Source organism: Tarenaya hassleriana, unplaced genomic scaffold (assembly GCF_000463585.1).
Source record: "Tarenaya hassleriana unplaced genomic scaffold, ASM46358v1 Cleome13, whole genome shotgun sequence".
NCBI lineage: Eukaryota > Viridiplantae > Streptophyta > Magnoliopsida > Brassicales > Cleomaceae > Tarenaya > Tarenaya hassleriana.
Window position 1 is genome coordinate 3,100,079 of NW_010963495.1, and position 65,268 is coordinate 3,165,346.

The 65,268-nt window shown below is 39.4% G+C and overlaps 16 protein-coding genes across 23 annotated transcripts in view; 7 read left to right on the forward strand and 9 right to left on the reverse strand.

Moving 5' to 3' along the window:
- Window positions 1–3,233, forward strand: part of LOC104807778 (probable transcription factor PosF21) — a 3,495-nt gene extending 262 nt beyond the window's left edge. Inside the window, exons 2-6 of one of the 2 annotated variants that reach the window (XM_010533188.2) lie at window positions 95–1,526; window positions 1,623–1,755; window positions 1,827–1,911; window positions 2,565–2,762; window positions 3,097–3,233. In XM_010533188.2, coding sequence (XP_010531490.1) covers window positions 238–1,526; window positions 1,623–1,755; window positions 1,827–1,911; window positions 2,565–2,761 — 1,704 coding nt within the window. In that variant the 5' untranslated portion in view covers window positions 95–237 and the 3' untranslated portion in view covers window position 2,762; window positions 3,097–3,233. Of the gene's footprint in view, window positions 1–94; window positions 1,527–1,622; window positions 1,756–1,826; window positions 1,912–2,564; window positions 3,029–3,096 lie in introns of those variants that run through there. The other variant, XM_010533189.2, reaches the window with a different exon arrangement.
- On the reverse strand, window positions 3,131–5,594 carry LOC104807871 (amidophosphoribosyltransferase 3, chloroplastic). Its single transcript, XM_010533298.1, has 2 exons — window positions 5,020–5,594; window positions 3,131–4,726 (listed from the first exon to the last, which is right to left on the reverse strand). Exons 1-2 carry the CDS (start codon window positions 5,185–5,187, stop codon window positions 3,212–3,214), a joined length of 1,683 nt encoding a protein of 560 aa, XP_010531600.1. The 5' UTR covers window positions 5,188–5,594; the 3' UTR covers window positions 3,131–3,211.
- A 2,075-nt stretch (window positions 5,595–7,669) lies between these two features.
- LOC104807779 lies at window positions 7,670–11,227 on the forward strand. Its single transcript, XM_010533190.1, has 7 exons — window positions 7,670–8,640; window positions 9,195–9,291; window positions 9,420–9,500; window positions 9,705–9,844; window positions 10,220–10,281; window positions 10,370–10,469; window positions 10,552–11,227. The coding sequence occupies exons 1-7, from the start codon at window positions 8,557–8,559 to the stop codon at window positions 10,738–10,740; spliced, it is 753 nt and encodes a 250-aa protein (XP_010531492.1). The 5' UTR covers window positions 7,670–8,556; the 3' UTR covers window positions 10,741–11,227.
- A 6,829-nt stretch (window positions 11,228–18,056) lies between these two features.
- LOC104807781 (auxin-induced protein 15A-like) lies at window positions 18,057–18,838 on the reverse strand. Its single transcript, XM_010533191.2, has one exon. The coding sequence runs from the start codon at window positions 18,735–18,737 to the stop codon at window positions 18,432–18,434; it is 306 nt and encodes a 101-aa protein (XP_010531493.1). The 5' UTR covers window positions 18,738–18,838; the 3' UTR covers window positions 18,057–18,431.
- Window positions 18,839–22,975: 4,137 nt separating this feature from the next.
- LOC104807782 lies at window positions 22,976–23,777 on the reverse strand. Its single transcript, XM_010533192.1, has 4 exons — window positions 23,667–23,777; window positions 23,533–23,586; window positions 23,391–23,442; window positions 22,976–23,297 (listed from the first exon to the last, which is right to left on the reverse strand). Exons 1-4 carry the CDS (start codon window positions 23,735–23,737, stop codon window positions 23,166–23,168), a joined length of 309 nt encoding a protein of 102 aa, XP_010531494.1. The 5' UTR covers window positions 23,738–23,777; the 3' UTR covers window positions 22,976–23,165.
- Window positions 23,778–28,640: 4,863 nt separating this feature from the next.
- On the forward strand, window positions 28,641–31,446 carry LOC104807783 (5'-methylthioadenosine/S-adenosylhomocysteine nucleosidase 1). Its single transcript, XM_010533193.2, has 8 exons — window positions 28,641–28,788; window positions 28,922–28,985; window positions 29,311–29,402; window positions 30,017–30,123; window positions 30,388–30,462; window positions 30,583–30,657; window positions 30,886–30,978; window positions 31,114–31,446. The coding sequence occupies exons 1-8, from the start codon at window positions 28,707–28,709 to the stop codon at window positions 31,309–31,311; spliced, it is 786 nt and encodes a 261-aa protein (XP_010531495.1). The 5' UTR covers window positions 28,641–28,706; the 3' UTR covers window positions 31,312–31,446.
- A 174-nt stretch (window positions 31,447–31,620) lies between these two features.
- Window positions 31,621–34,350, reverse strand: LOC104807784 (signal recognition particle receptor subunit beta-like). Of its 2 annotated transcripts, none has more exons than XM_010533195.1 (7): window positions 34,247–34,350; window positions 33,346–33,535; window positions 32,894–32,976; window positions 32,621–32,707; window positions 32,318–32,466; window positions 32,080–32,211; window positions 31,621–31,987 (listed from the first exon to the last, which is right to left on the reverse strand). In XM_010533195.1, the coding sequence occupies exons 2-7, from the start codon at window positions 33,482–33,484 to the stop codon at window positions 31,798–31,800; spliced, it is 780 nt and encodes a 259-aa protein (XP_010531497.1). In that variant the 5' UTR covers window positions 33,485–33,535; window positions 34,247–34,350; the 3' UTR covers window positions 31,621–31,797. The 2 variants fall into 2 exon arrangements, with proteins under 2 accessions (XP_010531497.1, XP_010531498.1); XM_010533196.1 differs by having other exon boundaries at window positions 34,175–34,258.
- Window positions 34,351–34,856: 506 nt separating this feature from the next.
- On the forward strand, window positions 34,857–38,165 carry LOC104807785 (protein XAP5 CIRCADIAN TIMEKEEPER). Of its 2 annotated transcripts, none has more exons than XM_010533198.2 (12): window positions 34,857–35,102; window positions 35,722–35,787; window positions 35,871–35,935; window positions 36,020–36,132; window positions 36,508–36,583; window positions 36,680–36,756; window positions 36,859–36,920; window positions 37,011–37,142; window positions 37,234–37,287; window positions 37,407–37,472; window positions 37,652–37,726; window positions 37,916–38,165. In XM_010533198.2, the coding sequence occupies exons 1-12, from the start codon at window positions 34,932–34,934 to the stop codon at window positions 37,964–37,966; spliced, it is 1,008 nt and encodes a 335-aa protein (XP_010531500.1). In that variant the 5' UTR covers window positions 34,857–34,931; the 3' UTR covers window positions 37,967–38,165. The 2 variants fall into 2 exon arrangements, with proteins under 2 accessions (XP_010531500.1, XP_010531499.1); XM_010533197.2 differs by having other exon boundaries at window positions 34,858–35,102; window positions 36,505–36,583.
- Window positions 38,166–38,773: 608 nt separating this feature from the next.
- Window positions 38,774–41,733, forward strand: LOC104807786 (translocon-associated protein subunit alpha). Its single transcript, XM_010533199.2, has 8 exons — window positions 38,774–39,000; window positions 39,757–39,930; window positions 40,036–40,086; window positions 40,179–40,267; window positions 40,540–40,617; window positions 40,725–40,928; window positions 41,246–41,317; window positions 41,397–41,733. Exons 1-8 carry the CDS (start codon window positions 38,940–38,942, stop codon window positions 41,448–41,450), a joined length of 783 nt encoding a protein of 260 aa, XP_010531501.1. The 5' UTR covers window positions 38,774–38,939; the 3' UTR covers window positions 41,451–41,733.
- A 1,236-nt stretch (window positions 41,734–42,969) lies between these two features.
- On the forward strand, window positions 42,970–44,702 carry LOC104807787 (proline-rich protein 4). The gene is made up of 2 exons (XM_010533200.2): window positions 42,970–43,269; window positions 43,386–44,702. Exons 1-2 carry the CDS (start codon window positions 43,131–43,133, stop codon window positions 44,468–44,470), a joined length of 1,224 nt encoding a protein of 407 aa, XP_010531502.1. The 5' UTR covers window positions 42,970–43,130; the 3' UTR covers window positions 44,471–44,702.
- Window positions 44,703–50,269: 5,567 nt separating this feature from the next.
- Window positions 50,270–52,944, forward strand: LOC104807791 (methyltransferase-like protein 16). The gene is made up of 9 exons (XM_010533203.1): window positions 50,270–50,558; window positions 50,746–50,951; window positions 51,039–51,498; window positions 51,587–51,794; window positions 51,881–51,988; window positions 52,099–52,248; window positions 52,347–52,416; window positions 52,615–52,720; window positions 52,853–52,944. Exons 1-8 carry the CDS (start codon window positions 50,332–50,334, stop codon window positions 52,674–52,676), a joined length of 1,491 nt encoding a protein of 496 aa, XP_010531505.1. The 5' UTR covers window positions 50,270–50,331; the 3' UTR covers window positions 52,677–52,720; window positions 52,853–52,944.
- Window positions 52,727–54,036, reverse strand: LOC104807789 (PI-PLC X-box domain-containing protein DDB_G0293730-like). The gene has a single exon (XM_010533202.1). The coding sequence runs from the start codon at window positions 53,841–53,843 to the stop codon at window positions 52,887–52,889; it is 957 nt and encodes a 318-aa protein (XP_010531504.1). The 5' UTR covers window positions 53,844–54,036; the 3' UTR covers window positions 52,727–52,886.
- On the reverse strand, window positions 53,952–55,339 carry LOC104807788 (dirigent protein 23). Its single transcript, XM_010533201.1, has one exon. The coding sequence runs from the start codon at window positions 55,255–55,257 to the stop codon at window positions 54,715–54,717; it is 543 nt and encodes a 180-aa protein (XP_010531503.1). The 5' UTR covers window positions 55,258–55,339; the 3' UTR covers window positions 53,952–54,714.
- A 576-nt stretch (window positions 55,340–55,915) lies between these two features.
- Window positions 55,916–56,617, reverse strand: LOC104807792 (dirigent protein 15). Its single transcript, XM_010533204.1, has one exon. The coding sequence runs from the start codon at window positions 56,561–56,563 to the stop codon at window positions 55,970–55,972; it is 594 nt and encodes a 197-aa protein (XP_010531506.1). The 5' UTR covers window positions 56,564–56,617; the 3' UTR covers window positions 55,916–55,969.
- A 915-nt stretch (window positions 56,618–57,532) lies between these two features.
- LOC104807793 (probable magnesium transporter NIPA6) lies at window positions 57,533–60,416 on the reverse strand. Of its 5 annotated transcripts, none has more exons than XM_010533207.2 (10): window positions 59,948–60,038; window positions 59,721–59,818; window positions 59,548–59,604; window positions 59,367–59,457; window positions 59,105–59,265; window positions 58,868–58,995; window positions 58,600–58,737; window positions 58,234–58,326; window positions 58,037–58,151; window positions 57,533–57,939 (listed from the first exon to the last, which is right to left on the reverse strand). In XM_010533207.2, the coding sequence occupies exons 3-10, from the start codon at window positions 59,555–59,557 to the stop codon at window positions 57,863–57,865; spliced, it is 813 nt and encodes a 270-aa protein (XP_010531509.1). In that variant the 5' UTR covers window positions 59,558–59,604; window positions 59,721–59,818; window positions 59,948–60,038; the 3' UTR covers window positions 57,533–57,862. The 5 variants fall into 5 exon arrangements, with proteins under 5 accessions (XP_010531509.1, XP_010531510.1, XP_010531507.1 ...); XM_010533208.2 differs by having other exon boundaries at window positions 59,367–59,478; XM_010533205.1 differs by lacking the exon at window positions 59,721–59,818 and having other exon boundaries at window positions 59,948–60,416.
- Window positions 60,417–63,078: 2,662 nt separating this feature from the next.
- On the reverse strand, window positions 63,079–63,858 carry LOC104807794 (peptidyl-prolyl cis-trans isomerase CYP18-3). The gene has a single exon (XM_010533209.2). It carries the CDS (start codon window positions 63,780–63,782, stop codon window positions 63,264–63,266), a length of 519 nt encoding a protein of 172 aa, XP_010531511.1. The 5' UTR covers window positions 63,783–63,858; the 3' UTR covers window positions 63,079–63,263.
- Window positions 63,859–65,268: the final 1,410 nt, after the last annotated feature.

The following is a 65,268-nucleotide window of genomic DNA, read 5'->3' on the forward strand; positions in this document are numbered from 1 at the left end:
TCTATCAAGTTTTCAAGACAATCCTCAGAATCTGTTCTCTCAATTGCTTGTGAGAGCGCTTATCTTCTGCTCACTTCGTGTTTCTGATGGTCAGATGTTCATTACCTTCACTGGGTTCTGAGCGTAGGTTTATCCAAGCTTGAACCTTTAGCGTTTTGATTCTCCGAATGGTGGATTTTACCGCTCTCGCTGTGGCATTATCCTTTGATCTCGATTTCATCCACTGAATTCGGGAAAATGGGTGACACGGAAAAGGGCAACACGGATATGTTGCAGCGAATTCATTCTTCGTTGGGTACATCGTCTTCATCCATCCCGAAGCAGCCCTTGTCGATGAATCAACAGCTCGATATCCCGCATTTGAACCCTAATCTCATCCGCTCCCCGCAATTCCCGCAGTTCCCGCAACCTTTCAACAGTAGCTGCAGCGGTGCCGGCGACAGTGGCAGGCGACTCGGTATACCGCCGTCTCCCCCGAATCCGATCCCGCCCATTTCGCCGTACTCTCAGATCCCGGCGACCCGACAACCCGCTTCGCAGAATTTCAACCCGGGACCCACTCATTCTCGGTCCCTGTCGCAGCCCTCGTCCTTCTTCTCTTTCGACTCCTTGCCGCCGTTGAGCCCCTCACCGTTCCGCGATTCTCCGTCGGCATCGGATCATGACGTGCCGATGGAGGATAGGGACTCCTGCGGACTCAACCCTTCGTTGCCCCCGTCCCCGTTCACAAGGTGTAACTCGAGCTCAAGCTCCTCGAGGGTTGGCGACAGTCTTCCGCCGAGAAAGGCTCATAGGCGGTCTAACAGTGACATTCCCTTTGGGTTTAACTCGATGATGGTTTCGAATTCTGCACCTTTAATCCCTCCGAGGCCCGTGGAGAGATCGGTTTCTGGCGGGGAGGGCACTGATTGGTCCAAAACCGCTCATCTTGTGAAGCGGGAATCAAGCTGTGAAAGAGAAGGCGCCGGGGAAAGAAAATTGGAGGGTGATGTTGTGGACGACTTGTTCTCAGCGTATATGAATCTGGAAAACATTGATGTTTTGAACTCCTCGGGCGCTGAAGATAGCAAGAACGGTAATGAGAATCGGGAAGACATGGAAAGCAGTAGAGCCAGTGGGACAAAGACGAATGGTGGCAATAGCAGCGATACTGAAGGTGAGAGCAGTGTGGATGAGACTGGAAGTAGCTTTCAGAAGATTGGGACAGGTTCTATGGGTGAAAAGACAGAAGGCGTGAAGAGAAGCGCGGGCAGAGACATTGCTCCTACGAGCAGACACTACCGGAGTGTTTCCATGGATAGTTGTTTCATGGGGAAGTTAAATTTTGGCGATGAATCACCAAAGCTGCCACCTTCTCCTGGAAATCTAACTGGAAAGGTTTCCCCGACCAATTCATTCGATGGGAACTCAAGCAATTTCAGCCTTGAACTTGGGAACGGTGAGTTTACTGCAGCGGAGATGAAGAAGATCATGGCTAATGAGAAACTTGTTGAGATTGCAGTGATTGACCCTAAGCGTGTCAAAAGGTGTAGGAATATGTTACTGTGGTGATTTTAGTCGAAAACCTAATGTGTTCCATTTGATGTTTTGACGTTTGGGGAGATCATTTTGATTGTTTCCAGAATCTTGGCAAACCGTCAATCAGCTGCACGTTCAAAGGAGAGGAAGATGAGATACATTGCCGAGTTGGAACACAAGGTTCAGACCCTTCAGACTGAAGCTACTACATTGTCCGCTCAGCTTACGCTTTTGCAGGTGAGGAATGACAGTGTGATCTCACGTGTAATTGTTTAGTGGTGTTTAGTTTTGTACCTTTGTGGATGCAGAGAGATTCGATTGGGTTGACGAACCAGAACAATGAGCTGAAGTTTCGTCTTCAAGCGATGGAGCAGCAGGCTCAACTCCGAGATGGTAACTAGTCTGACTCTGATCGAAATCTCCCTCTTTTATTACAAACATATACATATGCCATCTTTGTGTCATTGTTGCTTAGTTTTACCTCTATACATTCTATCCAATCATCTCAACAAACTAAAACTTTGTTTTCTTACCGCTCTGTTCGTCCTTTGTTTTCATATTCAAAAGTGGACAGCACATCTGAGATGTCTGAATTAGTACGAGAATTCAACAGGAACCTAGTATAATATCTCTATATCTGGATCGGATGGAAACAGACTGCTTTAAATTAAATATCCAGATGCTAGATCTTTCTTACATGTGGTCGTTAGCCAAGATTTTCATTTATTTACCACGAGCTGCACCTCCTGCAGCTTGGAAACCTTGCTCGAAGTTTGCTTTTTGCACTCATTTGTAAGATATGTGAGAGTTATAGTTGAGAGGTTGCACCTCACTTGACTGGGAAATATGTTTGTTTCGTTTTTCTGTATGAAACACCCAAGACTATTGCCTGGAGACTCGACCCTCAGATCCTCAAGGGGGGTATCGTCATCTGTGCGAAAAACCGAGAATTCTTCTCAGTAATATATCTGCTGAGTCTGAACTCTGAAGTGTGCATATTCATTGATTGTTAACAATTTTTATTTCTGTATCGGCGGTGGCGGCAGCCCTAAATGAAGCACTGATGGGGGAGGTGCAGAGGCTGAAGGTTGTGACGGGGGAGCTGAGCCACAGCGGTGGCAGAGAGTCTGAGAGATCAAAGCTGCAGGCCCTGAACCCTGAGATGTTCCAGCAGCTCAACATCAGCCAGCCCCCATCCAACCAGAACGGAACCATCACCACTAAGCCTGAATCCAACGAATAGGGTGAGGAGGTGGTTTGGTGGGAGTTTTACTTCACATAGTTTTCAGCTATATATTATATTTATTTGATGTGCAGAGTCGGTTAATACACATGGGTCATGTCCAAGAAATTCAGTTATACTTCCAGAATACATTTTCGTTAATTTTAGAATAATGTAGATATATATACATATATATATATGTATGTTTGTGATGGAGGAGGGGTTTGGACATATAGACAGAGATTTGTCTCCTCTGTTTTGCTTGCTTAACTCTGTTGTCTTTCAATCTTGGCCTTTGTTCCAACAGCAGAAACGTTGTGATTCTAACTATTTGTGTTTTGCTGCCTTCTTCTCAGTGAGGGCACGCGGACCCGACAGAGGGTTAGAATATGAAGTCAATCCGGGAGTTTATTACTATTTTTCTTCATTATCATCAAGACAAGACAACCATTTATTATAGAAAGAAAAATACTAAACGAAAGCCGCTTCTCTCCTACCTTCCATTCCCTCGCCATTGAAGCTTCTCTTCAGTTTATTCTCTTTTTCTTCCTCGGCCTCTGTTGCAGTGACCGGGTATTCGCCGTTGAAGCAAGCGTAGCAATACGTATTGGAATCGGCACCATACGCCTCCTTCAATCTGTCCAGCGGTAAAAACGCCAGGGAATCCGCCCCTATAAACTCCCGGATCTCGTCTATGCTCATCCTGTTGGCGATCAGCTCCTCCTTCCGAGCTGTGTCCACTCCGTAGTAGCAGGAAGCGATGATGGGAGGGCATGCCATTCTCATGTGAACCTCTTTCGCTCCTGCTTCTCTCAGCATCCGTACGATCCTCAAACAGGTGGTTCCCCTTACGATGGAGTCGTCGACCACAACCACCCTCTTCCCCTCCAGCACTGCCGGGTTCGGTGTCAGCTTCCGCTTCACAGCCGCGTCACGGATTTTCTGCGACGGCTCTATGAATGTGCGTTTTGCATAGGCCGACTTATGCAGACCATCGTCGAAAGGCTTTCCGGCTTTGTCAGCGTATCCGCGGGCTGCAATTGTGCCGGAATCTGGCACCGGAATGACAATGTCGCAGTCTACGGGCTCTATTGTGGCCAGGATCTCTCCAAATAGGCGGCGCATCTTTTGAACGGAGTGACCAAAGACGTTAGAATCTGGCCGTGCAAAGTAAATGTGCTCGAAAACGCACTGCTTCGGTTCGCGGCGAGGTATCAAACACAGTGAACTCACTATGTCTCTGTCCACAACCACCATCTCTCCCGGAAATACTTCTCGTTCGAACTTGGCGCCAATTGGGTACAGAGCGCATGTCTCCGAGGCAAAGACCACAGCGCCGTTGCTTCTTCTGCCCATCACCAGTGGCCTGAACCCGAACGGATCGCGGACTGCATACAGCGTATCCTCTGTCGCAAACACCATCGAGTAGGCTCCCTTAAGCTTCTCGCAGGCGTCGAGGATCTTCGCCATTAATGTCTGGGCCTTGGAGGTTGCGATCAGGTGAAGTACAACCTCGGTGTCCGAACTACTAATGAAGATCGAACCATTCTCCTCGAGCTTTTGTCTCAGTTGCTTGTAATTCACGAGATTGCCATTGTGCGCCACCGAGACCGAGCCGAACTTGAAGCTGGCGACGAAGGGCTGGACGTTATTGAGCATGGATGCTCCCTCGGTGGAGTACCGGACGTGTCCTATGGCTATATCGCCGGGAAGATTGTTGATATCCGATTCTTTGAACACGTCGCCGACCAATCCGACGCCTTTGACGGACTCGAGGCCCTTCTGATTGACGGCTACGATCCCAGCGCCCTCTTGGCCTCGGTGCTGGAGCGCGTGAAGGGCCGCGCAGCTAAGGCGGGAAGCTTCCGGATCGCCGAAGATTCCGACAACACCGCATTCTTCGTGAAGCTCGTCAACAAAAAACAAAGTTGTGTTTGAAGGTTCAATTGTGAAGCAATATTTGTTAGAAGAAATCATATATTTTAGCTCATTTTATTTTGAACCTCAAATTCCGACGAAGGAACGAAGGTCAGACAATAATGATTTGGATACATATCTATATCATTATGAATCTTGGTCTATAGACGACATTCCGGAGTTTTCTATGCCGACAGGCCAGATGGGTGGTAAATAAGAGGAACATTGGTTAACTGTACAGGAGTATAACCATCTCGCTACTTATATTTTATTGAATTGCGTAGAACTTCGTCATTACGAGAGGTACATGCGCATATATATTGTAGCTACATTCAATATTCAATCCTATGTGAGAGCGAAACTGAATAGGGAAGTGGGTTTCTGGGGAAAACGGAGAGATGAGTTGAGAAAGTGAAGGGTTTTAGGGAGGTTTTGGCGGAGGAGGGAAAAAGGGTATTTTGAGGAGCTTCCTTGGTGTTGAAGGAGAGAGAACGGGGAAGGACGGAGGAGATTTTGACGGCGGCCGCCATGGATGAGCTCTGGTCAAAGCTTCTCCGAGAGGCAGGGAGCAAGAGAGAGGGGGATGGCTCTTCTTATATATATAATATATATGAGGGGGTGGTTTTTCTAGGTTTAGAAACGTGGGAAAGTCTAGAGCTATGGATTCTGATATCGGTGGTGGATATATGGTATATGGGTGAATAGGATGGAGATGGAAATAAAGTCGTGATTATCATGATTTATTAGGAAACAAATGAGCAAGTTTCAATGCTCGATTAAAGAGTCGAAGAGAATCTGCGCTGTGATTGATAATATTGTGAAGCTAGATTCTGGCATTAAAGCACGTACACGTGTTACATAGGTAGAGGCTTATGAAGTAAGAAAACGTTTTAACTGATGATTTTTTTTAAATTAATATACAATGATAGTTATCTACTACTTAGTGGATTGAAAAAAAAAAAAAAAAAAAAAAAAATCTAATCACCCAAGCAGATATATACAAAGGAGGAAGAATCTTACCATAACTGCATCATGTATAGACGATAGGCATGCGTTTTTTGGGGATATATTATATATTATAAAAATATAATTGTATAGCGATTATATGTCTTTATAAGAGGGTATATATGTAATATCATGTATATATAATTAGGGTTATCACATTTGTATAAATACTCTAATATTGATTAATAAAGTTAAGCTTCCTTTCGTTATTATTATAGTCTTAATATTCAAATTGAGAGGTGAATCTTCCAAATTGTTACGGAAGACATATCACGAGGAGAAGACGCAGACCGACTCGGCGAATGCATTAGACCGATTCGGTCTCAGCAACAGACTGAATCAATCTAATTGAGAGAATCACACACAAAAAAGACAACCTCAAGATCATATCGTTGGGAGCAAATCACTATGAAAGAATCAAGCAATTTTCTTTCTCTACAGATTCGAGTATCATTTACATATTATATAGTTTCCTTTTTCCTCTCTCTTTGATCAGCATATATGTAAACACGTTTTTCATTGGACAAAGTGATACAAGGGAATTTAAGTGTTCTTTTCTACAAAAACACTCCCAAAAATCCTCTATTCTTCATAGAAAATTTACAAATATGTAGATTTTATCATAGTATTAGAGTCTGGTTCTTTCACCTGATAAACATTTCGTAGGTTGCAAATGGGTCTATAAGATCAAATACAAAAGCACCGGTGAAGTGGAGCGACACAAAGCTCGATTGGTCCCCAAAAGATATACACAAACCTACGACGAGTATTATACGGATACGTTTGCGTCGGTTGCTAAGTTGTCCGTACGTGTTGTACTTTCGTTATCCATTAACCTTAATTGAGAATTATGGCAGATGGACATGAAGAATGCATTTTTTCAAGGAGATCTTTCTGAAGAAATCTTTATGACTCCTCCGTCGAGATATACGAAACTCACTACATCGGAAAAGGTGTGCAAATTACGTAAGGCTATCTATGGACTCAAACAATTACCATGAACTTGGTATCATCGTCTTTACATGACCCTCACGGAAAAAGGTTTTACAAGGAGTGATTCCAATCATTCTTTGTTCACTTCTCACTCAACTCATGGCATTATAATAACTATTGTCTAGTGGCATTACAGAAGCAAACCAATGCCTTAAGTCTGTTTTTGATATTAAAAATTTAAGAGTTTTAAAGTACTTCCTTGGTATTAAAGTAACTCGTACTATTAATTCTATTTTCTTATGCTAAACGTAAGTACACACTGGATTTACTTAGTGAAATAGGTAAAATTGGAGCCAAATCTGTCCAAATGTCGCTAGAGGATCATTTCAAGGATCAATCTGAGGGGGAACAGTTCGAAAATCCAGAGCAATAACGACGTGTTGTAGGTAAGCTTATTTACCTTACAATTACGCGTCCTGACATTAGCTTTGTTGTACATCAGGTTAGTCAATGGATGCATACACCAATAACTACTCACTGACAAATGGTGGATATCTCAAAGGAATGCCCGACAAAGGAATATGGATGGTCAACAACACACGCGCATCGTTGCTTACTGTGATGCAGACTGGGCATGCGATCGCAAGGATAGGAAATCTACAATTGGGTATTGCACCTTTATTAGAGACAACCTCGTTTCATGAAAAAGTAACACTATAAAAAAACAGCCTTATATCAACGGATATTATCAATGGAATTATCCGTTGATATAATTTCAATGGATTCTCAACAGAATAGTAGCGGGTATTTCCATTGATATATTTCAACGATTTTATACAACGGAATTCATGCGTTAAATACTTCAATGGCTAAATATCAATAGATTCATGTCGTTGGAATTATCGACGGATGTCCGTTGATATTTGTGGCCGTTTTCGTTGCAACAGATGTCCGTTGATAATTGTAGCTGTTTTAGTTTCAATGGACATCCGTTGATATATCAATTATATAAAAATTGCCTCCTCTCTCCCATTCACAACCAAAATATCTCAAAATGTCTTCTTCTTCCTCAAACCGAAATATACATGTTTCAAGGCACTGGAAATATCGTAGAGAAGATCCAACAACAAAAGAAGTTACACCCGAGTTTTGTGTTGGTTTGGAGCAATTTATGAGTTTTGCTTCAACGCAACCTTTATGTCAAGAGCACGAAAAATTGCAATGTCCATGTAAAGATTGTAGAAATTTAAAATTTCTAAGCCAAGAAGTGGTCTGCAAACATCTATATCGAAGGGGTTTTATGGATGATTACTACGTAAGGCATATGCATGGAGAAGAAGTCAGGACAACGATGAATACTGTTGTATGGACACAGACAGAGGAGGTAGAAGCAATTGGAGAAAATCAATCTTTTGATTTTGAAACAAGAAATTCGTACGCTCAAATGGTGACAGATGTTTTTCCGGGGGTATTTGAGCAAGTTCAACAACAATATGAAGAGTCGAATAATGACGCAAAAATATTTTTCGTCATTTGCTCACGATGGCAAATCATCCTATATACGAAGGATGCAAACAAGTTCATTCTCGATTATCATTAGCATCAAGATTGATAAGCATGAAAACAGATTATAATGTTATTGAGAATTGATGGATTCGTTTTGCAAGACATTGCATGAGTATTTACCGGAAAACAATCAAGCTCCGCAGTCATATTATGATACGAAAGCAATCTTGAAGGATTTGAGAATGCCTCATGAAAAGATTGATGTCTGCAGAGACAGTTGCATGCTTTTTTGGGATACTGATAAAGATTTGATGAAGTGTAAATTTTGTGGAGCGAATAGATATCGACCGAGTAAGAAAAGATCTCTAGAAAAAGTGCCATATAAGAAGATGTTCTTTTTGCCTGTGTCGTATAAATTGAGAAGGTTATATGAATAAGAGAAAACGACATCACATATGAGATGGCATGCAAATCATTCGAGCTCGACAGAAGATATGCAACATCCATCCGATGACATTGCATGGAAAGATTTCAATAAGGTATTCCCTCATTTTGCTGTTGAGCCTTGGAATGTTTATCTCTGCTTATGCAGGGTGGTTTTAGTCCGTACGGACAATCTGGCATGCAATATTCATTATGGCCTGTGATACTCTCGCCATATAATTTACCCCCTGAGATGTGTCTGAAAAGAGAATTTATATTTCTAACATTGTTGATTCCTCGGCCAGATCACCTGAAGAAGAGTTTTGATGTGTTTCTACGACCTTTGATTAAGGAATTGACTGATTTGTGAAACATTGGAGTTCTTGCATATGATGTTAGTGTGAAACGAAATTTCACACTAAAAGTTGTGCTTCTATGGACGATCAACGATTTTTCTGCATATGGTATGCTCTTTGGACGGAGCACACATGGAAGATTGGCGTGTCCATATTGTCTGGAAGAAACTGATGTGTTTTACTTAAAGCACGGACGAAAATCGTATTGGTTCGATTGTCATCGACGGTTTCTTCCAATGTATCATCCATTGCGGCAAAACCATATTGCGTTTGTGAAAGGTTGAATTGTTAAAGAGTGTGCTCCAATATTGCAGATAAACAGGGTATTATTGACGATTTGCAAGAATCCGTTCGATGTGGAGGTAATTTTGGGCATACAAAATGCAAAGGATTTGGTGATCGGCACAACTGGTATAAACGGAGTATTTTCTGGAATCTACCTTATTAGAGTTCGCTTACACTCCGACATAATCTGGATGTGATGCATATAGAAAAGAATTTGTTTGATAACATCATCAATATTGTTCTGAATGTATCAGGAAAGACAAAGGATAATGTCAATTCGAGGAAGGACATGAATGAAATCTGTAAAAGAAAAGAGTTGAAGCTAACACATGATGGTAAGACACTAACTCCAATCTTTAGATTACTGAGTCGTGAAAAGAAAGTTTTGATGAATTGGTTGCAGAAAGAAGTGAAATTTCCTGATGGATATGCCTCAAAAATAGCTCTTTGCGTTGATATGGAGTCAACGAAGCTTATAGGAATGAAGAACTATGATTGTCATGTTTTTATGCAACGTCTCATTCCGATTGCTTTTGCAGAACTGTTAAAACCGAGTGTGCACGAAGGATTATGTGGTATAAGTTCATTTTTCAGAGATATTTATGCCAAAAATTTAAGAAGAAGTAATTTGGAAGTTCTAAAGATCAACATCACGGAGATACTATGTGCATTGGAAAAGGTATTCCCATCATTTTTTGATGTGATTGAGCATTTAGCCGTTCATTTTTCAGATGAAGCGATCGTAGGAGGTCCAGTTCAATTTAGATGGATGTATCCATTTGAACGGATTTTCTTCCATTTAATGAAAAAGGCAAAAAACAAAGTTGTGTTTGAAGGTTCAATTGTGAAGCAATATTTGTTAGAAGAAATCATATATTTTAGCTCATTTTATTTTGAACCTCAAATTCCGACGAAGGAACGAAGGTCAGACAATAATGATTTGGATACATATCTATATCATTATGAATCTTGGTCTATAGACGACATTCCGGAGTTTTCTATGCCGACAGGCCAGATGGGTGGTAAATAAGAGGAACATTGGTTAACTGTACAGGAGTATAACCATCTCGCTACTTATATTTTATTGAATTGCGTAGAACTTCGTCATTACGAGAGGTACATGCGCATATATATTGTAGCTACATTCAATATTCAATCCTATGTGAGAGCGAAACTGAATATTCAACGTATCAACATTTTGCAGGATCTTTGAGGAGCAGGTTTTAGAAGCTTACCCAAATTTAAGTGTCGAAGCTTTCGACGAATTGAAACAAGAAAACTACGCATCTTGGTTGAGAGACCATGTTAGTGGATATGTATAATAGTAATTTAATCATATATACATATATGATTGCTAACCCAACAAATTGATTCTTGTGGTTGTAGGTTCAATCTTTACGTGACGAGAGGATTCCGCATTGGGTGCGAGATTTATCACAAGGGCCTAGCAGAAGAGTGATATCATGGTCGATCATGTTCACGCGTGGATACACATTTCACACGATTGAACATGGGAAACATCGTAATACGTTCAACTACAGAGAGTGCATCAAGAGTTCGAATTACAGTGATTGATCAGATGATTCAGATTTTTTTGGAGTTTTACATCATATCATCCAGATCGAATATCCCGTATTAGTCGGTCTGAAAACAGTTGTCTTTCGATGTCATTGGTTCGATACAACCATGGGACGTGGATCGCGAAAAAACAAATGGGAGGAATCGACATCAATCCAACATGAGCATATCCTAAATATGATCCTTTTATTCTCTCGGATCAAAGTGATCAGGTCTGTTTCATTCCATACCCAAAATATCATGTATCCCAACATAAAATACGCAAAGAAGATCAATAGTCATCTGTGGTGAAAATCAATCCTCGAAGAATGGTGATCAATTCATCAACAATTGAAGATTCAGAAGAAGTGGTGCAAGACCCAAGTGAAAATTCAGTGTTTCCTATTCGACTTGAAGATTATGAAGACACACTTGTAGTTGCGGATGTAGAAGATGAAGATATTGATAATTTTACCCAAGTTGAACCCGATGAATTTATTTCCGATCACGATGATACATCACACGAAAGTGAAAATGATAACGATTCGTTGTAATTTTTATATATATTTTTTTAATATTTTGAATTTGAATATTTTAATTTTTTTTTTCACTTTCGGATTTCAATTTTTGTTTATAAGTTTTAACCTATCAACGGAATTTCGTTGATAATATCAACGGACAACCGTTGAATTATTATCTGTAGGATCTGCCATTAAATGCAGCCACATATCAACGGCTATCCGTTGAAACTATCCACAGAATTCCGTTGATATATTCAATTTCCAATGTTTTCAACGTATTACCGTTGATTTATCTCCAGGATCTGCAATTAAATGCAGCGAAATATCAACGACTATCCGTTGAAAATATCTACAAAGTTGAATTTTCCGTTGATATTTTCAACAGATGGTCGTTGATATGTTCATCCGCCAATCAGAGCGTCTTAAAATCGACGAAATTTACAACGGATGTACGTTGAAATTAAAATATCAACGGATGTCCGTTGATATGATCTATAAATCCGCCAGCGATTTTCTTTCTCCTTACTTTCAATCCGGATCTGAAAAAAAAAAGGAGCGCCTCCACCAAAAAAACGCAGTGATTTTCCCTTCCAATGGTATACTTTTTTATTTTGTATTTATTATATTTTATAAATTAATATTTTTCAGTTATGTTATATATATAGAAATAACATTTGTTATTACAGTTTTCTACCAGGGTTCATAGAGGTAGAGGATTATTGGAGGGATCTGCTAGAACGCCTCCACCCCCGCATCCACCACCATCACAGTTGCCACTTCCACCTGATGCATCGCCTGTGTTCGACGAGGATACGATGTTTGATGTCGATGCAACACTGGATGCTTTCGATAGTCGCACCGTTTCCATCATCGATTCTGACTGCGATGATGGATTATGGTATAATTATAATGTTTTTTTTTTGTTTTTTTTATTGAAGTTACTAACTAATGATTATATTATGTAGGTTTGGAGTTAATGATAATCAAATTAAGAATGCATTGACTAGAATAATTACAGTTCGTATATCTGAGCTGTATTATTCTTGGACTGTATCTCTGTTGGTTTAGTGCTCTATGATGTACTATTTATGAGATTTATTTAGATACATTTGATGTATTGATACTTTCTATGGTTTTATGAGAGTATTTGATTCATTACATGTTCTTGCATACTAGATGTGTTATGAAAACCATCTATCATTATGAATGATACTTAACTCCCTAGTCTTGTGTCGTTATGGGAATAACGACATAATAAGACTAGTATGATGTCTGATTGATGATCATATAGATGATCATAGGTATTGGATACGATCACAATCATAGGTATTCGTTGGAGAACGGAATATTGGATTGACCCGCATGAGATTGTCACATGGACTAGCATCATGACTTGAATATCATATGATGGTTCCATGATTGGATCCTAAGACCTGAGATATCTACGGAATCCAGCATGAGGAGTTGCGTACTTTGATTACGTCAAACGTCCTGCGTAACAGGAGGACTATAAAGGCGTGTATCAGGTACGAAACGAATCATGTGCTCGATTGTAGATAGTCAAGAAGGGATTTGTACCTCTCGTAAAAGAGAGAGATATCGCTGGGCCCCTCGTGTGAGCGAGACTGTAGAAATGTGTGGCCGCACTATAGACGAACGTCGTCTATTTCGGACAGTCGAACTCAGTGAACGAGAAAGCAATCGAATCAGATAAGGTGGTTTGTCCATGCCTTATATTCGACATATGATATCGTGATACAAAAGGATCATCAAACGGAATCATCATTGGCGCTCGTAGGATCGCGAACAAACTCTATTCGAGATAGGTAGTCATAGTGTCTTGCTAGAGACCGCCTATGACTTGTGTAACGAAATAAGAGATTTCGTGTTATACTGCTATATCGGATGAGCCTACAGGGTCACACACACATGAAAGGACGAATGCACGAGAAGAGACGAGAAAATCCCGGTGGAGCGGAGGCCAGACCGACCGGTCTAGACCTTCTAGACCGGTCGGTCCAACCAACCCAGACCGATCGGTCCAGACACGTGGACCGGTCGGTCCGGAGATAACGTGTGACAGTCACACGGTCTGGAAAGTATTCCAGACCGATCGGTCCAGACCTATGGACCGATCGGTCCAGACGTAAGCTCCAGACCGGTCGGTCCAGACGTCGGGATTTCCTAAACTCGCTTTAATTAGGGTTTTAAGTAGGATAAACTTAGGGAACGCCTCACTAACTCTCTTGGCACGAATTTCAAACCCTAAGGAGAGGTTTGGAGAGTGAAAAACCTGAGAGAAAGATCCCTGAAACCCTTGCGCAAAGAAGAACGTGTTCTTCAGTCCTAGCAGACAAGTTCCAACCGTTGGAATCCTTTCCGCTGTGTGGATACATGTAGAGGGCAAGGTATCCTTCCTGCCTACAGTGATCGGACGAACAGATCAATTGATCTAGGCCCCGGATCGATTGAGGTAAGCGTTCTAACGTTTCTACAAGATCATGCATGATAGGTTCTAGGGTTTCATCAAAATTTTTGTTTTACATCCGCTGCATAAACCCTAGAATCGATCTCTTAGGAATTAGATTCGCTCATGAGATCCCAGGAATTCCTAACAAGCTCCACACCACATTCGGCGGCAGTGGTGGTTATCTTTTATTGTAAGTATTAAAATATAATACTAATCCGTTATAATCTAATTATTAAATTAATACTAATGTGTGTGTATTTTTTTCTAGCAAACTTTTCGGTGAAAAAAATTAATCACCGATAGAGTTTACAAAGAGTTTAACGTGTTGGGGCATACGAGAATCAAACTTCTCATGAGCAATGCAAAGCGGAAGTACGACAAAAAGGTAGAGCGACCATTATGGGCGACAGATGACATCTTCAATGCTCTTTTAATGCATTGGAATTCAGATCAATTCAAAGACAAGAGTCGAAAAGCCAGAGAGAGTCGTCTCAGCCAACAAGTTGAAGGATATAGGCTTCATCGTCACACTTCTGGCGCCAAATATTTCAAAAAACGGGCGAAAGAATTGGTATTAATTTTAATTATATTGTCACAAGTTATAATTATATATTAATTTAATATATTTTATATATTATATTTGTAGCAACGAGAAATGGGACGAAAAGTGTCCATCGTTGAGTTGGTTAATCGGACGCATAGACGTCCCGATGGTCGGTTCGTCGATCCTCGAGCTGAACGGGTGTTGGGACTAGTGAACGAGAAGTTATCATAACTCACCCAAATAGCGGCTGCTAGTTCATCGTCGGGGACCAACTTGTCTCCTACCGATCAAGACAAATGTAATGTTGAGGTATAAAATCAAATTTATTTATTCAATCTTTAAATTATATTATTATTGATTAAATAATTTATATATAATATGTATTATTTTGTAGTCTGTTGAGTGGAACAAAGACTGTATCTACGGTTTAGGAGGCCTCCAGAGAGATTCACTACAAGATTTTGGATCGTCGGTTCATCCACAGGTACAGATCGATACCAATCAAGAACGTCGGATATAACAACTTGAATGATCGCTCCAACATCAGAAGGAAGAGACGGAGCGGCAAATGACGGAACAACATGTGAAATGGGAAGAGCAACAGGCGAAGATATCTAATCTCGAACACATGATCGAGCTGCTTAGAGGAGTTCATCCTCCACCTTCTTCCATAACACCTTCAGCCGACAGAACCTCCTGCGATCGAACTCTCGGAACGACCGAAGACGAAGAAACCAAAAGTTTGAATTAGTTTTCGGTTATTTAATTTTATATTTTGTATCGAACCTGGTTTAATTGTATGGTTTAATATTTTTAAATTATATATTTATATTTTTAATTAATATATATATATATATATATTAATTTTAATATATAAATATATATATATATAAATGCATATCAACGGATAGATCCGTAGATAGTTTTGATGTGAACGGACGTCCGTTGATAGTAATCGTTGATATTAGTTACGAAATTTTCCACCGATAGCTGTCATTGTAAATTTGCAACAGTTACTATCAACGACATTTCGTTAACATTTGCAACGAAAATTATCAACGGAATTCCGTTGTTACGATCAGCGGTTAATTCGTTGCTAAGTAACAACGAATATTTTGGTTGCAAAAAACGTTGAAATATATCAACGGTAACTTCCGTTGCAATACCGTTGCAATGATCAACGGAAATTACTCGTTGAAATATCGTTAACATTATCAATGGATTGTAACGGAATTCAAATTTCAACGACCGATTTGCAACGGGTCGTGTCTGTTGCAATATCCGTTGAAATCATCGATTTTTAACGGATATTTATGTGATTTCAACGGAAAAATCCGTTGATATTAGGGGTTTTTTTTGTAGTGTAAGAAGCAGACGGTGGTGGCGAGATCTAGTGCAGAAGCAAAGTACAGAGCAATGGAAAATACAACCAGTGAAGTCCTATGGCTGCGATAACTTCTCCACGACCTTCACATCGATACCGACGCCCACGCCTCTACACTGCGACAACCAGGCGGCAATTCACATCGCAACCAACTCCGTGTTTCATGAACACACGAAACACATTGAAGTTGATTGCCACTTCATCCAGGAGAAGATAACTAATGGTCAGACGCGAGCCAACATCAGACCGACTCGGAGAGTTCATCAGACCGACTGAGTCTCAGCATCAGACTGAGTCAATCTAGTCAGGAGAATCACACACAAAAAAGGCAACCTCGAGATCACACCGTTGGAAGCAAATCACTCTAAAAGAATCAAGCAATTTTCCTTCTCTACAGATTCGAGTATCATTTACATATGATACAGTTTCCTTTTTTCTCTCTTTTTGATCAACATGTAAACATGTTTTTCATCGGACAAAGTGACTACAAGGGAATTTAAGTGTTCTTTTCTAGAAAAACACTCCCAAAAATCATCGGCCCTTCGTAGAAACCTTACAAATATGTGGGTTTCTTCACAAATAAACCTATACATGGATATATAGAGAATGTTCTAAAATCAAAGTTTTTTCTAAGAATAAATGTTTTTAAAACTTTCAACTAATGAATTGGGCGAAACATCTCAAATTAGGCAAAGGGAATGATAATAATTAACTTTATTTATGTTGGTGGGTATATTCTCGCGAGGAAGCATGCGCCAAAGACATGTGGATGGAGTTTGTCCCAAAACGTTTCCCTTTCAATGGTACATATACTTATACGTTCTTTATTAGTCCACCATATCAATTACCCCTTTTTAAAATATTTTTTATTTTTCGCCTAAATACATGGAAACACAAAGCCTATTCCTTTTCTAATATTCAAGTTAATTTTATTATAAAAGAAATGGTTTCTACCTTTTCCAAAAAAAAATGTCCTTGATTGCACTAGCATTTGTCGAAACGTGGAACCGTTTTATCAAAATCCGTATATATCCGTATACAAATTTAATATAGATATATTTATGCATATATATATATATATATATATATATGTACGTATGTATGTATGACGAGGCATGAAGATATCAGAGACTTGTACATGTGGACGAAAATGAATAATTTGGAAATTGGGGTAAAAGATATTCCGCGGAGAAAGAAAATAGAGGGAGGGCATTTGGAGGAGTAGTTGCTGTCATATAGGATTTGTGGTTCATAGGAAGAGGAGAAAAAAGGGGAAGGGAAGTGCATTCAATTGAATTTGAATGCATACATACATATGTATATGTATATATGTATATATATTGGACCAACAACTCATTACTAGGGTAGAGACAGTCCTTTGCTTCAACTACTGTTTGTTGTTTTTGTTTTTCTTCGCTTGGGACAAATATATGTGTACGTACAAACTCCCTCCAATAAAATCGATGGTCCCATCCCATCCCATGCATGTGATGGATTAGTATTTGTGACTTGGATTTAATTTTGGAGTACGTACGTATCCACTCTTTCGTACATTTCTCTCTCTCTCTCTCTCTCTCTCTCTCTCTCTCTCTCTCTCTCTCTCTCTCTCTCTCTCTTTGGGTCATTGCATTTCCTAATGCGAATATATACACAGTATACTCGGCCACTCTCCTGTATCCTGGAAGTCTAAGAAGCAACAAACTGTCTCGTTGTCATCGGCCGAAGCGGAATATAGGGCTATGTCTGTCGCCACTTGTGAACTAATCTGGCTCAAAGGTCTCCTTCTGTCACTGGGCGTTCCTCATTCTGATCCAATGGTTCTTCACTGTGATAGTCAAGCGGCGATTTATATTGCAGCGAACGATGTTTTCCACGATCGAACGAAACATATCGAGATTGCATGTCACTTCCTTCGTCATCATATTGGCTGCAACACTGTCATCACAAGACATGTTTCCAGTCTTCAACAACTTGCAGATATATTCACTAAGGCGCTTGGTCGAAAGGAATTCGATACGTTCTTAGACAAGTTGGGCTTGCATGATATTTACGCTCCAACTTGAGGGGGGTAATGGGAAATATACTGTGTATATATTCGCAGATCAGCCCAACATGGGAACTCTGCATATTGCTCTGTATTTTCCTTTTCTGGTTTTAGGTCTGAGGTTCATCAGTGTCTGTATATACATGAGATTGCAGAAGAGAATAAGAACAGAATTCGTTTGATCACTTTCGGCTGTAACATTTCCCAACTTCAATTCATAGAATCATACGTCTAGTAAGTCATAGAATCTCATATTTCAGGCACTTTCCCGTCATTAGTTTTACGACGCCATTAGGATGATTTATAAACCTGACTAGTTGCACATAAGGTTAGGATATATACGTACGTATACACCACCATACTCGCAAAAAGATCCAGTACTGATGAATTTATTCAACATCTCTCTCTCATAGAATTACATCTGCGAGGAAACCCTAAAATATTTACACATATTAAACCAAGAAAACACTTAATTGACTGGTTTTTGAGAGAGCTGAAACAGCTTCCGATGAAATCTCAACCCACCAAGAACAGGAAAAAAGATAGAATCCTAGCAGACCCACTTAGGTTAAAGCCTTCTCTTGAGGACTCAAAATTCACACACATGATCCATCCACATGTAGAAGGCTGTTTACGTAGATTTCTCCAGAAAAAAGGATCTCGGGATCAATGGTTGTCCGAGAAAAAAAAAATCCACCTGATAATAATATGTCAGCAACAATAATTAAGAGCGCACAGGTTCTTGTTCATCTGATCATGGATGTTAGAGAGAGGAAAACGACTTCTTCACAAGGGATGGTGAGACCCATGTCGTGATTGAATCCGAATTCCTCCTCGGCTTGCTGGAGCAAAGTCTGGAACTCGGGATGGCCCAAGAACGAGATCGGTACGATGTATCGCGTCCGCTTCTCCCCCACGTAGACAGGGAAATGGCCCTTCGGCACGTCGCCATGCTCGTCGTATCCCTGTTTCTTGCCCAAACTCGAGCATCTTTTGAGGATTTGCTTCAGCATTGCTGTCTGTGAAAGTTTCTGAGATTTCTTGACCGCCATTGTTGATCTGTGTTTCTCGAGTGAGAATTTTTTACGTTCTTTGAGAGAGAGATGAGGTGGAGATGGCGGAGGAGTAAGAGATGGTGAGGTTGCTATTTATTTATGGAGGAGGATGGGGACTGTTCGTCGGCTACTAATGTAGTAATGTTTACATATATATATATATATATCTACGTTTCTCTTATGAAATATATATACTTATATACAACCTTTACACACAATGAACAATCATATTTTTTTTCATTCGAGTAAAAAAACAAATATGATTAGTCTCTTAGAAACGCTCTTGGGAAATTTATTAGTTTTCCAAAAATCGATTATAAATTGGAAAACAGACGCATTTGTGACCGGTGGCTTCATTTAAAAATCTGTAATTTAGGGAACTAAAATTACCGAAACAGAAAAATCAGTATAAATTATTTTAATATTTTGGATGAATTAGATTTTTTTTTTCAAGGATACACAAAAAGCCAGGAGGTATATTGGGGGCATATGTGACACTGTGGGAGCCAAACCCATTGGGGTTTCCCTTCATTGTTGGTCCTCCCCTCGACAGCATGGTCCCTCTCTCTCTCTCTCTCTCTCTCTCTCTCTCTCGTACCAGTAAATTTCCATGATAGCGTACGAACAAATGTCGGTATATGTGGATTGTTGACGTTCATGATCTTGTTAGGGATTATGTTTAAGTTTTTGGATATCCACACCGTTACCTCTCTGCCAATAGCTTCAACGACAACACTAGAGAGAGCGCATTGGCTTCACCCATAGTAGTATGTTATATAACAATACATGTACCCTTGTGACACAAAAAAGCTTCGACACTCTACATAAGTATTTCTCGTTTTGTTGTCGGGGATTGACGTTGAATACCATAATATATGGTCTACAATATCTTTTTTCTTATTCATTTCATGCGTGATCTCTAATCACATCAATTGGCAAATGGAAAAGCAAAAAGAGAGGGGGAATTAAGAGGTCGTAGTCATTTGCATGTTCTGCGAACGAGATTTGTTGGGGAGAAAATGAAATCCAATTGGGTTTACGAAATTGGGACGATGTCCCCTTGTGGTTTGACAACGACATGTCCCTCACATGAACCCCCATGTTACTCCTGCCTCCCTCCCTCCTCTTCCCCTCCAAAGTCCAAATCCATGTCTGCATTCATGTTTGTTTACTTCCACAAGTTATGCCACGTGTTTAAGTTTAAACTAATTAAATGTATACGTGATTTATTCATGTGTTAATCCGCCACGTGGATAGCACGAGATCAGATGCGTCAGATGGTAATGGGCCATCCTAGAGGGCCCAGTGAGAAGCCTATTTACATTAGTTGGGCCTTTTGTCAAACGAGACAATGATCATCATCTGGTTTTAGAGGTGAAGATCCGGACGTCGACGCAGAATACAAATGTGTGTGTGTGTGTATGTACGTGGTAAAATTTTGATGATGTGGCGATAATGATATGACGTGTGTTTTCCTGACAAAACTTCATCAGAATGTCAAAATGGGTCGGGTTGATCCATTTATAAATCCAAAAGGTTTATCCATTTGATTAATTTTTTCAAATGGATTAAATGAGGTTTGACCTATTAAATTCACGTGTTGACTTAGGGTTTACAAGAATGCCCATCTTTGTCCAATTACAACGCAAAATGTGTTAACTTATAATTAGCGTACATACACTTTTGTAAGTTTTTTTTTATTTGTTTTTAAACCATAATTATAATTTTAAAAAATTGTCATGATATTTATAGAAGATGAGGTTCTTCAATCCAAAATATTTGAAAAGTGACTCAACTGATTTAAAATATATTAAGGAAACAAAAAATTTGTGTAGAAAGATAAAATATTTATTGGGAAATTTTGTATGACAAATTTGGTTGTTATATATTTATAGGTTAAATAAATCATTTTACACCAACGATATATTCATAGGTTATATCTCTACTTCAACAGGTTAAATATGATTCAATTATTATTAGTTAAATAATAATAATAATAATAATAATAATAATAATAATAATAATAATAATAATAATAATTATAGGTTAAATAATTTGACACCAACGATATATTCATAGGTTATATCTTTACTTCAACAGGTTAAATATGATTCAATTATTATTATTATTATTATTATTATTATAGAGACTACAAAGTCTCAATTTATTTTACTATCTTCACTCTTAATGATTATTATTTTATTGACCGCATCGTTAACAAGATTGATCCCGAAAGAATAGCATATCCACCGTTCATTTATTGACTTAGGTTTTACAAGAATACCCAAGCGTACATTATCCGTGCACTTTTTAAGTTTTTTATTTGTTTTTAAACCATAATTATAATAATCAAAAAATTATCACGATATTTATAGAAGATGAATGATTTAAAATATATTAGGAAAGCAAAAAATTTGTATAGAAAAATGAAATATTTATTGGAAATTTTCGTATGACAAATTTGGCTGTCATATATCTTTACTTCTACTGGTTGAAAAAAAAAAAAACCATAACCACACCATGGGGAGATTGGGCAGAAAGGAGTCGACATAGCGTCAACGAACTCATGTGGTCGCGAATCGGATCTTGGATGTTGAGGAGATTGTGAAGAAGGTAGATGAACTTCTGAGCAAGAAAAAAAAAATTAAGTTTTCACCAAAAATCATGTAGACATTTAATTTTTTTATTATTATATCATGCTAATAAACAAATTCCCTGAAGATTTGATAATATAATTATCTAATATAAAACAGAATCTTTAAACATTAATTCATTTTATTAAAACATTGAATCTTGTTATCTAGACATCAAATTAAAAAACGGGCATTAAACATTGAAACATATTTATGTTCATTGCATTTCTAGTTTATATAAGACACTAAATTAAATTTTATAAACATTTAATTTTTTTATTGGATCATGCTAAACATATAAATAGTTTTTTTTTTGTAAGAGGTGATTTGTATTATATACCGAAAAAGTTACATCCGAACAATTGTTTGCATACAAAAGATTTGGAACCCATTAGAAAATGGTAACTAAGATAGAAACAAGCTATTGGATTAATGTTGTGTTTCTCGCGTCAAATAATACCAATATGCAAGTAAAGATCTCCTATCATTTCGGGAATTCTCCTTGATAGATAGCAAAAACATATAAATAGTTAATCCCATTGCAGAAATCCAATAGAATTTTTGAACGAAGAATATAAAAGGTTTTATTAGAATGACAACTCTACAGATTCCACGCTATTTATAGCAAAAACATATAAATAGTTAATCTCATGATAGGGAATTGATAATAATATGATTATATAATAACCTATAAATAACGTGGAATCTGTAGAATTGTCACTCTAATAAAACCTTTTATATTCTTAGTTCAAAAATTCTATTGGATTTCTGCAATGGGGTGTTGCTTCAGCCTCCAAGAAAGCATTGAGAAGTTAGAGTGCTCTATGCGTAGGCTCAAGATAAGAGGGATAATGTGAAACCAGTGGTAAAAGGGAAGAGGAAAGAGGTCTAGTTCGACTTCAAGTGGTTTGAGTTATGGATTTCAAGAGCTTAAACGAAGCCGGCCGGTGCTCTGTGTTCAGCCTTAGACACTCCAGAAACTCTTCATGGAACTGCTGCTGCTCTTATGCTCGGGAGATAACTGATATGCGCGAAGAAATCAGTGAACTCATACCTCAAACATGTTTTGAATCAATGAACAGCTGCTCTTAACAGAATTTTAAGAGGAGACCACTCGTGGTACTTTCCGAAAGCTCAAGTGAAACTCAGAAAATTGTGACTCTTTTTCTTATACTTCTTTCTCTTACAACTCTTTCTTTTTGTTGTATTCTACCGACATAAACATTCAACCATCATTTTCAACACTTTCTACAAAGACTCCTTGAAAATGGTATACGTGACTTTGGGTCCTTCTAGGTGACTTCTTGAAAAATGGCATCAATAACTTCACTCCTTGGAATCATGCTAACTCAAACAAGACACATCTTCACGTGCCATTATAGCTTATATATACGGACGAAGTCTCATGCTAGAAAAAGACATCAAGTCTCGTCTGCTGCAATCATCAAAGCAATTTCTCCCTCAACCACTGTTGATGTTCCACAGGGGTGTGGTTCTTGAGCGATCCTTCGGGCGGTCTCATCATCATTTTCTCCTCCAAAAACATTACATAGAGCACATTTTTTTCCCCTCATGTTTCACTGAGTTGTGAGGTTCAGGGTCTTGCCTTGTCAGATTTTACCCTTCAATTATGAAAAACGATTTATATATTTGTTCTACAGATAGTTTCACCCTTATTACTAGCAAAAGATTAAGCTACAGACAAAGCGGAACAATCCAAGTCTGTAGGAAAGATAGCGGAAGCCAACATCGACATAAGAGCTAAACCCACAAGGCCACAATCCAACACACTTCACTCATTTTGTGTTCCCTGCCTTCGCATAACACTCGCCGCCCATTTCTGAAGCTCGTTGCCCACATTGGTCTTCAACACCTGAGGAGGGAATAAGAACGCGCTATCCATAACTTTTACAGCTGAATTGGCCTGTGAAATGAGAAAAAATGGCGAATGTCAGCGCCACTAGGAAGCTGATCAACACAAGAGCAATGTTGATAATTGGGGCAGGAAAAGACTCACTGATTGTGAAGCAGCCTGAACGACGGTTTTCGCCAAGGGAACAATACAAAACCTGAGCCAACACAAAGCACAGAACGAATGAAACCAAACATATCAAAGGATGAGCCTTTACAGTAAATAAAGGCTGAAAATTTCAACCCACATCCCTCGGCCGCCGGCGAGAGCTTCCTCCGACGGATCCTTCCATTCGTCGACCCTGAATTTCAACAGGGGCCGGTGGATTCAGCTTTTTAGATGAAATACTAAAATGGGTACTCGAAAAAGATGGAGAATTACCCCCAGCCGTAGCGGCGGTCGAATATAAGCTGCCGGGAGGAGCGTTTCGTTGCGGTTGCCGGCGGTTCCATGTCCTCCGCCACACACACTGATTTTTCCAAGATATAAAGCGTGTTGGAGTGAAATGAAAAGTGGGCCACAGAAACGCATATCAATAAGTTGGGCTATGCCCAAAATTACTTCTGTCGGTCCATAAGCCCATTTTGATGGCTTCTCGTTTCTTTTCTTTTTCATACATAACATGACGAACAGAAAGCTGAGAAAATCTGACGGCAGGGGATCCGCTGACAAAAATGCAGGAGTTTGATTATGTTTGTGCAAAGGTTTGGAATTTGGATCTTACAACTCACAGAAACGTGAGCGAAAAAGACTGTTTACATACAGAGTTCTGTGTTTTCCCTTTCGCGGAGAGATTCTGCTTGCATATGATCTCTTCCCTCGAAGAAAAATCATTAGAAAAAGAAGAAGAAAAAAAACTAATCAAAAGTAGAGGCGAGATATGAGATGGAGAAAGATTTCTTCTCTGCAGGGAATGGTGAGTGCACCCATCGGGTGATCGAATCCAAACTCTTCCTCAGATTTCCTTAATAGATCTTGAAACGAAGGCTGTCTCAAGAGCGACACTGGAACCACAAATCTCTTCCTCCGGCTTCATCAGTTGGATGGATTTCTGTAGACATACGCACACGCATATGACAGTTGGCTGGATATATAGGCTTACGCCAACCATTTTAGTTTCGTCCACATAAGATCCCCTGCCAACCTTCATCTTTATCATGTTCTGTCATGAGATCATAAGATCCGCTTCTTCTTTTTTTGTTGGAAAGGTGCTTTGTATTGCTCATCAAAAAATTTTATGATTTACATCCCTTGTGTGACATTTATAAAATATCCCAAAAGGTAAACAAATCCCTGCGCAAGCGGTAATCGTTTCGATAGCAATCTCCTAAACCTTAACTTAAAGGAAACTCTCAACTATAACGAGTCAAATAATACTAATGCTCTAGTAAAGTGCAGTCTCTGGCCTGCCTATGTGATACCTTCCAGGAAAGTAATGTGTTCCGCATAGTCCGGTCTAACTTGGCCCGTATCTGACCACTGGTTCTGGCTTTCCCTCGGAAGATTCTGTTGTTCCGCTCCCGCCATAACTCATACACTACTATCTGCATTGCGAGTCGAATAATTGTCGGTTGTCCTCGGTGGCTTTCTCCTGCATGTTGCTCCATCCATCGGCGACAGTCGCCTGGCTCGGTTGGCGGTGAAGGCCAGCATAGCTCTGTTGTAGGTCTCCATATATCTGAACTGAATGCACAGGTGAAGAACAAGTGCAAGTGTGACTCCTGCTCCTGGTTGCAGAGGGTACAAAGGGTGTTCACATGCATTCCCTAGGTTGAAAGTCTGTCCGAGGTAGGCAACCGACGTTGAAATGCCTGCCATAGGACGAAGGAATACCGGGGAATATACCCACGGAACCACATGAGCATGTGCCATTGAACCTCTTCTCCTCGACAGCTGAGCAAAGCCCGGGTATCGGAAGATCTGAAGCAAGCCTTGAAGTCTCCAGTCTTCTGCCTCCATAGAAAAATGTCGTCCCCCTTGTCTTCGGATGGCGGAAGAATGCTAGCCAAGCCTACTTGAATTTGCAGCAGGTTGTCGTTTCGGGCCGGCGGCAGGTTCCATGATCCCGTCGGTGCAGCATCGTGAATCCTTGACTCCCGGGGAAACCGAAAATGCCTGGGGCCTAGCTCACCTACGAAATCAATCAACCGACCCAAATCTGTCCAATTATCAAACCAAAAAGAGGCTCGCCTCCGATTTCCCACCTGCACTTTCAGCATAGTTTGAGCCAAGTCTCTCATCTTGAGAAGCCTTCTGAAGTGATGAGGAACGTTTGCGGTCACAGGCGTATCCCAAAATCCATGCTTACGAATCGTGTTCTTCCATGTCCAATCAACCCATATCGAGTTTCTGTTACTGAACAGAATCCATATGAGACGAAGCCGAAAACATATGTTAGCATCCTCTAAACGAAAGAGGCCAAGACCCCCTTCACATTTAGGACGACAGATATCCTTCCAAGACACCCTATGAGCTGCGTTTGTGCCTCGCTTGTGTTGCCAAAGGAAGTTTGAGCAGAGACTATCAACCTGCTTTAACAAGAATTTCGGTAATATAAATATTGAACTCCATGAATTAACAAACCCATATACTACCGAGATAATGAGTTGGACATTCCCGGCCGACGATAGCACCCTGGTTGACCAAGCACCAAGTCTTGCCTTGATCTTGTCGATCAAAGGCTGGAAATCGGTCTTCCTAAGTCTGGTTGGAGACAGCGGAACACCAAGATATCTGACTGGAAGAGCTTCAGGTCCCCAAAAAAAAATATTTTGAAAGAGATTCGGCATAAGCATGTGCTATCTACCGTACAACGACATCGAGACTTGAATGTCCCACAACCATTATGGGTTTTCAGTTCAGTGGACAGCACCATTTGGATATCCTTTGTCTGATATGATCTTTCATTAGCTTAGTTTTGCTAACATGTAGTATGAGATTCACTACTTCTCAACACCCCAACACACTAATCATCGGGTCGCAGTTTTCTTTCACAACCTCATCTACATATACCGAATCCCTTTCGATTCACAAACCAAACCAAGGTCAACAATATTTAACAAGAGCAAAATCATTATCCTCCCAATATTCAAGAATGGCCTCCTCTAAAAAAAAAATGGTCATTTCCAATGGACAAATCCGTTAGAAATGATCGAAAATCCGTTGGAAATGTTGATTTCCAACGGATTTTCAACAGATTTATCTATTAAAAAAACGTCTTTGGAATTTTGGTTTCGTTGGAAACCCGTGGAAATTTTCGACGGAATTACAATGGGTTTATCCGTTGGAAATTGGTAACAGATTTCCAACGGACACATCTGTGACATATTTTCAACGGATTTCCAACGGCTACATCCGTGGCAGATTTTCATTCCCGTTAATAAATTGGAACGGATATCCGTATAGCCACGGAAATCCGTTGGAATCACCGTTGGAATTTTACAACGATAGTTTCAACGGATATCTGTTGGAAAAAAATTAACGGATATCCGTTGGAATCTGACGTTGGAATTTTGTAACGCTATTTGTAATGGATTGTCATTGAAATCACGTCGAGATTCCAACGGATATCCGTTGGAATCGCAAAAAAATTAATAAAAAATATAATAAATGTTTAAAAATAAAATAAATATATTAGTGAATAACTAAAACCAATCATAAAAGTGAATAACTCAGATTCTTGAAGAACCACTTCTCGCTAGGGGTGTCAATTTGGGTCTGAGGCCCGAAGTCCGGCTAGGCCCAACTCGAAAAATAGCGGGTTTCGGGCCGAAATTTCTTGACCCGAAAAAATCGGGCTTTTGGGTCGAGCTCAAATCGGGTTTCGGGTTTGAGTCAGGCCAGCCCGAAACTTTAAAAAAAAGAAAAAAAAAAGAAAAAAAATAACATTTACAAAAGAAAGTCCGCGGGCTGGACCAGCCCAGCCCGACCCGACCCGAACCCGGAATGCATAGGGCCGGGCTTCGGGCTTAATTATATAGGCTCGAAAAAAATCGGGCCGGTTCGAGCCCGAGTTCCGAAGCTTCCGGGTCGAGTGAGGGCTCGGGCCGAATCGGGCTGGGCCGGCCCGATTGACACCCCTACTTCTCGCGTACTCTTTTTTTCATTGTACTCTTTACATGTAAAACCGATTGCGCATGATATTTGGAAGAATCTCTCTTACTAATACTAACTGGAATCTCAATGGAGAAATAAAATAGAACGCCTAACAACGGCAATCAAATGATATTGAACATGTTAAAAGAACTATCGAGAGTTCGAATCCCTCTCTCTCCTTTTGTTCTCCTTTGCTATGTCCAAAAAAAGGCATGTTCTGATACTCAGAGCTCTTGGTTTTTCATAATTGACAATGGTTGTTGCCCCTTTTACCTCCTTTCACTGCCTTTTGGCTTAAAGGGTATGGAATTCTTTTCTCTGATGGAAAGAGGAAGAATTCAAGAAAACAATGGCAGAACCTCATATTCATATTCTCGAAACCTCTTTAGTTGCAATGCCCCATATCCACACCATCAGGGGAGATAAAAGCAAGTAATTTTGGCTATGAAAAATGTGTACATGAATGAATTACAAACCTCTTCCGTCCACTTACCTAACAACGTATTAACAAGGAGGTGGATCAACTATTCAATCAAATGATATTGAACATGTTAAAAGAACTATCGATGGTTCGAATCCCTCTCTCTCTCCTTTTGTTCCCCTACTCAGAGCTCTTGGTGTTTTGTAATTGGCAATGGCTGTTGCCCCTTTTACCTCCTTTCACTGCCTTGGATCAGGCATGTGAAAACAATTGCAACGTTCCTTTTAGCAAAAAGGGTATGGAATTCTTTTCTCGGATAGAAAGAGGAAAAATTCAAGAAAACAATGGTAGAGCTTCATGCCCCATATCCACACCATCACAGGAGATAAAAGCAGGTAATTTTGGCTATGAAAGATGTGTATATGAATGAATTATAGACCTCGGGCCAGGTGAGCTGGTTAAGAGGCATGGCGGGAAACCATGAGGTCGGGGGTTCAACTCCTTGCCGCATCCTTAATTCTCACATGTCGCATGTCAGTTACGGCTGTTTACCACCCACGTATGTGTTGTAGGCTCATGCGCGTGGGTTTGAAGTTTTCCTTGGTCCGCGATGCTGTCCTCATGCTGTCGTCGTCTGATCTATTGGGCTGTGAGGCGTTACAGTATCCGGTGTCCGACCCGAAACATTATAGTGTTGGCTCCCCAATGTATATATGTATATATATATAAAAGAATTACAGACCTCGTGTGTCCACTTTTCTATGCTTTGAGTAAAAAAACAAAAATGGCATTTTCACACATTAGAATGAGAGTTAAAAGACGGCATATCTCACCTTTTTTATTATTTGGCTGCATTCTCTTCCCCTTTCTACCCTTCTCTCTGGGAACCAATCACCTTGAGAGGGATGGCTCCTCACGGCGACGAATCATCTGACGTTGCTCAATCGGAGAGTCGCCGCCCGATCTCCACCGTCGTCTTCATCATCGGTATCCTTCTTCCTCCTTGTCCATCTTTGTAAACTTTTCCCAGCGCGTGTTCCTAGGTTCCGATTTTCTTATTTATCGACGAGATCGAATTACTTCATCTTTCGTAATTTGTGCCTTTTCTATGGAACTGAAGCTATGCAAGCCGAAGCTTTACCTCTGGTCAACAAGTTCGGACTCGCCGAAGATACTGATTCACCGTTGAGTTCCTTTTCCCTCTATTTATTCCTTCTCGTATTCCGCTTTCGTTTTTGATCTCGACGGATATTTTTCATTCCTTGCTTCGGCGGATCTCATTGATTTCGAAGAGGCCGAGTTATTTTCGTTCGATGAAAACTGTCCTTTTCTGAATCTAGTGTGGAGCATGAGTTTGTAGTATTAAGCCACAATTATAGTGGGGGACCTATGAAGCTGCTCATACCATTCAAGCTCTAGATTTTAAAGCCTATAGGCTTGCTTATGGATTTGTGCCTCCCAAACTTTGATTTTATGCATGTGACGATTTCTCTATGGATGGCATTGCAGGTTCCCAAAAGGAGTGCCTTGGGTCCGGTATCACGGATCATACAAAGATCTTCATATCAGTGTAGTTTGCCCAGGAAAAGATGGAGCTTTAGGCAAGTTTTCAGTCTCTTAATGCGGATGTGGATAATGGTTATTCCTGAAATTTACTTGCCTCTTCCTGAAAATAGAACTTTGCAGGTTCATTTACAAAACCATATTAGCGTGTGAAATCTTTGTCTTTTCTGAAACATCTGATCTAGTCTGTATTCTCTGCTCGATCATCTTGGCAAGCTCATTTAAGCTACATCCGGTATTTGATTTAGGTGTGGTGTTTTCTGTGAGCTTTTTGAATAGTCTTCGTGGTTTCCAATTTGTTATCGGGGGTAACTATTTTTTTATGAACCTCGATAGAACTATCTGGGCAAAATAGAGCTTTTGCAGGTTATTCTGCAGAAATACACTAGCCTGTGAAATTTTGATGCCTCATTCATTTCACCATAGCTGGACGTAGGCCATATTCTACATGATCGTCCTCTGTCATGTAAAATCTTGGTTTCTAATCCCATTGGCTCAAGCACATAGCTCATATCAGTGCTTTGCTTTTTGCTTGATGTTCTCCTGTAACGATTGCCATGTTATGTGACACAGTCACGTTAGATGGAAAGTGGATACTCCATTCATGCTACAGATACCTTAAACAGCCTGCTGAAACAAAATATATCTGCAGGGGTCGATAGCGTAGGAACTGTTCCAGCTTCTCTGATAACCTATGCTTCTATCCATGCATCGCAACCAGACATAATAGTCAATGCGGGGACTTGTGGCGGTTTTAAGGTATGTGAAGTTGTGCAGGCTATCCAATTTTCCCTGAAAGTTGCATGTCATCATGCATGATTAACGCATCTCTCTCTGTATGTTTGAATGTTAATATTTGGAAGTATCAGGATGTGAATCTGTAGCTTTTTTGCTGGTCAATATATTCGATTTGGAATTCCCTGAGAATTGAAAATTTTCGTTCTTTCTCTTGTTCAACAATCACTTGGTTCGGTGTGTTGATAATCGATGTGACTGCAGTACTCATTAATTGAATATATTCAGATTAAAGGAGCCAACATAGGGGATGTGTTCCTCGTGTCTGACGTGACATTCCATGATAGGAGAATACCGATCCCAGTAAGTGTCCCTCTGTTCATTTTTCAAAATGAACATTTCTAGTTGTGTTATTCTCCGATGTAGAGGTTCCTATTGATCGTTTGATGTCAAAGCTGTACTTCTTGAACACTTATTCTATAGGTCTTTGATCTGTATGGAGTTGGTCATCGTCAAGCATTCTCGACGCCTAATCTCCTTAAGGAACTCAACCTTAAGGTACTAACATTCTCAAATGTTGTTCTACTCATTCTTCATGTCTCGCAATGACCTTCACCTTTGAGGGCAAATATCACGTTTTTAGGTAGATGCTCAGCCTCAACCATCATGTGTAGAGAACTTGCTTGGATTGAAATTTGTTTCTGTCTGAATTAAATTAAGTCAATGCTTAATTTCAGAGATACTATCAAGATTACGGAAGCATATAATAAAGATGGGTATTTTCAGATTGGCAGGTTGTCTACGGGTGACTCTCTGGATCTGTCTACGCAAGATGAATCGTTGATCATAGCAAATGATGCTACGCTAAAGGACATGGAGGTAATGTAACCGAATAAATTGCCAAACCAAAGGGAAAAGATTTCTTCCATTTCATAAGAGCGTGTTAATCCAAAACTAAAATCACGTCAAATTTTCCGTTGGGCGTCATGAATGTATTTTCGTTTCCGGTGTCAGGGAGCAGCAGTGGCGTATGTGGCAGATCTGCTGAAAGTGCCAGTCATATTCCTAAAGGCGGTGACCGATCTGGTGGATGGGGACAAACCAACGGCAGAGGAGTTCTTGCAGAACTTGGCCGCTGTGACCTCTGCACTCGAGGAGACGGCCACTAAGGTTATCAACTTCATCAACGGTAAATGTCTCTCGGACATATGACTACTGTGTTTTTGGCTCTTGATTCTTGGAACACGGATTCATGTAAACCCATGTAGCCTCAAACGGTTGTACATTGAAACGTTTTACTGTCATTGACCATGAATGGTTTAGACTAAGCATTTCTTTTTTCTTTTCTTTTTTGTTCCACATTGTCGGCTATAGAAATGTGATCCGTAGCCGTACCCCGTTTCTGAGGAATCCATGGTTCATTTTTATATAAGAGGAGAAAACCAACGGACTTATGTTCAGATTTACAGGTGTGGTTAGCTACTCATTTTGCATGGTTCTATGTGGATCCAACGCCAGCCAGCCAGCCAATTCGAGTATTTTTTATGAAAATAGGCAGAATGCTTTTGCAACTCAATTGGAAGGAGAAATGACTAAACTATCAGAAAGAGCAACGTTCTTGTACACTAAATACTTCCTCTCAAACATAAATCAGAGACCATGGATGGCCCAAGAAGTCTATAAATGCAGCATTTTGGCTTATGGTTTCACGTACTCCCGGATGAACTGTTCAACCTGGGCCGTTTCGCTCGTCAAGCCAGATGCCTCCGCTACCGTGACTTTGTTCAGGCAATGCGCAAAAGAAAACGTCTCTCCAGCGATCCCAAGCGTGAAGTCATTTGCTATATCGGCCGCAGATATTGCACTTCTCGATGCCCGCAGTTTGTCACTGCAAAACGTGTGGAAGGAGGATAATGGTTTCGGGATTTTCTGCGAAAGATTTAACAATTCATAAGGATTTGAGAAATAGAGGCGCCGTACATCTCTTTTTCCATCTGCTTGCAGATGAACTCCTTGGTGTGGGCAGTCAATTTATCCGCCTTGTTGCAGCAGAGAAGAACCGGAATCTTCTTCTTAACCACATTGGCATTGGTCAGGATATCATACAAGTATCTACAAGGCACGAGATCGGTTTGAGTGAGCAGTCACCATTAAGCACCTCTAAGGTTGCGCTTCTTCTAGTAAACAAGGGACACATAAGTATTGTTTGTGTAGTTACTCTGAAACTGCACGGCAATTTGGAAGGAACTCCAGAGCGTCCACTACAAACACAACAGCAGCTGCCTGAGGCAAGAATTCTTCTAGCTTGGGCCGAAGTCGAGAATGCCCAGGAACATCAACTAGATGAACAGGCCTCACTTTGCCTTTCTGTCAGATGACAAAACATATTCATGTGTCAGACCTTAATTACTCGATGCATCACATTTTTATTAGATCTATAAATATCTTATTGGAACAGAAACTTCTGCTATACATGTTTCGGTTCATGGACAGCTTTAAACATGCCCAAGGGGATATTTACCTCTGAGTTTTCACCGTGCAACACAAAAGTGCCTTCATTTGGCTCCATTGATGTCACAGTTCCCTGATGGGAAGATCCATCCCGGAGCTGCCATAAAGAAGAATAGAAATCAAAACAACAAATAACTCGTCATAATTACCTTAGACATGCCCATTCGTCATGGGCAGGACAACAGCGAAGATCTTTCAGAAGATTTTGCAAAAACTAAAATAGGTTTGGAGGACAGTCAAGGCATATTCTACAACCAATTGAAGATTAAGCTGACATACTCACCTGATAAAAGAGAATCGTTTTCCCACTTCCGCTTAGACCAGAAAGGAGCACAGTATTGGATTTTGTACGTCTGAGCCAGCGAACTGCAAGAGACAGCAACACCTAAGAAATTAACAACAAGAGGCAGCAGGAACTAAGAATATTAATAACAAAAGAATCAGATTTCTCTATGAATCATCAAGGACAGCACTTCGTAGATGTTCGAAGTAATAGATTTACATCGAGAAATATTACAGACGAATACTTTTACACTAATTAAGTTGATATTCCATTGTAACCTTAAGATCAAGTCTAAAATGGTACAGTGAAAAGGACAGCGAAAAGTTGTTAAAGACACGACAAAACAATTTCATCTGAATCTAAAAAAAACCTTACAGAGACAAATCCTACATCACCGGAAAGCCAACATCAGAGAAAACGAAAGGAAAAACAACGAACTGTATACTGCTTACTTGATAAGAGCAAAATGGTGGTTAACAGCAAAACTGCAATTGCAGCATACAGCTGAGTCGGTGGTATTTGTTGAACATATTCGATTCCTTGATGCAGCCTTTGCTCAGCAAGATTCTTCCAGTCTTCCAAATTCTCCATTTGAATACCCCAAGTTTCACTTCCTCAGCCAACCTCTAAAGATCGTGTAACCTACATAGAAATCAGTACCATCCCTTCTTAAACATAATAATTTCAAAGTTCAGTTTTGACATTACAGTTTGAACAAAACACGAGAAGCACAGAACAGTGTTAGATGCAGAGGCAAATATTTTGCGAATCAATGCCATAAAATTCCACTTCATTAAGGAGCTAAAGAGACTTGTAACCCCGTTTCGCCAGGTATCATCTCCACCAAAGCTTGACACAATAACGTCTCGCAATCGAGAAAACCATTTAACACCCAGAGAGAAAAACTCCTCCTAATGCATAAACCCAGTACATCGTAAATACCCAGAAATGAAACTGGAATTGTTCCAAAGAAAGTATGTCCAGCAACATGGGAATCTCATGATTACACTAAACATGAAGATGTAACCTAAGCTGAAGAAAACAAATTCGAGTATAAATCGAAAATGGACAACAGGAACTGCAAGTTTGCTCTTCGAGGAGCTAAGACGATCAGTAAAGGTGAAAACAAAAATCAAAATCTGCATAAACCCGTATAATCACTCCCCCAAAACGACGCAATACAATGCAAAGAAGAACAAATTGTTCGCCTATCAGGAAAATTCAAAGAAAACCTTAAAAATCATAAAGTCTAGGCACGATGCGCTGATCGTATCGTCTTACTGGGAAAATCCAGCGGAAATTGGGAGAAGGCGCCGAAAAGGAACGAACGAGAAAAATGTTGGGAAATCTGACCTTGCCGGCCGGAGATGAGCCGGTGGAACCGAAGAAGAAATGGCTCGCTGCCTGAAGACTTTTAGATCCTGAAATGATAACTGACAAAAACTTGATGGAGAAGATACTATCTGTTATGTTTGACAGGTTCTCTTGGGCCTTGGGAATGTCCGGTTTAGCCCAAATTTTGACGTCCCGGTTCAGTTTCACAACGACGCCGTTTTCGGAACAGGTTTTGTAGTCGGAGCACGATTCATTGAGCAGTTTGGGTTTCTAAGCCACAGAGTCTGACCATTTCAGTATGAAGCTATGATCCCCTCAACATGAAGCCGTTACTCATAATATCAATACTAATTTAATTTTTTTGCTTACTCGTAATTTCCGTTTGTTCACGACAGAGTTTTGGACATGTCTAGCTTGAGCCCAACTTACCTTAAAGGCCCATAAACTGCGAGAAGCCCAAAGCTCTGCTCTATGTATGTAAAATAAAAGCTCCCAAATCAATGGCGGTCGCCTTCTTACCTATTTGATCCCAGTATGAGCCCAACTTACCTTAAAGGCCCATAACGCTCGAATCCCAGCCCAAAGCCTTGCCCTGTGCACGTCAAAGCTCCGAAGCCATGGCGGTCAGTCTCAACAATTTCCCCTCTTTACCTATTTGATTGCAAGGGCGAGAGAGAGAGAGAGAGAGAAGCAGGGAGACAGGATGTCGGGAATGGGAGATGGGTACGTGGGGACAGCACAAGACGCAGTGAGGATACGGCGGCTGGAGAAGCAGAGAGAAGCGGAGCGCCGTAAAATCCAGGAGCTCAAGACGAAGACCGCCTCCGCCGAGGGCCAACCTGGTCTCCTCCGATTCGGCACCAGCTCCTCTGAGGTATCCCACCTTCACCCTCCCTTACCCCTCTTTCTTAGGGTTTTTCCTCGGAGATTCTTCGTGACTGTGGATGTCTTGGCTGATTCCTAGGTTTTCTCTCTTGTTGATTCGCTTTCTCTGCATACGATGGTTTAAAACATAACTAGCGACCACTAGCTTAGCACTTCCGCTAGCTCTGATGTTGAATTATTGGCTATGATTAAAAGAATTTATTGGTTTATTGGATTCCCGATATGATCTTTTAGGGGTACCTTGAATTTGTTTAATGACTACTAGACGAGGGCCTGTGCACTTATCTTCTTTCGTGTTTGTTAACCTGGTGAGGTTCTATGAGGTTGAAATGTTCCCACCAGCTGTAAGCTGATTTTGCCACTTCCGGTTACTTCAATGATCACCTTCGTCACCATTCATTGAGTTATGGCTAATTTTTCGAGGCAGCCAAGAAAGGAACTGATGTCAGATGTTGATTTAATCGGTACTTCAGTTGACAAATTGGGGAACAAGTTAGATGAATAAGTTAAATGATTTCATCCTTGAAAAATAGCAAATTCCATACGCTGCATCTGATGAACTATCTGATTGTTAACGCACTTGTCCTTCTTTTTGGTTTTGTTCTTAGATTCTGGAGACTGCTTTCAAGAAGGAAACTGTTGGTTTGGTTACACGAGAGGAATATGTCGAGAAGGTAATTGGGTAATTTTGCACCTTGGCATGGTACTTTAATAATTTTCTGGAATATTGTATTTATATTGTCTATCTTATCCGTAGAGGGTCAACATTCGTAACAAGATAGAGGAAGAAGAGAAGGAGAAGCTGCAGAAACTGCAACAAGAGTAAGTTTTGTTGTTAGGCATACATTTTGTTATTTGTTGTGATACTTTCGGATGATGCTTCTCCGACTATATTTCCAAAAACAGGGAGGAGGAGCTTCAGTTGCAGAAGCGAAAGAAGAGAAAGATTAAGGGGCATTCCCGATTGTCTTTTGCTGAAGATTTTGAGAATGGCAGTGAGGAAGAAGATGGGGAAAACAGTAAGTGGATTGATTTGTTTATTTGGAATGTGGGAACCCTTTTGATGAAAATCGTTGTTCCTGATTGGAATTTTCAAAGGTTCTATCTTGATTGATGAATGGGAATATTGCAGAACATCTGTTTTCTGAATTAGAGATGAATTATAGCGGTACCCTTCATAAAACTAGCACTGTTGTCATGTAGAGTAAATAATAATACTCGTCATACAGGGGTACAGATATGTCAGTTATACCATAGAAGTCAATTTGTTAATTATTGGTATTTTGAATCGTAAATAGCATGTGTTCGTGCAAATTTCTGACAAATTTCAATGTGTCGCACTTCTCAAATTCCTTATGTGGTGACATCTGCTGAGCGCGCTATTTATGCAGAAGATTCTGAAGCAGCAAACCTCCGTCATGGAAAACTAGGCAAGGATCCAACCGTAGAAACTAGTTTCCTTCCTGACAGGTGTTTAATCTCTCACTCTCTCTGTCTTTGAGTTCATAGATTGTCACGGGAGTAAATCTTAACTTTAGATCTGGTGTTTTGAGGTCGCTGTTTCAGTGAGCGGGAGGCGGAGGAACAAGCTGAACGGGAAAGGCTGAAGAAGCAATGGCTTCGTGAGCAGGAGCAGATCAAAAGTAGTCCACGTTTCGGTCACTTCTGAATGATGATGTTCCACAGGAAACATTATTTAGTAATTCTATTGATTTTTTATTTTTGGTTTCCTGTCTGTATTTTAGATGAGCCTCTCGAGATTACTTACAGTTACTGGGATGGAACCGGCCATAGACGAGTAATTCAGGCAAGTATAGGCCAAAATTTTGTTCGGTTGTGTAAGCTTTAAATCCCTCTCCTTAGCATCTTGTACTGACAAAATATAGCCTTGTTGCAGGTCCGGAAGGGTGACACTATTGGGGATTTCCTCCGAGCTGTACAACAGCAACTTGCTCCGGAGTTTCGAGAGATTCGAACAGCTTCAGTTGAGAATTTGCTTTATGTGAAGGAAGATCTTATCATACCCCATGTGAGAAGGCTTTAACGTTGCGATTTTTTTTAAATTATTCTTTCCCGTGTATGTGATAACCGAGCATGTTCCTGTATTCTGGGAAATGCAGCAACACAGTTTCTATGAGTTGATCATCAACAAAGCCAGGGGGAAGAGTGGACCGGTATGTTTAATTACCCGTCTCTGGATTCATTTATTCCGGGAAGTTCTATTCCATAAAGACTTGACACTTTTAACTTAGAGCAGTTGTTGACAATGTCATGTGCTGTGTTTTGTTTTCAGCTTTTCCATTTCGATGTGCATGAAGACGTAAGAACGATTGCGGATGCAACAATCGAGAAGGATGAGGTGATTCCTTGATCCTTTTTCTTTTATTCAGTTGCTCCAGAAACCCACAAACAACTGTAAATGTCAAGGTAGATTAGGGAGGGGGAAACATATGCATGTAAATAAAACTACAAACATCCATCGTCTCCAGCATTGGTACTGTTGTGGCTTGTACTGATATTGGGTATATTTTGGCACAGTCGCATGCCGGAAAAGTGGTTGAGAGACACTGGTACGAGAAGAACAAGCATATATTCCCTGCTTCCAGATGGGAGGTAAATCCGAAATTCGCATTGAAAACATTTTCTGATCCTCCAGGGACCCCCAATGGTGTTGGTATACATACATCTGATTCTAAACACGATTCTTAACCATGGCATGCCGAATACCAGTCGGAAACACAACCTCTAGTCTCCTTCTATGATAATTTCATCCACTGACGTCGTTTTTTGTTTTTGGGACAGATATACGACCCAACAAAGAAGTGGGAACGGTACACCATCCACGGCGATTGATTGGCTTCAGACACCTACTGATCTTTTTGTCTGTAATGGCCGAACATGCTTCTGACTATATAACATATAAGATTACATGGTGTGGTAGTGGAGTGTTCGTGATATTATTTGTATTTTTTTTCCGTCTACTACTTACCCACCACCCTCGTTCCTTTGTCAATCTATTCTAGTCTATTATAGCACTTGTCTTCTAAATTTAGACTTTCCTCTTTTATAATTGGTAAAATTCCAAAAAAAAATACAAACTTCTCAATTTTAATAAAATATATTAATTAAAATATAAATTTTTATTTTCAATAAAAAAAATAAATTCGAAATTTGTAATATCGATTTAAATGATAACTATTATAAAATTTATATTTATAATTTAAAAATCAAGTTATGATTTTATTTGATAAAAAATAAAATTTAGATTTTATTTTGTAAAAATTGACAAGTAGATATCTTTTTAAGATTTTCTCTTTATAATTTCATAAAATTGTTGTGATTTTTTACTTACTTTTCATTCTATATAACAAATTGAAAGGAAAAAAAAAAGCCTGAATAAAGGGGGAAAACAGTTACTTTTTTGCTGATAATAATGTTAGTTGTTGCGTCAAAGATATGTATTCAATCGTGTGATTTTAGTAAAAAAAATAATAATGTCAATCATCTGATTTTTGTGAGATCGCTGTATTAATTGCTTGCTAAGTAATAAAATCAAGATTCACTGTAAAACACGACTACGGTGTCGTTTCAGGACACGGATCCAAAGCTTGCTCTGTTGTTGTTGTTGTGTCCTGTTAGGATCTTTTGTTCTGATTTCCAATATTCAGCTATTATTTCCGTGATTTTTATTTTTCCACAATGTGCCAAATTCTGAACACAGCAACCATAAATACACCATCGGAGACAATTTTCCCTCTCCGCAAATTTTATTGACCACAATCCCGAAGCTCAAGCTCTGATCAGTCTGCACTCGGCGTCTGCGGCGATGAGGACTCTTAGGGTTTTGTTCCTCGCCCTTCTTCTCCTTGCGTCTCCTCTGCTCCAAGGTTTCCACCTCTTTTTCTCTTTTTCTTCTCTGTCTTTTTCTCCGTAATCTAGATCTAGATCCGTTTTTTCTTCTAGGCAATGGCGTTCGATTCGTAGTTTATGATCTCGCGCACGCATGCATGTTTTGCCCTTTTGAGTTCGATCGTATTTTGAGATCGAATTGCGTTGAGATTGATTTCACGTGATGTTGCGCCATCAAACATTATGGTTTAGAAAGAGAGTATTCTTCGATTGCTTTCCTGTTTTCACATACGCTGCACCACTTGTATGGAGATCGAATGTAGAGTTATAGATTCTTCAATTCGCCTGTTGACTCGTTAATAGATTCGTCAATTGCATCCGTGTGTATGTGTTTCAATTTTGTTCGAGAACTGCCTTTTCAATGCGTTCGAGATCGTCTTTGTTTGGTGAGAACAGTAAAAGGTTCAAATTATAGACTTTCCGAAGTGCTTAGCGACCACCTTTGGAGGTGAAGGTTCCTCCTTGTGTTGGGATATAGCTCTCTGAAGAGTGAAGAGTTAAGGAAACGCTTAACGTTAACAGAAACTCATCACAGAGAATTTCTGTTTTATGGCTGACTCGATTGGAGCATGTAAATGTTTCTGCTCTTTGATTCCACCAAAGTGGTTGAAGTATCTTTTTAACTATCGGTTTTAGATAATCTACTCATAAACGCTGTGTTTTGCAGCTCCTTTCTTGGAGTAAGAAATTCATTTTGGTCATGTCTTAATGAGTTGTATTCCCTTTTCTATCAGTGGCTAGATGTCAATCGAACTCCGAGGACGCAGCCAAAACTGGTGAAGAAACTGTCGTAGAAAGCGGTGAAGTTGGGGTTGTTGGGGATGATGAGCAGGATGTTGCTGATGTGGCCTTGAGCCCGGCCCCTGGAATTGAAACAGTTTGTGTCTTCCCAAAAAACAGTGCAAAACGTAAGGATTTACTAATCGACATTTTCCGCATGTTTGTCTGCACTTTTTAGTGACCATGGGAATTTTGAATGTTGTGTTTGAGTTTTTTTCCCTTTTTTTGTGCAGTAGTTCCAGCTGGGGAGGAGACTGAACTTCTTGTTGGTCTTAAAAATGATGGTAATTAAATCCATCTTAGCTATTTACCTGCATGCGTTTAGATTCACTTTTGGCAGAAAAATCTGACTCATACCTGTTGTTTCAAATAATAGGCCAGTCAGCCGTTGGTGTTATTGGAGTCAAGGCCAGCCTTCACCTTCCGTTTGATCACCAATTACTGGTTCAGAATCTAACCATGCTGGTAAGTTCTCCCCTGCATCACTCTTTTTAGCAAAGAAAATAGAATAAGGTTGCTCAATTCTTGTAAAAGTGTACAGTTGATTCACAGCTTGTGTGGATCACAAGCTGAGACACTAGAAAAGAGGTTTCTAGGTTACATCAACAGCGTTTGGTTTGTTAGTTAGTCATTTGAATACTGCTTTGCGTACAGGTTCAACTTATGTGTTTCTTACGGTACTTTGGTCATGTTGTCGCATTCTATTAAGAATCCCCATGTTTGTTTGGCTTTTGCAGAGCTTCAACAACGCATCCATCCCAACATCTGTTCAGGCTACTTTCCCGTACATTTTTGCAGTCAGCAAGTTTCTGCAGGTATATATTACATGATACACGTTGCATTATCTCTATTCATTTTGAAAGCAACTCTATAATAGGGATAACCACAACATCTGCACATAATACTTGTGCATCACATGCAGCCTGGAACTTTTGATCTTGTGGGGACAATTATCTATGAGATAGATGAACAGCCTTACCAGAGTGTCTTCTACAACGGTACCATCGAGGTTGTTGAATCAGGCAGTCTCCTCAGCGGCGAGTCTGTCTTCCTTGTAACCCTCGGCATTGCTCTACTTCTCCTCCTCGGCCTGTGGGTGTATAGTCAAGCACAGCGTCTCACCAAGGTACAGTTGTCCATTCTAGTCACCATGCCATCTAAAATAGGGATTAAGACCGACCACAGAGTGCTATTAACTGAAAATAATAACATTTTTGTGTATGAAAAGTACACATAATTTTGCTTACTGGGTTACCAAGTAAGAATTACCAATCAATTAGCTGTATATCCTACACCACATCCACATCCGGCAATCATTGAAAGCCCCTAGACATATTTTTCGAGACAGTATTGGAATTTTTGGACCAGATGCACTCTTGGGTAGACCAATGCATCAGACTCGGCCTGATCATCCTCGAGAGTAATTACTTGTCTGTTTACCAGAAAACCAAGAAGGTGGCAAAGGTTGAAGTGGGAACGAGGAGCGTGGATGCTTCGCTGGATGAATGGCTTGAGGTACTGTCTTCCGTTCTGTTTTCGTACCTACTCATAAAAAACCAGGGGTTCTCTCTCTTTTGACATGATTGTGTTACAGGGAACCACTCTCGCCAAATCGTCCTCTGGAAAATCCAAGAAGAAGAAAAACTAAATAAGCCTCGTTGGTGGCATTTGGAAGAGCTTGTGTTGTGCCGAAATTAGGGTCAAAGAAAAACAAAAACATTTTTTTTTTTGGAGGGGGTTATTTTATATAGATATTCTTAACCGTGGAACGGCATGAGTTTTGTCCCTGGAACTAACTCTCTGGTCTTTCCGTGATGAGGAAGAAGTAGACAGTTTTCTCCAACTTAAAAGAAGTAGGTGGTTTTGGTGGCTATAGAAAGGTGAATATTTGTCCTGCAAAGAAGAGAGAATAACAACAGATCCTAAACTCAGTGTTGTGTCAGTCTTTGATGATGGGGTCAAGTCAAAAAGCGTGGGGGGTGTAAATAACATCTCGTTTTACATTATGTCGATCGTAGGTTTTTGGACGAATGTGAATGTTGGTAAATATGGAAGTCCGATACTACCATCAGCCACCTACCCCATCCAACCACCACCTAGCGTAACGCTTTCACCATATGCATGGATAGATATATGATCTGTCCAAATTAAATGCGCCATTTGTCGGCAATCAAACGAATCCAATCCTGACGCAGCGAAATTCGAACATGTCATTTCGTCACATCGCATCAGATGGCAATCACTCGCCGCTGAGTTAGCTTCGTTATTTTATGGAGACGGTATTTAATTAGACAGTTGCTTCATGCCCATAAGAAGAGAGAGAGATGCCATTTTGATTGGAACAGGCGTACCTTGAGTTGATTCTTCCGTCCAACTTATCCCACTTTCACCTCTTTCTAATCATCTATACATAGTTTTGCTACTCGCTGTATCGTCAAACCTATCATCATATAACACTGGCTGCAATCACATGAAATCTGTTTCAACAACATTTTCATATATATGGTTAGAGATTATCATAACCTTCTCCTATATATCTTACTTGAAATTTAAACCCAGACAAAACAAAAACAAAAAGAGTCGGCTTTTGAGCTGGCTACTTTTTAATAACATGGGCCTTGCTTGGGTGTTATACTTCTGCTGCCCAACCAATTCTTTCCTAGACTTTAATCTCTCTCTCTCTCTCTCTCTCTCTCTCTCTCTCTCTCTCTCTCTCTCTCTCTCTCTATACACACACATATATGTATCGAATACAAAGACATTTTTACAGTCCATTCCAGTATATATGTGTGTGTGAAGATGGTTTATGGAGGGCAGTCGATAAATATCCAAGTTGGAACCCGAACGCATTTCCAACTAATTGGAGTGGCATTCAATCGGATTCCTATATCGTTTTGAACCATTTTAATGTTTACGGAAGTGGATGTGATGAAGAGACAATGACGCAATCAATGCATGGATGGGCTAAACCACGAGTAAGAAGGTATAATAATTGGGGAGGGACACGGAAATTTAAGTTTCCCTCCGACCGTCACGTGATTCCCTTTAATTCTCGTAAATATGAATTAGAATTCCTCTTCTCTCTGTTAATATTAATTACGACGATTTTTACGCCAAGGTTATATAACATGCATGCATCCAAAGTTGTCCGAACGAAAATGAAAGGAGAAAGATTAAGGGCTTATAATTAAATAGAGCTAAAGCATCGCACCTCCATTATATAAAGGAGAGTCAGTCTCACTGCACTTATCATATCCCTTCTCCTCTTTCCTATCATTAAAAGAAAAAACACATTGTGTCAGAGAAGAGGGTGGGGGTGAGAATCCCGATGAGGATCCCAGGAACTCATGTGGTGGTGTGGTTCCTCCTGTCAGTGCTCAGTTCTTCTGTCCTCTGCCACGGCCGTCTTGTCCAGGTTGTCGGCCATGCCCAGAGTTCTATTCCCAACGCTCCCAATGTTTTCTCAGGTACCCCTTCATTGTGTTATGTACCTCACTGTACAAGCTCCAGTGACTTTTGACTGAAATTTCACACATAGGATCCATCTTTTACAACACACAAGTATTTAACCGATTCCGTACAGGACTTGGAGTGACCATAGAGTGCGAAGCCGAGAAAGGCCATTTCGTCACCAGAGGAGCCGGAAAACTCGACGGCGACGGGAAGTTCACCGTCTCTGTGAAACATGATGACATAGTGAGAGACGACGGAACCCTAAAGGAAGAATGCTACGCTCAGCTCCACAGTGCCTCTGCGACTCCATGCCCAGCCCACGATGGCCTCCAGTCCTCCAAGGTCGTGTTTTTATCGAAATCAGACGACAAACACATTCTGGGTCTTAAACAAAACCTAAAATTTTCACCGGAAACATGCGCTTCGAAGTTCTTCTGGCATTTCCCAAAGTTCCCATGGCCTCATCCCATCAAAGGCTTCCACCACCTTTTCCCTTTCCCTTGCCCTCCACCCTCCAACCCCGTCTATGAGCCACCGCCTAAGAAGGAGATCCCTCCGCCCGTTCCCGTCTACGAACCACCGCCTAAGAAGGAGATCCCTCCGCCTGTTCCCGTCTACGAACCACCGCCCAAGAAGGAGATCCCTCCGCCCGTTCCCGTCTACGAACCACCGCCGAAGAAGGAGATTCCTCCGCCTGTTCCCATCTACAAGCCTCCAGTGAAGAAGCCGTGCCCCCCGAAACCGCCGAAGAAGGTTATTCCGCCGCCGGTGCCTGTCTACAAACCCCCGCCGGTGAAGAAGCCGTGCCCGCCTAAGAAAGAGGTTCCTCCTCCGGTGCCTGTCTACAAGCCTCCGCCGGTGAAGAAGCCGTGCCCTCCGAAGAAAGAGGTTCCTCCTCCGGTGCCTGTCTACAAGCCCCCGCCGGTGAAGAAGCCGTGCCCTCCGAAGCCGCCTAAGAAAGAGGTTCCTCCTCCGGTGCCTGTCTACAAGCCTCCGCCGGTGAAGAAGCCGTGCCCTCCGAAAAAAGAGGTTCCTCCGCCGGTTCCAGTGTACGAGCCGCCGCCAGTGATACCGAAGAAGCCGTGTCCTCCGGTGGTGCTTCCTCCGCCGATTACGATCCCCAAGAAGCCGTGTCCTCCTTTCCCTCCTAAATTTTTCCCCCACCCCAAGTTCGGAAAATGGCCTCCCTTGCCGCCATTCCCTTCCCACCCTTGAGATTCTTACCTGCGTATATATTATAGTCAGTGTGCCTGCATCTATATAGTTCTACGTTACATGGGTTTAAGGTTCGTTTACGGGAAGAATCTTGCTTCTCTTTATTCTTGTAATCTAATAAAGTGATCGTGAAAGAGGGATCAAATATCGAAGGACAGGGAGAGGAAGAAGGAGATGTTGTGTGTATTTTCAAGCTATAATAATATTATATATTTGTTTCTTGGTTCAACCATATTGCCTGTAATTAGGAGGCAAACTAGAGATTTTTCTTGTGTTAACGTGAACTCTGCCTCCTGTCATGAATTCAATTCAACGGTCGGTCTATTGATACCAGCTCGGAATAGGTGGTTCTGGATTTATGAACCTACTTGAGTACTGTACATGTTTTGTGCAATTTTCCTCGACCATATATATGTTAACTTCTTACGTACCAATTTCAGTGGTTGAGCTAGCGGTGCTTGAAAGTTGAGATTGATTGGCATAGTGAACCAAATCTCGCTTGAGGTTTTGAGTTTTAATGTGTTGTATCTGCAAAAGACAAGCGTGTGAAAATGACCAAATATCACATTATTGTGCAGATTTATGAACCTTTATGCAGAATACAAAATATGAAATATAAGAGAGTTTTCCCAAAAAAATTTCAAGTCAGTTCTTATCTTCTTAAAAATAATTACAATGTCATGTTTAAGACTATTCTCAATAATGCTATATTTAAGTCGACCGGGGACAATATTAAAAATAGTTATATTTAAAAACCAAACCGTTGTTAAAAATCTATATTATTACAAGGGGTTTGCACGTTCTTACAATGCTATTATATATAGATTTTGAAATAATAATGCTATATATAATAACGGGTATATTGTAATAATGTTATATTTTATTAAAAAATAGCCTTGTAATAATAGGGATTCTTTAGCATTGCATCCTAGTGATACTATTATATATAGATTTCAATGTCGATTGTAATCATGCTCGTGAATTGATAATATAATTATTTAATATAAAACAGAATCATTGAACATTAAATCATTTTATTAAAAATTGAATATTTTTATCTAGAGATCAAATAAAAAAAAAAGGTATTAAAACATTGAAAACTATTGATATTCATTGCATTTCTATTTTATATGGACATTAAATTAAAATGAATATAAACATTTGATTGTTTTATTGGATCATGCTAAATTTATTAAAAAATCTCCTCGTGTGATAGAGAATTGATAATATGATTATTTAATATAAAATTGAACTATAACGAACTTACAAATGGTATAAAATTTTCATTCTAAATATAAATTAGATATTTTATTCGTTACAACGATTTCTAAAATGGGATGTTTTATCACTTCGGAAGATAAGAATCTCGAAACGTTGGAGATAACTGAAAAAATTCTCAAAGAAATCATGTTTGACCGGGTTGAGAAGGTACAAAAAGAGGAGAGGAAGACAGGGTAGACTCGTGTCATAGTCTGACATCAAAAAGAAAATCAACATCAACATGATCGAGAGGTACATGAACCTTCTTCTTCTATAAATTCTCCCTTTCATTTCTTCCTTCAATCCACCCTCATTTCATTTCTTCTCATTACAAATATGGTTAATCCGATCTACCAATAAATCGTTCACGATCTTTCTATTTTTTTATTTTATTGTACAAATTTAGGTATATACTTGTATCATATATAAAACACCATACATTTTCTATACAAATAAAATAGAAAAGAATTTTTTTCAAGTTGTTCTTATCTTTTTTCTATGTTTTCTTCCTCCACAAGTAATTATAATAATATTTCAATCATATTTATAGAAGTTTGCTATCATATTTACAGAACTAACAATATTTGAATCATATTTACAGAATTTTGCAATCATATTTATATAACTAATTTTTTTTTGCAATATCGGATCATATTTACAAAACTAATATTATTAGAGATCTATTCCTGTTAAAAATAAAAGAAAACAAAAAACAAATTAATTTCCTATATATAATTATATATGTATACACGTATATATAAATAATAAATCTTACCAATTTTTTTCAATTGAAGTTAACATAAAAAAAAATCAACATCAACATGATCGAGAGACACATAAGCTTTATTCCTCTATAAATTCTCCCTTTTATATCTTCCTTCAACCTATCCTCATTTCATTTCTCCTAAATACATATATGGTTAATCCAATCTACCAATAAATCGTTTACGACCTTTTTCTTTTATTTTTAGTTTATTGTACAAATTTAGATATCTATCTGCATTACCATAATATGTGCAAATAAAATAGAAGAGAGTTTTTTTAATTGTTCTTATTTTTTTCTACATTTTCTTTTTTTCCACAAGTAATTGTAATAATATTTGAATCATATTTAAAGAAGTTTGTAATCATATTTATACAACTAATAATATTAGCGATCTATTTTTTATTTATCTATAAAAGAAAAAGAAAAGAACAAAGTAGATTAATTTCCTCTATGTACATGTAATAAATCTCAACAGTTTTCTTTTCAATTGATTGGATCGAGGAAGTGAAGAAGGTCCTAAATGAAGCAGATAAACTTCCGCGGAAGAAGGAAGATCAACTTCAAAGATTGTGTTTCAGATACTCTTACTCAACACATGTGTTCGAACTGTGCCAAAAAATTAAAACTCTTCAATCCACGACGCTTAAACAAGTAATCAAGATAAGAATTTATTATATATATATATATATATATATATATATATATATATGTGTGTGTACATATGTATAAAAGAAATTAATGTGATTCTTTCGTTTTTTTGCAGAAAATATGATGCACAATATTATTAGCTGTGATTACAAATTTGTAAATAGGATTGATTGCAAGCAAATAGAATTATGGTTCAAATATTATTAGTTGTGATTGCAAAACTGTGGTTGGATTGATAGCAAGCTTCTGATTCTATAAAGGAAAAATCTCAAAAAAAAAAAACACTGAACTTTTTAATTTTGACAAAAAATAATGAACTTTATTTGTTGTCAAATAAACATTAAATTTTAAGAAAAATTTAAAAAAACACTGAACTTTTTAAATGATCCAAAAAATACATGAATTTTTATGCAATTATCAAAAAAACACTAAATTTTTTTAGTGATCCAAAAAAATACATGAACTTTTTTCGATTGTAAAAAAAAAAAAACAAAATAATCTGACGTGTTTACATCTCTTTGTGCCACGTCAGCCATTTTTTTGTATTTTGTCAATCGTAGAAGAGTTAAGTATTTGTTTTGTCAAATTTAAAAAATATAATGTTTATTTGATAAAATAAAAAAAAATTAGTGTTTTTTTGTCAAAATTTAAAATTTGAGTATTTTTTTTATTTTTCCTTCTATAAATGACATGATTATATAATGCAAAATTATTATATAAATAATACTATTATATATAGATTTTTAATTTTGACTATCAATAGGGATAATACCCAGGAATTGAGAGAGAAGAAAGGCAATTAACTTATATATATATATATATATTACTAGTTTTCTTTTCAATTGAAATTGACATAAAAAAGAAAATCAATATTAACATGATCGAGAGACACCTGACCCTTCTTCCTCTGTAAATTCTCTCTTTCATTTCTTCCTTCAATCCATCATCATTTCATTTGTTTTCAGTACAAATATGGTTAATCCGATATATCAATAATTCGTTCACAACCTTTCTATTTTTTTAGTTTATTGTACAAATTTAGACATCTACTTATAGTATATATAAAGTAACGTACAATGTTTTTTCAAGTTGTTCTTATTTTTTTCTATGTTTTCTTCTTCTCCGCAAGTAATTATAATAATATTTGAATCATATTTACAGTTCTAATAATATTTGTGATCTATTTTTTACTATTCTATAAAAAAGAAAAAAGAAACAAATTAATTTCCTATATATATGTATATGCATATATATATATAATAAATCTTATCAGCTCCAAAGATCTTGTTTAAACTACGCTTACTCAAGACAAATGTTCGAACTGTGCCAAAAAATTGAGACTCTTTAATCCACGACGCTTGAACAAGTAACCAAGGTAAGATTTTATTATATATATGCACGTGTATATGAAATAAATTATCTTTCCAGTTGTTCTAGATATAAAACACCGTACACTTTAGACATATATACATTTTATTGTAAATATGCGTGTGTACAAATTTAGACATTTATTTGTACTATATGTAAAACATCGTATATTTTCTGTGCAAATAAAATAGAAGAAAGTTTTTTCAAGTTGTTCTTATTTTTTTTCTACGTTTTCTTCTTCCCCAAAAGTAATTATAATAATATTGAATCATATTTAAAGAAGTTTGCAATCATATTTACAGAACTAATAATATTTGAATTATATTTACAGAAATTTGAAATTATATTTATAGAACTAATAATATTTGTAATAAAGAATCATATTTAAAGAACTAATAATATCAGTGATCTATTTTCTACTTTCATGTAAAAAAAAAAGAAGAAAAAAGGAGATTAATTTCTTATATATATATATAAAATAAATCTTACGAATTTTCTTTTCAATTGATTAGATCGAAGAAGTGGAGAAAATCCTAAAAAAGTAGATAAACTTATGTGGAAGAAGGAAGATCAACTCCAAAAATCCTACTTCAGTTACTTTTATGTTCGAACTGTGCCAAAAGATTGAGACTTTTCAATCCACAACGCTTGAACAAGTAATCAAGGTAAGATTTTATTGTATACGTGCGTGTGTATATGAAAGAAGTTAAAGAAGTTAAAGTGGTTCTTTCAATTTTTTTAGGAAATATGATGCACAATGTTATTAGTTGTGATTGCAAATTTATAAATAGAATTGATCGCGAACAAATAGGATTTTGATTCAAATACACTATTAGTTGTGATTGCAAATTTATAAATAGGATTGATTGCAAATTCTGTAAATGACATGATTATATAATATAAAATTTATTATTTATTATCTGGTATCTCATTTTTAGTTATTTTTTACTTTTATAATATTAAATTTATTGATAACTATTTCAATTTTCAATTCTCAATTTTATTATACAAAATCAATTTTATAAAGACTCTGGGTATGTTAGAGGTTGCCGCTATAGGTGTCAAAAACCGAGGTCTGTTATCCGGTTTGAATCCGACCCGAAAATTAATGTGTTTGGCCCTGAATAATTGGAGCTCGACCATTCATCGGGCCAAACCGAGCCGGATCGACCTGTGAAATGCGGATCTAGACCGGATCGGACCGACCCAACCATCGATCTTGATAAAATTTTAATTACATAATATAAATATATATATACACACATATATACATAAATATATAAATATATTCATTCACTAAATCATATATATATAATAGAAAATTATACAAATATGAAAAACTTAATTAATATTAAATAATTTAAGTATAATATTTTAATAATATAATGTATATAAAATTATACTATCATTAGTATTGAATATTTATTAGGATTAAAAAATATAATAATTTTATATTTAAATAAATTTTATTATTATATAAAAATTTAAAATTTTTGAGTTTTATTTTTTCTTAAATATTAAAATTTTTTTTATGATTTTTATTTTGTATTTTTATAGTTTATTTTTTGTTTGTCAATTTTTTTTGAAAGTTCTTTCCGGTCCCGAAAAAATCTATATGGCCGAATTTCGGGCCCAAGATTTGAAGTCCCCATATGTTTCGGCCCGGTTCGGCCCGGCCCGCAATTCTCTGCTTGTGTCGAGCTCGGGCCGGCATGACCATTTTGACACCCTTGGCTGCCGCGCTCGTAATCGAATGAAACATTCCTCGCCGGCGGAACCTAATAGGTTTATCGATTATTCCCTAGAAAGGGAGAGAGAGATGCCGAAGGGGAAGAAGAGAGCGAGGTCCGGACCCGGATCCACAACCCACCCGAGAAACAAGTACTCTGATAGCCCCCCCGATTTCGCCTTGCTAGCGTCCCTCTACCCTTCTTTCAAGCCCTATGTTTTCTTCTCCGGCACTCGACCCAGGATCGACTGGGCGGACTACAACGCGACCAGGGAACTCACTCGTATCCTCCTCCTTCATGACCATGGCGTCAATTGGTAATTTCAGTCTCATCTATCGTGCTTTTGTTAGGGTTCTCTTTTTGTTCTTGAAACCCGTCATTTCTGTGAGGATGCTGTCAATGGGTTTTGAGTTTCATTGCTGATTTTTTATTGTATCTTCACTTACTTCGCTGCTCATAAACTTGTCAAACTCGATTTTTGTTTGTAATCGTACTTTGCATAGGTGGATTCCGGATGGCCAGCTCTGCCCAACTGTCCCCAATAGATTGAACTATATCCATTGGATTGACCATCTTTTGTCGTCCAATATTATTCAAAACCCGGGTGGAAATGGAGGTGACATAAGGGGATTCGATATAGGAACTGGAGCGAATTGCATTTACCCTCTTCTTGGTGCATCTCTTTTCGGCTGGGGTTTTGTTGGTTCAGGTTTGCCCTTTGTCTTCATGCAGTGCTCTGCTTCATTCGTTTTCCTGTTGATGTTAAATCCTCAAATGGGTACCACTATGGTTGCAGATGTAACTGACGTAGCTATAGAATGGGCAGAGAAGAATGTCAAAAGTAATCCCCCTCATATTTCAGACTTAATCGAGATCAGACAGGTCGAAATTCATAAAGAGAGTTCCTTGGATAATGAGTCCAGGGATCTGGACACCGAGAATACAGAGAGTGGGATGAACTCTTACAGAACCAGACCCGAAGAAGCTGAGTTGGCACCCTCATCTATGTCTTATTGTCCTGCAAGTGCCAACAAGAGCTATAGTGGGCCGCCTATACTTGTTGAAGTTGTCAGGGAAAATGAGACGTTTGACTTCTGTATGTGCAACCCTCCTTTTTTCGAGACCCTTGAAGAAGCAGGTCTTAATCCTAAAACTTCATGTGGTGGGACTCCGGAGGAGATGGTTTGTGAAGGTGGAGAGAAAGCTTTTGTAACCCGTATGATCGAGGATAGCGTTGTATTGAAGCAAAGATTCAGGTCACAGATCTATATTAGTCCGACATCTTTCAGATGCAGTTTTTTAATCGGCCGGAACTTACCTTTGCAAATTCCTTTTTTAATTTAGGTGGTACACCACAATGCTGGGGAAGAAAGTTAACCTGAAAATCTTGATGTCAAAGCTTCGCGAAGTGGGAGCCACAATTGTGAAAACGACTGAATTCGTGCAAGGCCGAACATCTCGTTGGGGCCTCGCATGGTCATTCATGCCCCCTGTTAGGAAGATTGTTGTACCATCTGTATCCGCAAAGCACACCTTTTCTTTTATGCTTGAGGTAATCAATCCTTAGCCTTGTGTCTGTTTTTACGTATCTATGCTGCTTACCAATTAAACTTCTCTCATGCCAAATTGTGTTTATAGGGAATTAAAAGGCAATACAGTGCAGTACACGTGTTGGAATCAATCGAGGAATTCTTCAAGAGCTGCGGTGCCTCATGTAAACCAAACTCTTCTACATTTTCTGTTGACGTGAGTATCACTGGTTTCATTCTATCCTGCCATCGGTTCTTGATTCTCTTCTCTCTCTCTCTCTCCCCATCTAAGTTCAACAGAATCCTCGTCTCTCTCTTTCTTAACAGATCGTTGCATCCAATGACCAATGCATTTCAATTTTAAAGAATGGTGTGAGAAATCTGGATAGTGTTTCCAGCCGTGAACATGATGAAATACATACTCTTGATGGCTCTGGTTCGCCAGTCTCTTCCGCTAACTTATCTTTCCGCATCTCGGTTAGTTTAAGATTCATTTACTTTGCAACTAGAAGATTATGTTTGTTCCCTTTCATCCTGTACCGATTCAGTGTAAAGCTGAGGGAATTCCAATGCAGGTGTTTCAGCAAATCCCTGGAACGCTGCTTCTTAAAGGATCGTTGCAGCAGAAAGATAGCCCGCTTTCGGGTTAGCTTTCTATAGTTTCTTGTGCTTGTTTTCCTGACTTGCCCAAAGATCCACCCCAAGTTTTCGATTGTTCAATTTGATTCATTAAATTCCTTGTTTTTTTAAAAAAATTACCAAGCTCATATATATACATATGTTGTATATGCACGTATGTGTTACCTGTCTATACAGAATTAACATCCAATTTAACATTTGCAGGATTTTTTTCTGTGCTTTTTGGGTCACTGGAAGAAAGTTTAAAGTCCAAATTTTGCCAGTAACTCAGGTTTCATTTATAGTGTTCAGACATGGAGAATCTCGTCAGGTGATATTTACGTACTCATAAATATGAATATGCGGAAATTTAATCTCACACCATTTGTTCATACACAAGAAAACGATTGAAAAATCATGCACAAGGAATTGTAACACAGCCGTGTTCTGATTTTTTTAACAGATGGATATAAGTCCATGCAGATACTGGCCACATCTCAAACCTTCCTTTCAGCTCTTGCATATGTGAGCCCGATGCAGGCTTCTACAAAATCTCTGTCAATGAAGTCTGTGGAGAAGATCTGAAGTTTATCGGCGCATCCTCTTTTGACACACTCAGTAATGAACAGCCTGGCATAGCCGTGAATCCGATTAGTCACCGGTTTAACACACAAAACGGGGTTATCTGCCTGGGGTGTGACCGTATTCTCCACCCGATAGAAGAATTTCCTGGAACAAACGGGTGGCTGCTGGCTCAGATGCTTCAGATTGCTCTCGAATTTGGTGGAAGGGAGATCAGTGTCGATCCAGTTGTCTTTCAGGTAGCCTGCGCTCCACAGTTGGTCCCCGTGTTTAGGCTGAGGCGATTTCCGCGGTTTCCAAATGCAGATCACTCTCTTGGGCAGTAGTTCGGCGACTGTCTTGTTGAACACGTGATCGTCCTGGTGGATGAGGTACTCACCCAGCTGCTCCACCAGGTACTTGTCGAACTCAGGAGGGTCTTCGTGTCCAAACTCGGTTCTGATCTCAAGGATCACAACCTCGGACGGTGTTTCGGACAGGAAACGCTTGAGGTCTTTCAGGACGACATCGACGCTGTAGGTGGTGAGGATGCCGTGGCAGACAAGGCGGTCCTGCTGGACGCGGATGTCGAGGACGCGAGCGCCGGCCACCAGCTGACCGTAGATTGAGAGGGACTGGCACTGTGCGAAAGGGCGGGAGACGAATGGAATCCCGATCTTGTTGGTGGCGGAGTCATGGGTTCCAGGCCAGACGATGTTGTGGAAGTGGAGCTTGTCGGGGCCGATGCCCGTCATCCAACTTTTGAGATCGGAGGGCTTGTAGTCGCAGCCAGGGAAATCACAGCCGCAGGAATTCTGGAGATCGGAGAGGGTCTTTTTCTCGGTGGAGATGGCTTTTCGTCGCTGAAGCTGCTTCGAGACGTGAGATCCCATTCTCTTCCAATGAGGGAGCGAAGTCGCTGATAGATATAAAAATACACAAAGTAAAAACAAACTGAAGGAGGTTCTGTTATGTTTGTGGGGTATTTGTTGCAGAAGGAAGGTTTTTTCCAGTGATAGAGAAATCCGCTTTTGTTGAAGTAAATGATATTAAGAGTATATACGTAATTAGACATTGTTTAATGATAACAATAATGATGTTCCTTTGGTTAAAAGTAATAAAAATGCATAATTTCTTATGTATCTTTTGATTTGTGGGGATGGATTGGTTGGTGATGAAAATGATTTGGTTGGATTGTATTTGATTGATTGATGGAGAGATGATTGCTCGCTTCTGGTTGGTCCACTTGTATCTGCATTGCTCTCTCTCTCTCTCTCCTTTCCTTTTGTCTCTGTTGTCTCCCACGTCAAAATTATATTATTCTTCTCCAATCACATTTGATTTACGCGTACGTGTGTGTGTTTCTTTTTCGTATTCCTGGTAGGATTATTACCCTTTCTTCACAGGATGACTCTGTCATGTCCGAATATTACCCTTTCCTTTCATTGGCATTGGAGGAAGAATCCGCCATGCGAGGAGACCTCTCCCCTGGTTCATCCTCCTAGTAATAGCACCGGTGAGATGTTTGTCGACCAGAGCCGGTGGGATCGCATCTGCGGCTTTCTCCGCCGTCGGATCGGTTCGAACACGTGTTTTCCCTAAATTGGGCTTATATTCAGATATTATTTAGGCCCATTATCAAGCCCATAAATCTATTTTTAGTAAACGCGACCAAGGTGTAATTCTAATGGTGATGATGATGCAAGCGGATGAGTACAAGTCAGGTAGCAATAGTGAAAATCACGTCAAACGGGAACAGGCGATCTACTGAAAAACGGTAACGTTATAGCCGACGATGGCGTCGCCGGTGGTGGGATCTAACCAGTGGGTTTGGGCGATGGCGTACCCACGAGCCATTCGGAATAAACCAGTGCCGCCGACGATGGGCATTTCCCGAACCGGGTTCATCGCCGGGTTCTTCCCAACCAAGCTTATGGTGCTGTCCTTGTACGGACCGTCGACGAAGCAGAAGCTCATAGCCATGATCAGACCTATCTCCTGTTTACCCGAGGAACCGTAGAGGCCCTGGGCGCGGCCGAGGAGCCTGGAGTTGGGATCGGGGGTCTCAGTGAGAGGGTCGTCGACCATGAAAGTGGCGCCGAAGAGGGTGGGGGATTTGTCGGAGTCGGGGGCCTGAGCCACCCTGACGGCGGTGGGGTTCTTGCCGCTCAACGTGTCGTGGAAATAGAACTGAAGATTCGTCACCTTCTCCTTGGGTGCTTCCTCCGGGCGATTCGCCCAGCTAGCCTGTGGCATTTCCGTAATTACATACGCACTGAGGAGAATCAGAAGCACTGCCTTCGCCATTCCCGGTTTTTTTTGTTGTTGTACCGAGTCAGTCGTCTTCGGGGTTGCGGAAAGAAGCTTTCTTTATAAGTTGGGTGCATGTAGTCCCATGACTCGAGAGGTTCAAAGTTAGTTTAGCTGCAACGTTGAAATATCTCTCCAATATTAATTTGACCCTTTTTCGTGTAATATATTATTATTATTATTTTACATGACCTTTATGAATTGATTAGAACATTCTACCCTTGATGAAAAATATTCCCTTTTTCCATGGCAAAGGTATATTAGTTATGAGAAAATGTTAAATGGCAAACTATCTTCATTAGTAGAGTTAATTAGCCCCTCCATCAGTTTTGTATATATAACCCTTTTACCATAAATCTGAAAATTTAGATTGCTTTTGCATTAGCACTTGTCACCATCTAAATATATATATATATATATATATATATATATATATATATATATATATATATATATATATATGTTTATTATTTGTTCGTTGTACAGGCCAATAAAAATATATACAGCTTAGTTTATATTATTATGGGAATGTGTGCTGGAATTTAGGAAAACACGAGTATCTATCTTTCTATAACTCAAAACTCCATAAGTTTTATAAACCCCACCCCCAAATATGTAATAGGAGAGAAGCTGGCCCTGGTGATCGAATTGTCTGTTAGGGAAATACACATTTATTATAATAAAAGATTAAATGATTCGAATAGAATCATCAATAATGGATGAGAGTAACATCATAACGGAGAATAGCATCACCCGTCTTCATATCGATGTGATGGGTCCTGATCTTGGCGAAGCCTCGAGCCATCCTGAACCGGCCACGGCCTCCGACCACCGCAACCTCGCGAACGGGGGCTCCATCGCCAACTGGGTTCCTCGAGAACACCGAGAAGGAGCTGCCGTTGAATCTCCCCGTCGTGAAGCCGAAGTCCACGTACATGACGATGGTGAAGTTCTTCATGTCTTTGCTCGACGATACGTACATCCCACGCGCGTTCCCCACACCCTTCGACCCCGCCTCCGGCCCCACCGTCATCGGATCGTCGATCGCGAATAGGCTCCCGAATCCCACCGGCGAGTCCTCCGCTGCCGTCACGTTCGCGTGCGCGATCCTCACGGCGCTTGGGTCTGGGCCGCTCAGGATGTCGTGGAGGTAGAAGTGGACACGTGTCATCTTCTCCTTCATCACCTTCGCCGCCTTGGTCGTGCTGTAGTACGACGATTCGCTATGCACCGTTTCCGCCGCAACGGCCAGGCACATGGCCACTATCATTATTGCTTTTCCGGCCTTCATCGCTCGGTGCATGTATATTTCCTCTTCTTTGACTATGTCAACGATATTATTATGATTATCATTTTATTTTGTGTGCATTTTAACTGTTATATATAGGTATATGTGCGAAGATAATGCTTCAAATGGTAAATGGTAGGGGGAAGAGCATGCATTCATATGAGAGTGCATAAATAGACAAACTTGATAATCAGCAGATATCTTTCCGATTCTAATTTAAACTTAAATGTAGGTAAAGTTAATTTCAAAAAACTACTAGATCATACCACCCTGGTAAATATATACATTTTCCATTTATAAATCATTAAATCCTTATTCGTGGCTCCAAATGTTTGGTTTGTTGGAAAAATTATAATGGTAAATTTATATAGGATCTTGTATAATCATGATATATGACTTTACTGAAATTATATTAAACATTATAATCCGTTTAAAAAATAGAGTGCATGGGTGGAAAATTTAGGTAGACAATCTGAAAAAGAATATTTATAAAAGCTTGTAAATCCAACACCAAATATACAGAATGTCAAATCTCTTATTTATTTGTATGTTTGATGAAAATATCTTTGTTTTTTAGTATTAAAATCATAAACCATTAAGACGAAATCCTAATTAAAAAGTGAATTCAGTATAAAAATCGGAAAAAGGTACGAAAGAATAAAGGAAATGGGCAAGCCCAATAACTTAATAAAATGGGCCATTGGATCCAACGGCGAAAACTTTATATGTTCAATCATACCACGCGCTGCATACACGAGTTATTATCACGCGTTCCCATCTCTTTTTTCTTCACAAATCTGGAAAACACATATCAAATGGCGTACAGATTCGATTATATATTTCTCAGACGGCGGAAAATATTATTAAATTAATAAACTATTTTTCCAATACAAAACAAACATCTTTTTACCAAAAAAAGTCCGTCGTTGATACAGATTCAAAATTTCCTAGAAATATATTTAATTGATTTACTTATTTCGTTGGTAGCGGTAAGTAACCTTAAAATATGGATAAAAGTCGGGAGAACAAAAGAAAACAACCCCAGCCCCGAAACATCCCAAAAGATTAGAGATTCGGGGCTGAAGTGGAGGAATCAAGAACCAATTAGATCCCAACCCACAAACACAACCGCAATAAAACATGTCTGTGCGCGCGCATGTATATACGTACGGCGAGATCTTCAAAAGACACCATGATTTTGGACACATTAAAGAACATTAAGCATCTTCCAAAGGCAATCTGAGCTGGAGCTGCATCCCCCAAGAACACGGATGATCTCTAGTTATGTTCCAAAAGGATTTAACAACACATTCCTCAGTATTCGGAGCTGTGGAAACTAATAAGATATTCTTCATCCATGCTCTTTACTGAATCGTGCCATTTCGTGGTTCCTGCAAATAAAAAAGATCAGACAGCATTGCGTTCAAGGGGAGGGGCGGGTAACAAAACAAACACATGATGAATCTGACAGGACTGGAAGTTTACTACCTGAAGAAGCTTGTTCTTGTTCTTTTGTGGTGTGGAGCATGATTGTGCCAGTCAGCACGGTGATGAATCCGCATATCTCAGAGGCTATACTAGCTATGTTTTGCCCCGACCAATCCTGCACATCGCAACATTTAGCATTCCCCACAATGATCTGGAAATACAATCCTTGATCCACACATTTATGTAACTAAATGTACCTTATACATGATTGCACTGGCAACTATCGTGAGGGTTGTGAACATTACATAGTACACCGGAGAAACAACTGCTGCATTAAACGTGTCCAGTGCCTGGCAGAGAACCCACAATAACATCAATCAACGTCCCCAGTTCAACACAGTTCCAAGGCCGTTGGCATGTAGCTACAGTTCAAGAGCATTAATCTGAGTAGACAATGGATTGGGGAGAACGTCTTTTTTGGATTTTCCGGAAAAAGGAAAGATTTGTTTTTATTAATCCAGCAGGCCAGGTCAATTAACAGACTGGTTAATAATCAACTGGAATGGGGTCCAGATGACGTGAAAACACATGTTCTCCAAGGAAATTTGATAAAGAAGCCTTACCTTGTTCAGGTAATTCAATTGCGTAACGACACAGATTGCAGCAACGGCAAGAAAAAACCATGTTTGCGGATATGCAACCTGGCTTGTGCCCTCCAATGTCAGCTTTGTTGCTATCCCGATTGCCTTTATGCTCACCACCTGTTTAAGATCGCCAAACATCAACGAATGTTACCAAACACGATTGTTAAACATGTAGAAGTATACAACAAAAGGCAAATAGAGCTCAAAAATTATATTTTAGAATCATGGATGGAAAAAAAAAACTTACAGTGAGAGAACCCATAAACGAACAAATTCCGAGATAGATCAGGATGTTTGTTTGGCCACAGTGAGGTTCAAAGTGCAGAATCAATGCCAGGACAAGCGAAATCGTTACAGCTACATAAACTAGAAAAGCTGCCCCAGAGACAAGAAAAAGAAACAGATTTTCCTCCCATGAGCAACATCATAAAGTAATTTGTGTGTTGTGAGAAAGAGAGAGAGAGAGAGAGAGAGAGAGAGTAACCTGGTTGAGTTGCTAGATTCCAGATTTCTTCAACGGATCTCGGGGACTGCTCCTGAGGTGCGTGTATGACAATCACAACAGAGCCCACAATGCAAGAAACACATCCCAGGATTCCTATAAGCTTGAGTTTTTCCTTCAAGAGGAAGTGTGCCAAAGCAGCACTAGTAGTCAATGTCATCAGTGAAGAATATGGGTTAGCCTGGGAATGGATGTTACATCTCTGGAATGTGCTTCGAGAACGAGAGCTCCATGCATTACGCACCTCACAATTATACTTAGCGCACCAAGAGGAGTGACCAGAACAGCTGGAGCATAGACGTAAGCCACAAAGTTTGCAACTTCTCCGACAATCACTATCATTTCAGGTTACAGTTCTTTTCTTTTTTTAGAACTAAACGATTCAGTAAGACAAGAAGAAACTGGGATGGAGATTTCACACTCACTTGTCACCATGCCCACCCACCAAAGCGGCTCTAGCAAGTATGTATAACCTCCAAACCCTGCATCGTTCAATCGTTAAAAGACAAATGCTGCCTGAAGAGCAAATTGGAATTGCTATCAGACCAAAAGCTGCCTCTTGATCGAAATCGAGGGGAAAGTAAAACGGAATACGAACTTTATCAAATTCGGACGGTGAAGACCTCAATTGAGCAACGGGTATTTCAGATTGAGCTCAAAACCCGAAAAATGCGGATATGCGAGACAAGATATTCCCTGTGCCAATCGATTCAACATGAAGCTAACAAGAAGCTACCGATCCAGCAAAAATCTGGTGAGGGCAAAACTCCCCAAAAGCCAAAAGGGCATTGCAAAATCAGGACCAGGATGAAGATATGAGCTTACCAGCTCGGGTTCCAGTGGCACCCGCTAGCTTGAGACCTTTCTTCTTCAAAATGAAGCTCGAACCAATGAACACACTCGACGACACAGCTAGTATTACCCCTTTCGCATTGTCCGACACCATTGTACCGATTCTCCTTTCTTTCTTTCTCCCTCTGCTGTCCGGTAAAACAGTACCTAGTAAGCCTAAAACTCCAATCACTCGCTGTCTGAGTGGAAATCGAATACTCGGATCAGAACCAGACGTGATTTCGGGTCGTTTAGGTACAAGGTGTCCAATTCAATGGCGATTGTACATCTGACAAAGGGAATATAGCGAGGGACGAGTACCAATCGCGCAAGGCGGAGATTGTGAAAAATGGGAAATTGAAACCAACGGAGATAGATTCAAACTAGAGCCAAAGAGAAGTTCGTCGTCTTGCCGGGACTTTCCGTGATCCTTCAGGATCCAGTTGACGCGAAACTCTTATTTTTTTTTCAAATGAAAGGCAACGTGAACCTTCCCAGTTTGTCAGAGAATATGTTACTAGAGTTTGGAATTGGGCTGATTTCAATTAGATGGGCTTCATGGACCAACTATAAGTTTTTAGAAACTCGTCCATATCTATACTAGTATACAGTCGGCCCCATATCCAATTATTTTTATTTTTATTTGGGTTAATCCCACGAAAAACCTTGTGTTAAAATGTACCAAAACAAACCCTGAACTTTTATGTTTCCATAAAAAAACTCTAAACTTTATAAAAACTTCCAAATAAAAAAGCAAGTTATAAATTTCTTCCACATAACACATTTGACCGATTTGACTTGTTTTTCCGGCGATGGAGTGCTGATGTGTCACGTTTGATTATCGACTTTACCACCCATTATCGACACGTCACTGCCATTTCATCAATTTTAAAAATAAACCGATTTAAGTGATGATACGGTATGCGAAAAGCGGTTTGATTTTAGAATTCTAATTTTAAAAAAAAATCAGAATGATTAAAATAAGAAAAATCACTAATTTTATTCATTCTTAATTGATAAAAAAGACGTAATCAATAGAAACCCTAAATCTCTCTTCGTCGACTTTGTCTTCCTTCTCTGCCGGCAACGGCTTCGTCCACCGACAAAGACTTCAACAAAATCTCTCTTCTTCGACTTCATCTTCTTTGGCATCCCACTGGTTTGTTGCTCATTTTTATGTTCGTTTGTATATTTTATCCAATTTTTACTAATCTCACTTTTTTTAGGCACCTCTAACAAGAGAGTCAGACAGTGCAATCATCACCACTTCCTCGTTCGACAAGTAGACGGCACATCCTTCAACTTCGAGCTCAATTCCGTGTTCCAATGTCAATCCAAACGTTGCTTCCAGTTCTAGTTCGATGCAGAGACAATTTCATATTCCAAGATCAAAATAAAAGGACAATGTCAAGTAGTTCAAGAACTTTACGAGTCATTAACTTGTTTTTTTGCTAACATAGATATGATTTATTATTTTGTGAACACAGACATGATTTGTTATTTTGGTAACACAGACAATGTCGAGTAGTTCATGATTGACATTGTTAATTTAGCAAGATCTTAATTAAGTATATTGTTGCAAGAATTTTAATAAAAACTTCTACGATAAACCTTGAACTTCTGCAAAAACATTCAAAACAACCAGTAAACTTTTGCAAAAACTGCCACATTAAACCATAAAATCAAAACCGATTTTGGCTAATTGGAGCATCAATTAAACCGGTTTAATTTTGTTTAAAATGATGATATGGCGATGACATATCGATGATGTGGCGGTGTAGTCAACATTCAGACATGACACGTCAGCGTTGCGTTGTCGAAAAATCTGATCAAACCGGTCAAAGATTGTATGTGGAAGAAATTGATAACTTGCTTTTTTATTTGGATGTTTTTACGAAATTAGGGGTTTTTTATGGGAGTACAAAAATTCGGGGTTTGTTTTGGTATATTTTAACAAGTTCAAAGTTTTTAATGGGATTTAATCTTTTTATTTTTATTTTTATTTTTATTTTAATGTTTTGTTCGAACATGCCTCTTTACAAAGTGGACCCACTTGGCATTTATGCCACCAACTAGTCGAATACAAATTTTTTAAAACAAAAAAAATCTAATCAACAGGAATAGATTAGTACAGGGGTCTCAATCGTGTCTATCCGGTCCGAGTCCGCATTCAATCCAAAGATTTCGGATTTGGATTTAGATCGACCTCATTTTTTCGGATTCATGTAATTAAATCTAAAGCCCGATCCTATGTATTCTAGGTTGGATCAGATCAGGCCGGGCCGTTCCGTTTAATTCCCTTTGTAAATGTTGTTTTTTTTCTTTTTTCTTTTTTTAATTTCAGACTTTCAGATTAGCCCGACTCAAGTTCGAAACTAGGGGTGGGGACTCCGATTCGGAAATTTAGTACCGACCTGATCTGTCCCAAAACCGAACCGAATAACGGTTGGTTCTAATTTGGTACATTTGTTATGAAACCGAATGAACCGTTCCCGAACCGTTCCCGAACCGAACCGTATGAATACCGAACCAAAATTCGAATATTCCACTAATATATATGTAAATATTATAGTTTGGTACTTATTTGGTATTCATATAATGGTGTCGTTCCGAACCGAACCGTTTAACATTCGGCTCTAGTTTGGTACACTTTTTATAAAACCGAAAATATCATTCCCGAACCGAACCCCTTGAATACCGAACCGAAACCCGAAACGCCTACTCTTATTCGAAACCCGATTTGAACCTGGCTCGAAAATCCGATTTTTTCAGGCCAAAAAACTTAGACTTGAAACCCGTCAATTTTCAGACTGGGTCCGAAACCCGCTAATTTTTGAACTGAACCGAATCAGATTTCGGACCTAAATCGATACGGCTGATACGCTGGTACTGTTAGTCCATTGACCAACAATATACTTTACCTCCTTATCCCCAAAAATAGATATCTCACCTCACCGTGTTTTAAGACAATTTAGAGAAATATATATATGACAAATGGGTCCAAATAGTGCGATCAATGGCAAGGGATTTACATATATTTACTAATCCCGACAATCACATTCAAGATTTGATAAGTGGATAGGATGTGTCCTGCCGAGTCCCTTCAAGATCCAAACAGATCCACAGAGAGAAACCACGATTTCATACTTTCAGATATTTCTTCCCCAATTAACACAACAGAAAAAGGCATATCTTATTTAATTAGGAGGAGGTACATGACTCCTCCTCTCGTCTCAGCCACGAAAATAGAACACACACACAACCCAAACACAGATCTAAGAAACCCTAGATCCACAGCCGCCAATCAACTCTAAGAGAGCTGACCGCAATCTGCGATTACCACCGGTTTCGAAGGCTTACCAGACGACGATCCCACTTTCTCCATCGCCTTCACCACGTCCATCCCTTCCACCACCTGCCCGAACACCACGTGCTTCCCGTCGAGCCAGCTCGTCTTCACGGTGCATATGAAGAACTGGGATCCATTGGTGTTGGGACCCGCGTTAGCCATGGACAGGATACCCGGACCCGTGTGTTTCCTGGTGAAGTCCTCGTCCTTGAACTTGTCGCCGTAGATCGACTCGCCACCTGTGCCGTTCCCGGCGGTGAAATCGCCTCCCTGGCACATGAATTCCGTAATGATGCGATGGAACGAGGACCCTTTGAAGTGGAGGGGCTTGCCCTTGCGGCCGACGCCCTTCTCGCCGGTGCAGAGGGCGCGGAAGTTCTCCGCCGTCTGCGGGGTCTTGTCGGTGTAGAGCTCCATGACGATCCGTCCCGCGGGCTGACCGCCGATGGTTATGTCGAAGAAAACCTTAGGGAACGCCATTGCAGATCTCGAAAGGCAAGTGAATCAAACGGAGACTGATATTTTTGGAATTCGTTGCGGATGAAATGAATCGGCGGTGGAGGGGGTTATTTATAGCGGCGAGAGAGATCCTGGCGATGGGATTGAGACACGTGGAGGGATCTCAACGGTTATGGAGGTTAACCGTGGTTGAGTTGGAGCCTGACCACCGGTTAAAATGACCGGGGGGGAACTGAGCATCTGAACTGAGCCTAGGTATATGCCATTGGACGGGTCCGACACGTGCCCTCGCTCGATGCTTTATTTATTGATACGTATTTCGATCTGCGTCCATCTTTTAATTCTAATCAAATATTCATCACAGTGCACCTATAACAATCTACCGGGAATAATATATCACCATTTAAAAGCATAGAAAAACGAATCATTCCAATCCGCACTTGAAAAAAGAATACGATAAACAGAAACAAAGAAGAAATTAAACGCCGAAAATAAACATCTCGGAAGGAAAAGGAACATAATTTGAGAAAGAGACAGGGTCGCCCCAGGTACACGAACAAGGAACAAGGATCGCGGACATCCAACGCTAACATGGTTGAGATTCCAATGCACTTATCATTACCCTATGTCTCTACGGATATTTAATTTAGGCACGTGAAACAACACATTGGTTCTTGAATGGAAACAATGGTTGCTTCTAATCAGCGTTTTGACCTCCACGGGAGGATCTGTATTGCATATAAGGGTTTTGGATGAAATCATAGAATTCTACTAAAAGCATCTAAGCATTTTTTTTTTCAGAAGACTTGTATCTATCTAAATACATATGACTAAAATTTTAAGTATCAACGAGAAATTAACCATGTAATTAAGAGATTTTATCACAAACTCATCAGACATAATTCCAATCTTAAACCTCTAGACCAGTATGATCTCGAATACACCAGGTAGGCAATAAGATAATCAATTCTATGGAGAAGGATCGACCGATTTAATGTTCCAGGAGAACAAAAGGTAGAAAAAAAATAAGAATAACTTAGAAAACTCTATTCTATTTTATTTGAATAGAAAATCTACTGTGTTTTATATATATTACAATGCTTTATATATATTTCTAGTAAATTTCTAAATTTGTACAATAAACTAAAAAAATAGAAAGTTCGTGAACGGTTTATTGGTGTCCAAACATAGATTTCTGATGTTGAAGAGATCACCAAAAAGGCAAATGAACTGATGATGAAGAATTAACGTCACCTCCATCAATCCTGCATTTGTGCATGCCTCACCAGTTCTTACTCAACAAAAGATTACAAATTGTGTAAATGAGTTAAGATTATTCAATCAAAATATTTGAACAAATAATCGAAGAAAAATTGTTAAGATTTATTATATATATACATGTGTATATATATATATATAATTTGTTTTTTCTTTTCTTTTTTTGCAAGAAACTAGAAAATAAATGATTAATATTATTAAGGAAAAAAAAACACTGAACTTTTCAATT

What these genes read in the sequence shown, in the direction of transcription:
- LOC104807783 (XM_010533193.2), top strand. Translation starts at nt 28,707, where the DNA reads ATGGCTCCTCACGGCGACGAATCATCTGACGTTGCTCAATCGGAGAGT. An exon ending in AGGAAAAGATGGAGCTTTAG is followed by an intron (nt 29,403 to 30,016) that starts GCAAGTTTTCAG and finishes ATATATCTGCAG; the next exon opens with GGGTCGATAGCGTAGGAACT. An exon ending in ATAGGAGAATACCGATCCCA is followed by an intron (nt 30,463 to 30,582) that starts GTAAGTGTCCCT and finishes CTTATTCTATAG; the next exon opens with GTCTTTGATCTGTATGGAGT.
- LOC104807782 (XM_010533192.1), bottom strand. Translation starts at nt 23,737, where the DNA reads ATGGAACCGCCGGCAACCGCAACGAAACGCTCCTCCCGGCAGCTTATA. An exon ending in GACCGCCGCTACGGCTGGGG is followed by an intron (nt 23,587 to 23,666) that starts GTAATTCTCCAT and finishes GTTGAAATTCAG; the next exon opens with GGTCGACGAATGGAAGGATC. An exon ending in CTCGCCGGCGGCCGAGGGAT is followed by an intron (nt 23,443 to 23,532) that starts GTGGGTTGAAAT and finishes GTGTTGGCTCAG; the next exon opens with GTTTTGTATTGTTCCCTTGG.
- LOC104807786 (XM_010533199.2), top strand. Translation starts at nt 38,940, where the DNA reads ATGAGGACTCTTAGGGTTTTGTTCCTCGCCCTTCTTCTCCTTGCGTCT. An exon ending in CAGTCAGCAAGTTTCTGCAG is followed by an intron (nt 40,618 to 40,724) that starts GTATATATTACA and finishes CATCACATGCAG; the next exon opens with CCTGGAACTTTTGATCTTGT. An exon ending in AAGCACAGCGTCTCACCAAG is followed by an intron (nt 40,929 to 41,245) that starts GTACAGTTGTCC and finishes TCTGTTTACCAG; the next exon opens with AAAACCAAGAAGGTGGCAAA.
- LOC104807785 (XM_010533197.2), top strand. Translation starts at nt 34,932, where the DNA reads ATGTCGGGAATGGGAGATGGGTACGTGGGGACAGCACAAGACGCAGTG. An exon ending in CTGCAGAAACTGCAACAAGA is followed by an intron (nt 35,936 to 36,019) that starts GTAAGTTTTGTT and finishes TTCCAAAAACAG; the next exon opens with GGAGGAGGAGCTTCAGTTGC. An exon ending in CCAGGGGGAAGAGTGGACCG is followed by an intron (nt 37,288 to 37,406) that starts GTATGTTTAATT and finishes TTTTGTTTTCAG; the next exon opens with CTTTTCCATTTCGATGTGCA.
- LOC104807781 (XM_010533191.2), bottom strand. Translation starts at nt 18,737, where the DNA reads ATGGCGGTCAAGAAATCTCAGAAACTTTCACAGACAGCAATGCTGAAG.
- LOC104807784 (XM_010533195.1), bottom strand. Translation starts at nt 33,484, where the DNA reads ATGGAGAATTTGGAAGACTGGAAGAATCTTGCTGAGCAAAGGCTGCAT. An exon ending in CACCATTTTGCTCTTATCAA is followed by an intron (nt 32,977 to 33,345) that starts GTAAGCAGTATA and finishes TGTCTCTTGCAG; the next exon opens with TTCGCTGGCTCAGACGTACA. An exon ending in AAGCAGATGGAAAAAGAGAT is followed by an intron (nt 31,988 to 32,079) that starts GTACGGCGCCTC and finishes CACGTTTTGCAG; the next exon opens with TGACAAACTGCGGGCATCGA.
- LOC104807794 (XM_010533209.2), bottom strand. Translation starts at nt 63,782, where the DNA reads ATGGCGTTCCCTAAGGTTTTCTTCGACATAACCATCGGCGGTCAGCCC.
- LOC104807792 (XM_010533204.1), bottom strand. Translation starts at nt 56,563, where the DNA reads ATGCACCGAGCGATGAAGGCCGGAAAAGCAATAATGATAGTGGCCATG.
- LOC104807788 (XM_010533201.1), bottom strand. Translation starts at nt 55,257, where the DNA reads ATGGCGAAGGCAGTGCTTCTGATTCTCCTCAGTGCGTATGTAATTACG.
- LOC104807789 (XM_010533202.1), bottom strand. Translation starts at nt 53,843, where the DNA reads ATGGGATCTCACGTCTCGAAGCAGCTTCAGCGACGAAAAGCCATCTCC.
- LOC104807779 (XM_010533190.1), top strand. Translation starts at nt 8,557, where the DNA reads ATGAGATGGCATGCAAATCATTCGAGCTCGACAGAAGATATGCAACAT. An exon ending in TTTGGTGATCGGCACAACTG is followed by an intron (nt 9,292 to 9,419) that starts GTATAAACGGAG and finishes TGAATGTATCAG; the next exon opens with GAAAGACAAAGGATAATGTC. An exon ending in GAACTTCGTCATTACGAGAG is followed by an intron (nt 10,282 to 10,369) that starts GTACATGCGCAT and finishes AACATTTTGCAG; the next exon opens with GATCTTTGAGGAGCAGGTTT.
- LOC104807871 (XM_010533298.1), bottom strand. Translation starts at nt 5,187, where the DNA reads ATGGCGGCCGCCGTCAAAATCTCCTCCGTCCTTCCCCGTTCTCTCTCC. An exon ending in GAAACCCACTTCCCTATTCA is followed by an intron (nt 4,727 to 5,019) that starts GTTTCGCTCTCA and finishes AAATAAAATGAG; the next exon opens with CTAAAATATATGATTTCTTC.
- LOC104807787 (XM_010533200.2), top strand. Translation starts at nt 43,131, where the DNA reads ATGAGGATCCCAGGAACTCATGTGGTGGTGTGGTTCCTCCTGTCAGTG. An exon ending in CGCTCCCAATGTTTTCTCAG is followed by an intron (nt 43,270 to 43,385) that starts GTACCCCTTCAT and finishes GATTCCGTACAG; the next exon opens with GACTTGGAGTGACCATAGAG.
- LOC104807793 (XM_010533205.1), bottom strand. Translation starts at nt 60,068, where the DNA reads ATGGTGTCGGACAATGCGAAAGGGGTAATACTAGCTGTGTCGTCGAGT. An exon ending in GAATCTAGCAACTCAACCAG is followed by an intron (nt 58,996 to 59,104) that starts GTTACTCTCTCT and finishes TCTCTGGGGCAG; the next exon opens with CTTTTCTAGTTTATGTAGCT. An exon ending in CGTTTATGGGTTCTCTCACT is followed by an intron (nt 58,738 to 58,867) that starts GTAAGTTTTTTT and finishes GATCTTAAACAG; the next exon opens with GTGGTGAGCATAAAGGCAAT.
- LOC104807791 (XM_010533203.1), top strand. Translation starts at nt 50,332, where the DNA reads ATGCCGAAGGGGAAGAAGAGAGCGAGGTCCGGACCCGGATCCACAACC. An exon ending in CATGACCATGGCGTCAATTG is followed by an intron (nt 50,559 to 50,745) that starts GTAATTTCAGTC and finishes TACTTTGCATAG; the next exon opens with GTGGATTCCGGATGGCCAGC. An exon ending in CTGGGGTTTTGTTGGTTCAG is followed by an intron (nt 50,952 to 51,038) that starts GTTTGCCCTTTG and finishes CTATGGTTGCAG; the next exon opens with ATGTAACTGACGTAGCTATA.